Source organism: Thalia democratica, chromosome 4 (assembly GCF_965202585.1).
Source record: "Thalia democratica chromosome 4, ktThaDemo2.hap1.1, whole genome shotgun sequence".
Classification (NCBI taxonomy): Eukaryota; Metazoa; Chordata; class Thaliacea; order Salpida; family Salpidae; genus Thalia; species Thalia democratica.
Genome location: NC_139168.1, coordinates 22,461,366 through 22,523,462, shown reverse-complemented (window position 1 = coordinate 22,523,462; position 62,097 = coordinate 22,461,366). Strand labels below are relative to the sequence as shown.

Below are 62,097 nucleotides of genomic sequence, written 5' to 3'. Positions count from 1 at the left end.
ACGTAAAAACATTTTTTTATGTAAAAAAACCACATAGTTATATTTAAGAAAATTTCATAAAACTGTTTTCGTATTAAACAATGTTGTTTTCTAGAGTAAATGATTGATTTTTCTGATACTTTTGAATTAAAAAATATTATAAAGAACTAAATTGTACCTAAGTTTTTATAATTTGTTAAACATTAAAATTGAACATAATTCTAAGCACCGTGCAAATTTCTATTAATAATAATGTACTGTTGTAATCTATAACAGTATTTTGAATAGAATTTTTAAAACAATTTAAGTTGCTTATGCTTGAAAACATTTAAAAAAGTTAATAAATTTTGACAGGAGAATTTTTAATGAGTCTTTTCAACCTCGCTAACTTGTCGGATTGTACAAACCAAATTCAAAACATGATTGATAAAGTTCAAATGAAAGTTCAATTAAACATGAAGTTAGAAAGTGACGTTGATATAGTAGAAAAATTTCTCACAATTTTCAAACCAAAAGTTAGCTTGATCACTATTGATCTACCAAACAAATTATCTGACAATAAGTTGAAGAAACTTTTAAATAGCTTGGCAGAACTTAATACAAAGGTTAAAAATGTTTAAGTTTTATGAGTTCTTAGTATTCTAGCCTTATGTAATGAACAGTGTTACAGTATTAAAACTTTTAATGTATTTGTTTGAGTAAATAAAAAAGATTAATACTTTCATTTTTTTACAGTTATCTAAACATAAATATTATGTTGTTTGTTTTGTTCCATAATGCTAACTTAAATGCTTCTAAATCAACTTTATTACCAACTTTGAAACCATAGCAAATTGTATAACTTTTAAATTGATAAATTAACATCCTAACTTAAGTTTTAAACTTTAATATAAAACTTTTGTAAGTGAACACATTTTTTAAGGGACTTTTAAGCTGTAACATATATAGCTTTTAATACATTAATGATTATAAGTAACAATAGTTATTAAAGTTAAAGTTTATATAAGGTTTACGTTTTTACAGTACTGCTTAAAATTTGTTTATTTTATGTTTTAGAATACTTGTACTAAACTATACTTTACATCTACTAATTATGCAACTATTGTATTAATATTTTTGGTTTTTTTATCAAGTTGATAAGATAGTTAAACGCAAGTATAGTTTATTGTAAAAAAATTTACGGTTGTATTGAAAAAAGTTAAAACAAAATACTTATTCAAAAACTGCTTTTTGTATTAAAGTGTTTAAAGCTTACCTTATAAATCTGTTTATAATGCAATAATAAAAAACTTTATTATAATGAGTTTAGGCAACAAAATGAACAAATTAAAATAAAAACCATTAAATAAAATTCAAACTTTTTTTACAACTTGTTGATTTTTAATAAATAAAAATTTATTAACGACGCTTTATCTTACAGCTTAGATGTATACTAGTTTTAATCGTGTTATTAAATAGTACATCATTATTTCAGATACCTCACGTAATTATCCGTAATGTCAGAACAATTAGTGACCAAGCAACTTTCAATATTATATTGAAAAAAATCACTGCCAAACTTGAACTTTTCTTTCATGCTGATAAAACAAACATGGAGCTTGTACTACAAAGTATACAAAACTCCAATGTTAGTCAGCATTTCTTTGTTTATTTTTGATATACAAGTCAATAATATAAGTTATTGCGAATCTTTTTTGATATTATCTAATGTATTTTGATAAACACAACTTAAAAAGAAATTACAATCAAAGGTAAATAATTAACAGTTTGAATGCGATGTAATATCTTGTCATGAAAGAACTTACTACTTAACACGATGTAAGAACAAGGAATTGGTTACTTCTTCTCGTTAGTTTTATCAATAACTACTTGTGTTTAATTTTAAAAATTATGTCTTAATTGAGGTGACATTTATGTAGTTGTAAGATAAAAGTGTATAAACGCTACTTTAATAAGAGTATTTACATAACAAAATTATTAGATAAAATTTAATTATGAGCATTGAGTAGTATTGTAAAAGCACCGTTATTTAAACTGTATTTTGTATTTAATAAACAGCATACGGCAGAAAAAGAATAAATTTGAAAAAATTAAACAAGCAAAATATTGATGATCTTTACGAAATAACAACAAGCTACAAATTGATAATTCGAATTAACTCAGTAGAAGAAGTAACCAATTTGTACAAGTTGTTCGTCAAATATAATGTGAAAATAGATTTGATTCAGATTTATATTAACAAAACAATTGCAACTTACATTCCGGTGATACTAAGCATTTTATCATCTGATAACGTTTCTGTGAGTTTGCATTAATTACTTTTGTTTGATTTAAATGTCAATTATCTAACTAAATTAATGGTTAAGAACATTTGTTTGTAATTTTTATTAGTAAAGCTGTTTACAAGCTTTGATTTTAGTTTTATAACAGTTTTATGTACTGTTATTTTGATACCAGTGAAAAGAGTTTGTTAGGCTTTTCTGAATTCAAATATTAAAACAGATTACAGTATTAATGTTCTCTAATGTTGAAAACATTAGGCAAATTATCGAACTTTCTGATGAAGTTTTAAAAAATATAAGTTATAAACTTGAGCTACGTTCAAATGTTGAAACACCAATCGATGAACCACAGCAAATTGTAAAATTAACAGAAAAAATTATGAAAAATCACAACAGGGTTTGCTTTAATAATTTTATGCAGTTTTTAAAAACTTATTTTTGTAAAGTAAAACATAAGTTTTATGTAAAAACTCTTATACTTTTTATTTTCATGATTAATAAAGTTTTTTTTATTAAAGCAGGGGTCAGTAAACCTTGGCTTGCAATATGTACTTTTTATATTAAAGCATACATTTTTAAAACAATTTAAATAATGTTTTTGTTTTAAAAAACTTAATTTTTAATATAGTAATTATTTCTTAGTAAAACGTTTTTTATCACGTTTGCTTTATTACTTTTTCAATATTAAATGGTATTTTTTTATTTATAAATACCATCATTTAAAATAACTGGAGTCCCGAGCAATCTTAAAATGGCCTATCTTTAATAAGGATGCTGACCATACTTGTTTAAAGAAATTGCTATAATTAGTTGAGCGTAAAATTTGTTATATGACAAAAAAACTTTATTACTCTTCAGTGCTCAGTTGGCATAACAACATTTGCATTTTGACAATTCTGCTGCCGACCCATATAATAAATAATAATTCGTATAAGTTTGTTTGAGTAAGAATTTATTGTAAATAGTATTTTATTTGCATTATTTTAATGATAGTTGTTTTGTATTTTACCAGGAAAAGGAAATTCGGTTTTATTTGAAAGGCAAACAATACGTAATAAAAGGATTTAGAACTACATCACAGGGGAGTAGCGTGGGTAGGGACGCTGGCGCATGCGTGCCACCCAAAAATAAAAAAAAAGAAGTAAAAAAAAAATGCAATATCTTTATCCTTTATTGTTTATTTTTTCTGCTTAATTTGCCTTTTTTCAACTATGTTTTTTTAGTATTCGAAAATTATAACGAAACTTCTAATACCAATTAGTGACAAGTTAGGGAAATTACCCAGTATACTGATTCGGTGCGTAATTGCAAATACGCACCGATGTTGATGAAAAACTCCATAAGGAAAAAAATTATAACTTCATTAACTTCATAAGAATTTAGACTCAAACAGTACGCAACTAGTTAGTGCACCACAGTAGTATAACCTTAAGACAGATTATTTTAAATGGACAAATGCTAACATTTTGTTAACAAACCATAAAGCTAAACCTGTTTTATAGTGATAATGATTCAAGAATAAACAAATTGTTGTAAAAATAGCAGTAAACAACTGCTAATAAAATAAAAATAAATTGATAATAACAATAAAAAATATTAACAACATAATTTAAAAAAAAAATAACAAAAAATTGAAAAAAAAATATAATTAAAATAAATAATAAACAAACAGTTCATACTGTGACTACAGTTTTAATCTCACTATACAAAAAGTATTGTTTAAATTATCTAAACTTAAAATTTTTATTAACAGTGGTTTCTTTTTTTATTAAGATAACAAACAAATCAAACTTTGTTATTCTATCAGCCATAAAGTTTAGAAAATAATCAACTTTTGTAGCAAGTTATTTTAAAGTTTCTTTAGTCACATCATGAATAAATTTATAGCAACTTGTAAAACAGAATTTTTACAATCAATTTATAGTCTAAAAGACATAGTTGATTAATTTTAAATTTAAATTTGTTTAGTTTTAAATAAAATTTTAAATGGTATTTAAAAAATTTTACTTTTTACCAACTGTTTGTAGTATTTAAAAAATGCTATTCCCTAAAGATCTTAGAAAAACTGATTTTAAGATAAGTGAAAAGTTATATTACTTGTGAATTGTTAAAAGCATTGAAAAAGTTGACCTTAAAAAGTGTATATTTTAAACATTTTGTTTTGTATCGGAAACATTTAGTAAAATCTTTCCACACACTCAGGATAACTCCGGATTTTATGAAGTTTTGGAAAACTTTAGTATGACTCAGTAAAAATCAGGATAACTCAGAATGTTTTAAGTAATTTTAAGCTCAGGCTGACTAAGAATAGAACTGTTATTTTTTTTACTCAGGGTAGATTTAGTGGTTTTAAAAGCTTTGTCATAAAGCCTAGTTTCTATTAGTTTAAAAACAATAAAAAAATTCTCCAAAATAATTTAAAATGCTTATGATGACACATGACATTTTTAAACTAACTCAGGACAGTTATTTTGACTCAAAGAGTGGCAAGGCAGTCCTGATATCTTCAAAGTTAATTGTTTTTTTTTTTGATAAAAATGTTTTATAATACTAAAGAAAGAGTAAACATTTGTTTTCATTAATTTTTAGATTATCATTTAAAAAATATGCAAAGTAATATTGTATGGATTGTTGCGAGTCTAAAAATATGTCAGGTAGGAAAATTATTTGAAGTTCAAAAGCTTGAATTGAAAAATAGCAGACCAATACCAGATATTGCTATTAATCAAGACTGCAGTTCAAGTGGTATAAAATTTTTATTTTTAATTTTGTTTATATTTCAGATTTTCTTCATTTGTTAAGATTTATTTTTACAGTTTTATATTGTAGTTTAGGTAAAAATGTAGAAGTTAAAAAAAACTAGCTCTTTAGATTTACTCTACAAAAAATTAAAAAAATTAAAATTTTCAATTTTAATACTGAAGATTTATTATTTTTATATAAAAGATTAAGATAGTATATTAAAAGCTGCAACAAACTAAAAGTAAGAGTTATATCAATTTAAATACAATTCTTTTTTGTTGATATAAAACAGATATTGAACATTATTTAGAAATTGCACAGATAAAAATGTTTTGAGGTATTAATACTTAGTTGACTATTTATTTGTAGTTTAAGGTCATAGGGGGGATATTTATTATAGCCATGTTTTTTAGAAATTGATCTTATTTTAAATATTTTTTTTTAACTTTAAGATGGTTTTTAATGTTTTAAAAAATTCGAATTATTTTTTGAGATATGACCAGTCAAAGTCGGGCTGCATAATAGGTTAACTATGTTAATAGGTCACCTATGTGAAGGGAAAACTAAAACAGTGAAAAAAGCTAGTTTGTTTAAAATATATCTCTTCCTACATTTTTCAAGCAATCTTCTTCAATTTTAACAGTTTAATCTTTATACAGTAACAAAAATACATTACATGTGAATTTAAAAATCTGTGGTAAATTTTTTTTTTCTTGAAAAAAAAAGACTTTTTTTTTTTTATAAAGCTTTTATTTATTGTCATTATCTAAATTCATAAGTAACGTTTTTTTCTTGTAAGGTAAGGAACATTTTCTAAAATTTGAAGAAGATTGCTTGAAAAATGAAGTGGGAGATAGATTTTTAGTATTTCTTTAAATTTCCGAGAAAATTGACCCCGAAAAATTTGTGGCCCAAAAGTTTTAATTTAGGGGATTTTTTGAGAAAAAATTTGCCCACCCCCTGACCAAAATACCACGCTACGTTACTGCTACATCATAATGAGTACTTCAGCTAAAGTAAACAAATATTAGAGAGATTACAATTATTTTGCTGCTAAACTAAAAGTCCAATCGTTTCACTTTTTATAATTAATTTATATATCCATTGTTTTCTAAATCAATATTTAACATTATTCAAAGTTCTTAACTTGATTGATTGAACTTTAGCCTTAAATATAAATAAAGCTAACGTAAGTTTCCGATAAGTTAGTTACTTTTTAATTTTAAACTTGGTGTAGAAGTTTTAAGTATACTGTATTTAACAAGCAGAAAAGTTTATTACACAATGTTATAAAGAAACTACTTCGTATTTAACAGAGCTTTATTATTCCGAATAAACAGTTTATTATCTAAATTAAACTAAATTAATGATTTTTAACCAGTTTTACATGCTTTTATGTTTGTATTTTTCTTTTACTTTCTTTTCGCTTTAGCCGATTTTAAAAGTTTTAAAGTTAAAAGTCTGAACCCTTAGATTTTTATAAAGCTGTTTTTAACATCATAATTTCTTTTTTTTTAAGTATAAGTTTTAGCTTATTTTTTATTAAATATTAATCATAAGCTATTTTAGTACGTTTTAATAAAGTAATTAAAGACATATGAAAGACTAAATTCAATAAAGTTAGTTAATAATTAAAGTGGAATTGCAAATTGTTTTACCTTATTTTAAAAAAAACATAATTACAAAGATTATTCAGCGCTTAAAACTGTTTGCTTAGTTTTACAAGCACATAAATAACTAAATTATTAAAAAGCACCAAAAGTTTTATTTTTGTTAACTGTTTTTGAAGTTAAGAAATACCTTAATTAAAAAAATATATATATATCTAATGTGCCTATTTTTGATAATTTTTAGTCGCGTCAATGATTTTTTTAGTTTTAAGCGCCTAATTTTGTTTATTATCTTCTGGTATTTCTGTAATTTTTTATGTGAGTATACGTAAGCATTTCTTTTTTTTCAAATATTGCATTTCTTTTTTTTTTTATTTCTCTTAAACTGAAAATAAATCTAAATACAAAAAGACTGTTTATACTTTAGTAAATTAAAGTTTTAATTACTTTTAAATATATTTTTGTGACTATAAATGTATGATTATTTTGAAATTAGTTTTAAACAAAATGGCATAGCATTTTTATTATGTTTAAGTTTTTATTCGTAAACCTCGGTAAACAAAACCTTTAGAATAAGGTTAAAAATATACATTTCTTTTTGCAAACTATAAACTTATTTCTACATAACTATAAAAGAAAATTTGTGCAAGGAGTTAACGAATTCTCTTCATATAAAATTTAAAAAAAAACTAACTAATACATTACTTACAAAGTTTTAAAAGTTTTGGCCTTATGTATAAAAAACTACATCTGCATTTAAGTTTCGCTTGAAATAAAAATCAAATATTTTTAGCATTTTTAATTGGTTGCTAGTTTTCTATTAGCACTAACATTGCTAGTAAAAATTGTTTATGGAAATAAAGTTACTGCGCCTCAGGATTATCTAAACTAAAGTTTTAAGATTACGCAAAGTAAAAACAACTTTGAAAAGAAACTTCTAAAACTATGTATTGTTTTAATTAGTTTTAACATTAATATTAAATACAAAGTTGTTTATTTTTTTAAATAAAATATTTTAAAACTATATTATATGCATAAAAAACTGATTTTTCTACTTAAACTTTAAAGTGCGTTCAAGTGCCAACTAGTGTTAATGCATGATTTCCCAAAATGAGCAAAGGGGCCGTTACAGAAACTTAGGGGGCCATAAGCAGCAAAGAGGCCACTAGGGAGCAATGAGATCATAGTTTAAAACTTACACTAAATATTCTGGAGTTGATGATGACGAGCTATAGTTTTTTTTTGTTATTTTGAGAGGCCTTTTTTTTAATTTGGAAAACTCTGGTGTACTGTGTCTAAAAATGTGTATATTTTTTCTACTGTGAACTTTGATTGTTCGGTTTATTAAAGTTTGGAGAATTTTTCAGAACAGCTTTTTTCCAGTGCATAACTTACTGAAAATATATAACAGAGTGCATTTCATTTTGTTTAAATTTATTTAAGTACTTTCAAATAGGACTCGTCAGAAATTGTTTCCTACTGGATTGCAATGAATACAAATTGAAATAAAATTATACTGCAGTTTAAAGTTTTAAGATATAAAATGACGTAATAATCAAAAGTTTAAAATTAAATAAGTTCTAATGCTAAACAAATTTGGTATACTAATAAAACTCGTATTATATTGTTTTAATTCTACCGAGTTTTATTAGTATACCAAATTTGTTTAGCATTAGAACTTATTTAATTTTAAACTTTTGATTATTACGTCATTTTATATCTTAAAACTTTAAACTGCAGTATAATTTTATTTCAATTTGTATTCATTGAATCCAGTAGGAAACAATTTCTGACGAGTCCTATTTGAAAGTACTTAAATAAATTTAAACAAAATGAAATGCACTCTGTTATATATTTTTAGAGAACTCTTAAATAAGTTAAAGTTTTATTGAAGTTTTTAGAATATTTTTTTTTCTTTTTAATCATAGTTTATATTCACAGTAAAATCAATTTCTAGTACAATGGTCAGCAAAAGCGACCTTTTAAACCAAAAATCTGCTGTCCATGAGGTACGCTTCAGCTAAAAACAATGTTTTTCGTAAGAATTCAGAAAATATTTTGTTGCAAAATAAGAAAGACTCTTAATTTAATAATCTATTGTTGTTAGCACTTTTTTATGAGTAGGATTCTAATATGCACAAAAGGACACTTTTGCACGAAGGGTAACTTTTGCAAAAAGATACTTTTTTGCACGAAACTTTTTTTTCATGGCGTTAATTTTGCACGAAAACACTTTTGCACGGGTTGAAAAAAAACTTTTAGTTTTACTCTAATTTTTTATTATGTTTTTTTACAATCACTATTACTTCTTACCCTTTTACTATAATTTTTATTATTAATAAAATAATTAATTTATTATAATATATTATTTTTTACAATAAGTTTTTTTTTATTGATACTTTTTATTATTTTTTTTCATCATTGTTAACTTTAACCCTTACCCTCGGTCGCTAACTTTTTTTTTAATTGATTTTTTTAAACTCTTTGTGCAAAAGTGTCTCTTCGTGCATATTAGACCCTTCGTGCAAAAGTGTCTTCTTGCATATTTGAACCATTCCCCTTCTTTATTGCTCCATTTTCAGTTTATAATATTTCTTTGTTTCATGCTGTCACTACAATAATTTATAAAAACTTGCGGTACACAATATACTTTTTTTTGTACAGCTGTCCGTGAATTTTTTTTAAAGAAATATTAGCTCGTGACTTATAGAACGCTTCCTACCCTTATCCTAGAGCATAGCACCGATATAAATTACAGTGCATTAAATATCATAAGTACCACTGTAATCCTACACATTTTTCAACAACCAATTATTTCTGAGACAGTAAAACTTTAGTTAAAGAAAATAAAACAAGTAGTTTTGCTTGAAATGTTTTAGTTTTCCGCCAGTTAATAACTTAAAGAGTTTTTGGTTTACTCAAGCATATTTATTTTGACAGTTCAGCGAAGAACTTCGTTTTGTTTGACCTTTTTTGTGTAAACTTTGTCATATGATTCGTTGTAAATTACTGTACTCAAACTTTAAACAACCGCATATATACTTTTATACTTTTGTATTTCTGAGTAACCCTTAATTTTCTTATGTATAGACTTTCACAACTTTATAAAGTATACCTTTTATTTTTTATTCGATTTTTCACCCTTTACATACCTTTTATTTGTCTACAGCTTATAAGAAAATAAAAACTATAAAAATGTTTTTTTTTGATAATTTAGGTATTAGAACCTTAAGAAGTTTTATTAAAGTAGAACGTTTTCTACTTAGGCTTTCCGGCTTAAAAATGTTTGGAAAGAATGTTTTTTCATTGAAATTTACTTAGAAACAGCAGTGAAAATACGTGTTACCTTGGTTTTCAACAAAGAATTTTTATTTAGTTTACTATATTAAAGTATTGTGTGCTAATTCAATTAAATTCAAACTTTTATATTAAGGAATATTTACTAACTTCTAACCTATAGAAATTATTACAGCATCATTTGTAGACTCACTATTTATTAGCTAAAAGTAAAAATTTTAAACAACAAAGTTATTAGTAGTCGTTTAAATACACTATATTCTGTCATAAAAAGTTTGTTCTTTAATTAATAAAATTCCGACTTAAAGATAATTCGTTGTTGTCAAATAAGTAGTTAATTTTCCAAAACTGCTGAATAAAAAAATTGAAAAAATGTGTACTTATAAAAAAAAGTTTTTAGCAGCTAATCGAATTTAAAGTTTCAGTTTGTTTTTCAAATCGTTGTTCGTTAATTTATATATGCTTAAGTTTAATCGTTGCATTAGTTAGCAGTTATGTCCTAATCTTTTTGCTTTAAAACTAAAAAGGTATAATTTTATTTCATAACAGTTTTTGTCATCAACAACAAACTTGTTACATTTACACGCAATGAGATTTATATTATGTAGATATAACAAACTTTACCTGCCAAAATGATAAGTAGACAAACTTTTAAACATCAACAAAAAGAACATTTTAATCTGATAGTTAGAAAATATTTATACTTTTTGTATTATTTTTATTAAAAAGTTAAATTATATTAAATTTCAAAAACTTTGTTACTATCCTCAACTTACAAAAACTTGTTTTAAATCTAAGAGTAGATCTTACTTTATAGAAGATAATTTCTTTAGCTTTAAATGCTAGCTTCAGAAAAAAAAAAACAAATCACTTTTCAAATATGTATTGTTGGACTAAGTTATAGTTGTATAGTAAAAGTGTTTTAAGTTAATGCTCACAGGTTTGTTTTGTTTTCACCATGCTAGTTAAAAGTTTCGAAACTTCAAAAATTAAAAGTCAAATGTTTTTATTAGAAATGACACGTAACGAGACAACTATTTTTTAAATTTTGTGAAATTTGCGCAAGAAACAACTTAAAATAACAACTGTACAGCCGAAACTACAAGATAAATTCTAAATTACTTCATTTTTAAAGGTTTTATATATGTGAAGAGTTGCTTTGTTAACGATAAAAAAAATTATTAACACACAAATGTCACATAGTTGAAAGTACAAAATAAATCAGTCAAAATTATAAGTTGTATTTAAACACTAAGTTAATTTATTATATTTAAGCTATAAAAAGTATAAAATAACTTATAACAATTGTTATAAAGCTTTGTGAGCTTTAACTTTTTAGTAAAAACTGTAAAAAAAAATCATATGTTTTGAAAATTTATAAGTATTTTACAAGATAACTTTATTATTTTTTGTCTTTTTACCAATATATAGTTTAACATGGTAAAATTTTATACTATTTTAACAGATTTATATTAAAGTTTAGACTATATACACTATATTAAACAAACTTGGAATTATATTTAATACATTTTTTAACAATTTGTGTTTACATATAAGCAATAAATTTAATAAGTTTGCCATTAAATGTCGTTTTATGTGTCCCTGATAGTTCTTAACAGATTTTTCTATAATATAGTAGTTGAAATGGGATATTTATACAATTAAGTGAAATAGTGCTTTGCTATATTTAAGTAAAATTTTTATATGATACAATGGTTTCTATTTGTACTTTAAATCAAGACCTCGTATTTCAATGCACAAATGTTCGTTGTTTTGTGCTCATAAAATATTTTACCAGTATGCTAACTTTAAGTGAATTAAAATACGGTTTATCATTTTAAATTTAATTTTAGTGTTATTGTTATAAGCTTGTTCAGACCAAATAATGATAAACAACTTTGTGAATTTATAGTACATTTTATCTTATCTTTATTTTAAATTAGTTTATTGACATCAAAATAAATATGATAATAATATTTTATCTTTTAAATATTTTAACATATGCTACAATTTATTTATTCAACAGTAATTTTCTCTTTACAAAAATCAGAAACAAACAATTTAGATGACTTTAATTTTTTTTTTTTTAATAGATTTCTTCGTTTTAAACTGCACAAACTTCACACTTGCAATATGTAAAAAATTAACAAAACGTGTAGCATGAACCAAATATGAGCCCAAAAAACATTAAAAATAACGACAAACTAAGTTCAAAACCAAAAAATGTTTTTTTCATAGGATGGCACTAAAGAGTTAAATCCTTCTCAACTTGTTCCAATGCTTAAGTCAATTATATAAAATTTAATTAAAACATAGTGAAATTTGAAACGCTTATTTGTTGCTATTATTTTTCTCGAAGTTTTTAGAACGTACTTAAGTTTAATTTGTAGTTACAAAATTTACCAGGATTTGTTTAAATTTCTGTACAAATTTCCTTGTTGTTTTCTAAACAGCAATTTTGCTATTTTTAATGACAATTTAATTTATTTACGTTAGAAACTTAAAAAAAGTTATCTTACAGCATAACATGGTTGGGTAGTCTTTGATTTTTTTGTTTTATGCTTATAATAAATAACCAATTCAAACGTTTCTTAATATTTTGAATGATTTCAGTAGAGGTTATAAAAAGTATTTATAACTGTTAAAAAAGCATTTTGTTCAACCATAAGCTGTTAGTGAAAATTTTAACTAAATTTCTTCGATTTTTCCATATTAAGCTCGTAAACGCATGGATTTCGACAAATCTCATGAAAAATAAGTCATCTATAGATAAGTAGTTCATTACTGATTTCAATATTAGTTGAAAATTAAAATTGTGTTATTTTACTCAGGGCTTTAAACAAAACTAAAAATCAAGTATAATGTTTATTTTCAAAATTTAGAATCATATAATTTCTAATTAACTCAATTATCGAATATGTTTTCGTTAACACAGTTAGTAATATAAAAAAAAATTAGCCAAAAAAAATAGATAATGTAAGACATTTTAATTCCTAAAAATTTCAAATAGTCTTTGTACACCTTTTCCATTGGGCGAAAATTTCTAGTTTTCTCATTGGCTGATGGAAAGGGCAAAATGATGTAAAAAGTAATTCCGGTTTTTCGCGTCGCAACAAGTTTTAAACTGGTGGAAAAAGTTTGGGAGCGCCGATGAATGCAGCTTTGTGATTGGCTAATACTCCCGCCCCCTTTTTCAGTGAACTGAGGGCGTTTTTGTATTTTATTAATAAAAAGTTTTGGGAAAAACGCAAAATAAACAACGATTTCTCGCAAGCAGGGAGGCTTGTCTAAACAAGGAATTTATTTTTTGTTTTCACAGAAGGGTGTTTTCAGGTGTTTTAACGTGTATAATTGTTATATAATTGAATATTTTGGTTTTATTTTGGAATTATACTAAATTGGTGGCTTTTTTATGAGACGTGCTAAAATAACAGCTTGACAAGTGAGATTTTGTGAAAATTGTTAAACAACTATTTGCTTAGTTTAAATTTTTGAATAGTTTAAACTAAAATATAAAAATTATGTATATATAAAATTTAAACTAACAAAAACATTTTAAAAGATAATGTTTGAGCGCAACAGTTAATAGTTTAGTTTAAAATTTACCTCAGTCAATATAAGAAAACTATTTAAAAAATATTGTAGTTAAAAGTATTTAAACTGTTAATCCCCTACACTTAATACATCTGTAAGAATAAAATTTTATCAACAAGCATTTGTTGTTGTTTATATCATTATAAAACAAAAAAAAATTTGTAAGTTTGGTATAATATATTATATGGTTTATAACTTTTTTAATATAGACCAAAAGCTTTTAAAAGCTAATTTTAGAAGTTTCTTAGTCTTTCAATGAATCATCCAAATAGAATATTCTTCGAACACAAACTCAAGCAATATAAAGCAATGACAATAAAAAGTTGCACACCTCAAATCAGTGGTTTAATTTTCAAGTAATTTGTAACTGCATTATTCATTTATCCGACAACTCATTGCAAAGCTTCGGGCGGTACTATTGCGTCATAATACACCGGTTTATGCCGAATTCGGTTTCTGTATCGGTTGATTAGAAATATTTGGAAGTTTTTTGTAAGTTTTTTGATTATGCAGCTAACTTTGAACAGCTGCATATTTGCTAAAAATTCCAAAATACTTCAAATAACTTTATGTATGTTGTTATTGCAAATCTTTGACATACTTTTTCCAGAAGCAGTGTAATTAATTTTATTAATTAATGATATAAAATATTATTTCACTACGCCTTTTATGTTCAGTTTTTTTTTTTATCTTATAATAACAACCATTTCTTGTCTTTTGTACATAACACCACCCTGTAGTATAGTTTATTAAACATTTAGCATACATAGTTTATAAATTAGATGTCTACAACTATGTTATTCTATGACTTTTGTAACATATAAATCGTAATAACAATTTCTTTTTAGTTTTTCTTCAAAACACTTTAAGTACTTAATTTGGCAAACTTTGCTAGTTAAACAGGTTTAGCGGTTTCTAAAATTAGATGTTTCTATAAGGTATTAAGTACAGAAATAGATTTCTTGTTTAGCTACTAAATATATCAGCCTTAATTTTATCTAGCTTGCAATAGAGCTTAAAAAACATTTCATTAACAATTTTGAGGCTTACTAACATCTTTTTGATGTGTGTTTTACTTTTTAACACTAAAAATCAACACAGTCATATTAAAAGTGTCCAATCTTTATTACGTGGTTCTTAATTCCATTTTGACTTAAATATGTATCAAAATTTCAACTTTATTTTAAGTTAAAGTTGAAACTTTTTCCAAAAATTAATTTTAAACACATACATGTTCCTTAATAATTACAAGACACGTGTAGAAATTTTATAGGAGTAGTCAATTACGTTTCCATGCAAACCTCCCTCAGGCTTAAGTTATAACGCATTCCTAAACTTATTTTACTGGTTATCTAGAAATGAAAAATGTTATAATCTGTTCGTGTGCGTATATTAGTACTTTTCTAAAATATAAAAGTATAAAAGTTTTACTCGATTTCTTATAAAGTGATTTTAAAATTAGTAGTATAGACAGCTATAATAATTTTCTAAACTAATTATTCCTTTAATTTAAACATGAAAGTTATTAAAAAACAATTTAAAATGATCACTTGTAGAATTTTTGTAATAAAATTTCATTTACTATAATTAGCATATAAATGTTCTTTTATAAGTTCTATATGTTTCAAATGTATAAAACTATTAAATGAAATAGCTTGAATATTTCAACTTTTTTATTTAATGAGCTTGCAAAGAAGAACTTGATTGTGTAGTTTTTATTCAAAAACTAATGACCCATAAGTATTTTAATCGACTATTAAGAAAAAACAAAATAAATTAGAAATAAGAGGACACTAAATTTTCCAATTTTAACCCATGATCCAAAGTTAGTCAGATCAAAGCAAATTAAACAACTATCCAAGTACTTTAAAAGCACGCGAAAAACGCTGGAGCTTGTTCAAATCGATTTGTAAAACGTATTTTATGTAGGTCAGCGATAGAAGTGTATCTAGGTCAACTAGCATAAATATGCTAAAGGTTACTGTAGAGCAAACTCGGTGTTAATTATTGATTTTACCTGCTTTGTGCGTTTTTTTATAGGTCGATTTTTAAGAGAGTTTATATGGATTAGGATATTTTCAAGGTTTGTTTTTAAATACTGAATCACTTATTAGTATTATTTATTATAATAAAAAGTGTTATGAAATTAAACAATGGTTTTACTTAAACACAGACAAATTCTAGCTAACTCCTTTTTTATATTTGATAAAAGTTACATCTCAATTTGATAAGAAATGTATTATAACTACTTTATCAAGCGATATACATAAAAATGTAATCGCTTAAGGTACTTAGTTTTAAAAACTTTGTAAGTTTATTAGGACATTTACACAAAATAAAAGCTTAACTAACTTTTTAAATAACTAGTTCTTGAACAAAAAAAAATACTTTTTTTTAATTCCTACCTTTCAACCTATTATTTGTGACAAGTAAAAATTTATTTAAAACAAATGGCTTTAGTATTTAAACCTAATTAATGACTATCATTACAAATTAACAAAAACTTTTGTACACTTATTTTATTTAAACATTTACATTTTATTTAAAGAAGAAACCAATTTAACAAAGTATAACTTTGCTTATAACGTATATAAATATTTAGTTTAAGGCTTGGTTAATCTTTAATAGCAACAAACTCAAATGAACTCAAAACGCGTTGACTTTTCTTTTAAGAACTTGCTGTTTGAAAACAAACGAACTTAAGTTTAGCTGTTTTATATCATTTAAAAGCATTATAGCACTTAAACAAAAAGTTGTGAACCAAGCATTACAACGTGGAAAAATGTAAAAAAAAATTTTCTGTAATAAAGCAAAACATTGATTGATTTTCAAACATTTATGTTTCCAAAACCTGATATTGCTAAAATTTATAAGCTTATAAACTAGTTCATTTCCTAGTACATATCTAGATTAAACTGTAGTACCTTATTAAAATCTTTTTTATATTGTTTTTCTAAAATAAAAGTATATTAATATAAACAAGTATAAATATTTTTCATATAAAATAATTACAAAATCAATAATAAAAGTTCAAAATATATCGACCCGTTCCAGCCTACGATACGCCTTTAACTTAAAGCTCGTGACAACGAAAACTTCCAAAACCCTTCCGATTACATGACCATTGAATGTTGTGACGTCACAATACATGTGAAGGGCGCGGCTTCGCTGTGACGTCACAATATGACGTCATAGAGAGATTAGGAGATGTTATCCCGTTTTCTAATCGGCTAAATAACAACTTTCGTTTACGATTTGATGAACTTGAGATGACTAAAATTAGCTATATTAAAATGCATCTCAACTAACGCTCACTTAATACTATTAATTACATTTTCATTTAAATTAAAAATTCTATTTGAATAAGATTTTATTCAACTGAAGATCTCGTTTGTTTCAAGCGAGTGGAACATAGGATTGTTAATAAATTAAAAAATTATAATTGATCTTTCTCCTTGTATATAAGTTGAGAACTTTGATTGCCATCTTTAAAGTATAAAAGTACACATTTTTATTTAAGCAATGTTTACTTTGAAATTTAACTATAAGAAAAAAGAAAGCTACATACAGCTTTTCATTATCATTTTTGTTTTTTTGAAACTTAACTAAAATTTAAACTTTCCCTAAATTCGATCTTAATATTAAAATTTAATTTGTTTTGTTTCTAAGTAAAAATTTGTTTTTAGCTATAAGTTTTTATAAAAATCATTCAAGCCAAATTTCAAATTTTCATAGCTATTACAAGTACAAAATTGTTTATATTTTGAATAGTTACGTCACAATTTTTTTTTTCTGTAGTTACGTCACTATTGAAATTAGCTACATTAAAATACATCTCAACTTAAAAATTTATAAGTACTATTAACTATATTTTTACTTAAGCAATGTTTACTCTGTAAATTAACTAGAAGATAAAAAAAAGCTATTTACAGCTTTTATTGTTATTATTGTTGTTATATTGATTTTGAAACTTAACCAAAATTTAAACTTTACCATAACTTCAATCTTAATATTAAAGTTTAACTTGTTTTGTTTTTAAGTAAAAATTTTGAGTAAAAATTTGTTTTTATTTAATTGTGTAAATGCTATTTTCCATGACTGTTACATATCTTTTTAGATTAACTAAGCACTGACGAGGTGTTTGACCGAAACTTAGTTTGTAAAATAAAGTTTGAAAGAATAAATACATTATTTTTCCTCTAGTAGTTGAGATCTCTTTATTTGTTTTCTAAAAATCAATACATATAACATCAAATGTTTTTTTAATAACTTAGCCTAGCTTTAAAAAAAACTAGCGTCTATATCAAATTTTTAAACAAGTTTTTCAATAATAACAATATAAATATAGTTTTAATAAATTTTATTAATTTGAACTAAAAGTACTAATGGAAAACAATGTTATATAAGTATCTCATGTATAATACCAAAAGTACAGTCTATAAACTTTTTAAACATATACTAAACAATGTACTACAAACTTAAAACCAACTAACGGACAGTATGTAAGTTCATTAACTGATTAAGCTACATTATATACTTAGTAAGAATTACTAGTAAGTGTACTTACTGTTAAATTACAAACTTTTAAAAAATTTAAATGCTACATATTTTCTACTGCTTATTAGAAACCTCACATAAACTACTTTTAATCATTAAACCATTTCTATCCATTGAGTACTTAAAAAAAAAATTTTAATGGTTTTTAAATAATAGTTTTAACTCGATCACAGCTGAAAATTATATTTACTTTCAGAGCATTCAGTCAGACTAGCAGAGTTTTTTAATTCTGCCAACCCTAGTGTTATATAAACAGAATAGAAACTTATTAAAAATTAGTTAATAGTTTAAATAAGAGCTTATTAATTGATATTGATAGTTATAGTTTATTAGACGACAAAAAAGACGCTCAAAATATCTGACCTAGGACCTGGTGCACGAAGAACCTTTCGATTATCGTGTCGCACACCACGAATACCTTTTAACGTCTTGTCCAGGACAAATAATTAATCTTTCCTCAAAGAATAAAAAAATCAAAACTAGCTTTAGCTAAAAAATTCACCAAAAAACTAAATATGACCATTTTTTTACTGATTGAATGTAAAGTACTATGTATTGAAAAAAGATAACTTTTTTTCATGTTTTATTGCAACAATAAAAATTTTCAATTTAAGAAAATTTTTTTCATTAAAACACAAAATGTTTGTAAGTAGGCAATTTTATTATTTTCGTCACAAATTATACATACGTTAGTCCCGTAAATTTATTTTATTGTATGTTTGAGAACAAAAGATTTTATTGCCCTCCAAGTTTTATTGCACTTTTCATCAAAATTATTTGTTATCATTTTTAGTTTGAAAAACACGTACTTTTTCAAATCAAAAATAATTTTTATCTGATGTTAATAAAGCAGCCGCCTAAAACTACAAATTTTTCGTATTGAGCTTAATTTTGTTTTTTTATGAATCAGATGTTTTAATAAAACAACTTCTGTAAAAACTTAAAACTTTACAAAACTTAGTTTTAGACTTTAGAATGCGTTTTAATGTTTGAAATTTTATCTAGAAAGTTACATGTGTAGTTTTCTGAAAGTTTTTTTTTAGTGTATACGTTTATAAAGTGTATTGTATTTGTTTCATTTAACTAACCAGATTAATGAGACACTCAGTTATAATAAGTATCTGGTAATCAAAATAAAAATTTATAGAGAAAATTATTTTTTTAACAAAGTGTACTTATATTAGTATTATACACTACAAAACTTTTAATACCAAATTATGAAATCTAAAAACTACTTTTATATACTTAGTTAGACGAATTCACGATAACATATGAAGTTTACTAAATATACTAGTTTTTCTAATTTAAATTACTTACTTGATAAAACTTACGTTAAATTTCTATTAGTTTAAAAGTCTTTGACCTTGTATTTTTCAACTGTTTGTTTACAAAAACGTTAAAGATTAACAAAGAAAATAACTTGAAACATTTTTTTAAAAGTATTTTTTAGCTTTTACTTTTTTCAATTTAGTTTAACTTGTTGTATTGGTTCCATTCTATATAATTATAGTAATTATCTATTGAATTTAAAATGAATAATAAGTTTTAAGTGAACTAAACTGAAGTTATGTAGTTTTTTTTATGTTAAAAGCTTAGTATAAGAGTCTTTTATATCTAAACTTTCAAGTTTTCAGCGTTAAGAAAGTTATTAAAAGTATAAACATAATGTCTGATGAGGGAAATAAAGCTCTGAAAAGAAAAATACAAGAAGTAGTGGATGAGGTCACTAGTTCTGAAAGTACTTCTAGTTCACTGTGAGTTTAAACCTCGATTTTTTTTTGTAAAACTTAAACTATTTTTGGTATATGCTACAGGCCAAATCAACTAATAATTATACAAGGGGATCTTAGAATTGGAGGAATAGAAGCAAAAGATCATGCAGCTGTTAGCAATCACACAATAAATAATCAGACTGGTTTGCTGATTAATTATTAAAACATGTTTTTATTTCAAATAGTAGTTATTGTAAAGTTTATCATAAACTTCTGAAACTTTAATGACTATTAACAAAAGTTTGTGATATTTTATATTTAAAGTATTGAACTTGGTTTCGTTTTTTTTATCTTTTTTACCTATTTTCCTCAGTTTTTAGATATTTTTAAACAAACTAAAATATAAAAAGTTATCAAGCCATTTATTTCAAATAATTATCAGGATATTTTATCAGGTGACCAACAATCAGAGAGGGGAAAAACTGAAAATCCATCTGTATCCACAATAGCTAAACATTTTGAAAACATGTTTGTCAATCCAAAATATGTTTTAAATATTTTATGCGTTGATTATAATATAGCTGTTACTTTACATAGTTAAAGCGAATTATATAGAGTAAATTCAACTGAAACTTGAAATAAACAAAAAACTGTAACTATTAGTTTTAAATTATGTTTTGTGAGTTTAAATCAAAGTTCAAAGCATTTATTACAAAAATTACTATTAGAAGTTTTGGTTAATATCTGACATATTTTGATCATCTTATAAACTTTTGAAATTAATGATACTAATCTTTGTAGTGTTTTATTTTGACTAAAAATAAGTTGAAAACAGATTCATAATTTACTAGATAATGAAATAAACCATGTAAACAACTAATAGCAAAGACCAAAAAAGTAATAAATAGATATAGTATAAAAATATGGTTATTAGTTTTCGTAGTGTTTCATTTTAAAAACTTAAAACAGCATTACACAACATAAAAACTCAAAGCTGTTTTTTTTCTCAAAAGTTTTAACAAATAATTACAAAACGAACTCATATAAACTTTTGTATTGATCAATAGCTGTTTTATAGTTTAAGAAAATTAAAAAAAAATATGACATTGTTTTATAACAGATTTACTGCTACAGTAAATAAGAGAAAACACACAGAAGAAGAAAAATTTAAAATTGAGGTTTGTTAAATAAAAAAAAAATAATACATTTTAAATACTGTCGAAATTTAGATTTAGAGCTTATCTTTTTAGTTTTCAAAATCATAGCATACTTTATAAATATGTTATTTTAAAGATTTTTGAAGTTTTTTTTTGAAATAAAGTAGCTTTATAATTAATAGGAAATACCTGATAACCTACAAGATATAGTCAAAATGAATGATGAAGAGTTTCAAACAAATTTAACACAAATGTTCGATTTGGAAACGTTTAGTAATTACACAGAAGTTGCAAAATCATTTGCTATAAATATAAACAAAACTTACATTACAGAAGGTTAATATTTTTATAGATATTTCTTCCATTTAAACTTGTTGTTTAAATGTTTAAAAAAAATCGAAACAATATTTTAATGTAATATTCAAACTAGCTAAATCAGGTATTTGTAACAATTTAAAGTAGTTATGTTTTTCTATATGTGTATCCTGTTTTTTTGATTTATTTAACTTTTTTTTTTTGATAACTAACTTCTACTTAACTATACGAAACAAAAATAAATTGATAGTAATAAGTTTTTAGTGATGTTTGAGTGCAATTTTCTGTAAGATTTTTTTTACGTTTTACCTTTAGCAAATAACTGTTACATTTTTTCTTTTTTAATGTTGTCTTAAAATTTTTCACCTCACAAATACAAAACTGTTATTTAATTCAACGTATAATTTCAAACGAATCTCTACTTATATCAACGCTTGAAATACATGTTATTATAGCTGAAAAACATTGTTGTAAATTAACTATGTTTACTTTATAGTCAGAAGACAAAGCTTTACGGATAAAACAACAAAAAAACTACATGATTATGTTGTAGAAAGTATTTATGATAAGTATTATCCTGATTGGAACAAAATACATGCTGCAGGTAAAATATTTTTGTTGAAAAAGTTAACAATTAAAAATGCCTAGTACGTGCTTTATTAAACTGATGCTAGTTTCTCTGTGTTAGACGAATAACACTGAGAAACAAGTTTTAGTTAAATGAAGAAAAGTAATGTACAAACTTTTGCTGGTATTTAAACTTGTTTCGTGAAAATCTTTATCACCAAATTATTACGAAGTGATTTTTTTTAAAGTAAACGTTTTTATAACTGAAATCGAATAGGTAAAAATATTTTTTTATGTAAAAAAACCACATAGTTATATTTAAGAAAATTTCATAAAACTGTTTTTGTATTAAACAATGTTGTTTTCTAAAGTAAGTGATTGATTTTTCTGATACTTTTGTATTAAAAAAGATTATAAAGAAATTAATTGTACCTAAGTTTTTATAATTTGTTAAACATTAAAACTGAACATAATTCTAAGCACCGTGCAAATTTCCATTAATAATAATGTACTGATGTAATCTATAACAGTATTTTGAATACAATTTTTAAAACAATTTCAATTGCTTATGCTTGAAAACATTTAAAAAAGTTAATAAATTTTGACAGGAGAGTTGTTAATGAGTCTTTTCAATCTCGCTAACATGTTGGATTGTACAAACCAAATTCAAAACATGATTGATAAAGTTCAAATGGAAGCTCGGTTAAACATGAAGTTAGAAAGTGACGTTGATATAGTAGAAAAATTTCTCACAACTTTCAAACCAAAAGTTAGATATATCAGCATTGTTCTACCAAACAAATTATCTGACAATAAGTTGAAGAAACTATTAAATAGCTTGGCAGAACTTAATACAAAGGTTAAAAATGTTTAAGTTTTATGAGTTCTTAGTATTCTAATCTTATGTAACGAACAGTGTTACAGTATTAAAACTTTTAATGTATTTGTTTGAGAAAATAAAAACGATTAAGACTTTCTTATTTTTTATAGTTATCGAAACATAAATATCTAATTGTTTGTTTTGTTCCAAAATGCTAACTTAAATGCTTCTAAATCAATTTTATTACCAACTTTCAAATAACCATAGCAAATTATAAAACCTCTTAAATTGTTACATTAACGTCCGAACTTAAGTTTTAAACTTTAACATAAAACTTTTGTAAGTGAACACTTTTATTAAGGGACTTTTAAGCTATAACATATTTAGCTTTTAATATATAAATGAATATAAGTAACAATAGTGATTAAAGTTAAAATTTATATTAAGTTCACTAAATTACAGTACTGCTTAAAATTTGTTGATTTTATGTTTTACAATACTTGTACTAAACTATACTTTACATCTACAAATAATGCAACACTGTGTTAATCGTAATATTCTTGTTTTTTATCAAGTTGATAAGATAGTTAAACGCAAGAATATTTTATATTAAAAATTTTTACGATTTTATTTAATAAAACTGAAACAAAATACTTATTATAAAACTGCATTTGTGATAAAGTACGTTATTAAGTCTTCACTATAAGACTGTTTATAAACTTTCTCTAAATATTTTTACAGTGAGTTTAGGCAACAAAAATGAACAGATTAAAATAAAAACCATTAATTAAATTTCAAACGTTTGTTTTACAACTTGTTAATTTGTAAGGAATAAAAATTTAATAACGACGCTTTATCTTACAGTTTAGATGTTTAATAGTTTTAATCGTATTATTAAACAATATATCATTATTTCAGATATCTCACGTAGTTATCGATAACATTAGAACACTTAGTGACCAAGAAGTTTTCAGTATTATATTGAAGAACATCACTTACATACTTCAACTTTTCTTTAAAGCTAATAAAACAAACATGGATCTTGTAATACAAAGTATACAAAACTCTAATGTTAGTGAGCATTTGTTTGTTTTTGATGCACAACTCAATAATATAAATGAGTGTAAATATTTTTTTTTCCTATGTATTTTGATAAATACAAGTTGAAAAGGAATTACAATCAAAGGTAAATAATTAACAGTTTGAATGCGATGTAGTATCTTGTCATGAAAATACTTACTACTTAACACGATGTAAGAACTAGGAACTGGTTACTTCTATTCGTTAGTTTTATTAATAACTACTTGTGTTTAATTTTTAAAATTATGTCTTAATTGTGGTATCATTTAGGTAGTTGTAAGATAAAAATGTGTAAACGCTACTTTAATAAGAGTATTTACGTAACAAAATTGTTAGATAAAATTTAATAATGATCATTGAGTAGTATAGTTAAAAGCACTGTTATTTAAACTGTATTTTGTATTCAATAAACAGCATACGGCTTAAAAAGAATAAATTTGAAAAAATTAAACAAGCAAAATATTGATGATATTTACGAAACAACAACAAGCTACAAATTGGATATTCGAATTAACTCAGTAGAAGAAGTAACCAATTTGTACAAGTTGTCCGTCAAACATAATGTGAAAATATATATAATTGAATTTTTTATTAACGAAACAATTGCAAGTTACATTCCGATGATACTAAGCATTTTATCATCTGATAACGTTTCTGTGAGTTTGCATTAATTACTTTTGTTTGATGTAAATGTCAATTATCTAACTCAGTTAATGGTTAAGAACAGATGTTTGTAATTTTTATTAATAAAGCTGTTTACAAGCTTTGATTTTAGTTTGAAAAAAGTTTTATGTATTATTATTTTAATACTAGTTAAAAGAATTTAATAGGTTTTTCTAAGTTCAAATATTACAACAGATTAGAATATTAGTAATCTTAAATATTGAATACATAAGGCAAGTTATCGATGAAGTTGATTCTGATGAAGTTTTAGACAATATAAGTCATCAACTTGATCTACGTTCAAATGTTGAAACACCGTTCGAAGAACAACAGAAAATTATAAAACTAACAGAAAAAATTATGAAAAATCATAACAAGGTTTGTTATAATACTTTTGTGCAGTTTTTTGTTTAAACTTGTTTCTGTAAACTAAAACATTAGTTTTATGCAACACCTTTCATACTTTATATTTTCATGATTAATTAAATTTTTCTATTAAAGCAGGGGTCAGCAAACTGTGGCTCGCACTTTTTTTACTACTTTTTATATAAAAACATACCTTATTAAAACAACTATATAATTTTTTTGTTGCAATAAACTTACAATATTTATTTTAGTAATTATTTCTTACTAAAATTTTTTTATTCTTTGCTTTATCCCGTTTTCAAGGTTAAATAGTAATTTTTTTTTATAAATACAATCATTTAAAAAAAAATTGAGCCCCGAGAAATCTTAAAATGGTCTATCATTTAAAAAAAGCTGCTGACCATATTTGTATAAACAAATTGCTTTAATTACTGGAGTGTAAAGTTTCATTTGAAAACAAACAAAAATTTATCACGTTTTACTGCTTAGTTGGCATTTTGACAACTCTGATGCCAACCCTATAATAAACAACAAGTTGTATAAGTTTGTTTAAATAACAATTTTTTGTAAAAGATGTTTTATTTGCGTTATTTTAATGATAAGTGTTTCTTACGTTACCAGGAAAAAGAAATTCGGTTAAACTTCATAGGCAAACAATACGTCATAAAAGGATCTAAACCTGCATCATAATGAAAATTTCTAATAAAGTAAACAAATACTAGAGAAATTACGACTGTTTTGCTGCTAAACTTAAAGTACAGTCGTTTTATTTATTTTAGTTTGTTTATATATTCATTATTTTTCTAAATCAATATTTAACTTTATTCAAACTACATAACTTGGTTGAGTAAACTTTAGCCTTAACAATAAAGCTAGGGTAATTTATTTACTTATTTTAAACATAGTGTAGAAGTTTTAAGTTTATTGTTTTCAAAAAGCATAAAAGTTTGTTAGACAATGTTATAAAGAGACTACTTCATATTTAACAGAGCTTTATTAATCCGAATATTCAGTTTATTATCTGAATTAAACTTTATTACTGATTTTCAACCAGTTTTACATGTTTTTATGTTTGTATTTTCTTTTACCTTCTTTTCGCTTTGTCCAGTTTCAAAAGTTTAAATTCTAGAAGTCATAAAACTAAAATTTTTACAAACCTGTTTTTAGCATCATAATTTCTTTTTTTACGTAAAAGATTTAGTTCATTTTTTGTTAGTTATTAAAAATAAACATTTTTAGTATGTTTTTTAAAGTAAGGTAAAGGCAAATTGAAAGACTAAATACTGTAAAATTACTTAAAGTACCAAGATTGGTTTGTTTATGTTTAAAGGGGCATTGCAAATTGTATTCCCTTATATTAAAGAATTACTATTTGCTTAGTTTACAAGCACATGAAAAATAAATCAATAAAATGCACTAAAAATTTTGTTTTTTTGTAAACTATTTTGAATATTTAAAAACTATTTCAAATATTACAAAAAAGTATATACCCAATCTGCCTATTTTAATAAACTTTGATTGTTTTATGATTTTTCTTTTGTTTTAAATGTTGAGTTTTATTTGATATTTTATGTATTTCTGGAATTTTTCAATGAGTATATGTAAGTATTTCTTTTGTTACTTCTTAGATTTTTGTTTGAACTGAAATAAATCAATATATAATAATTTTTTGTACACTTTAGTAAATTAAAGTTTTAACAACTTTTCAAAAGTATTTATTTCACTATAAGTGAATATATACTTTAATATTTGACTTTAAAAAAATGGAAAGGTTTTGCATAATATTTTTTTTATATTTAGAAATTTTGTACGAAAACCTCGGTAAACAAAACAGTTAACATAAGGTTGAAAATATACTTTTTTTGCAAACTGAAAACTTTATTTTACATGACTATGCAAAAATATTTGTTCAAGGAGTTAATGAAATACCTTCATAAAAATGTAACCGCTTGGTAGCGGTTTAGAGTTGTTTCTAATTAGGGTTTTTTTCTGACTTGTTTACTTCTTGAAGCTGTACCGCGTGAGCGGTAATTGTCTCTTTTTTACTTTCTTTTTTTTTTCAAGCGAGTATAAATTAAGAATATCGCGTAATTAGATCGGTTCAGTACGGTTCAGTTTTTCTAGTTGCTACTTCATTGAATGGTCTGAACTCAGTGCAGCTTTTTGCTGCACTTAAGTTTTAATGGTTTCAATCTTGTTGAAGTGATTTCGATTTTAGAATGTTTTTTTAGTTTGGTTTAAACATGTAGTGTTTAGTTTCTGTTATTCTAATGTAATGTTGTGCAGTTTTTTATCATCTTTTCGTTTCGCAAGTTCATTGTAAATATATTCATGATCACAAACTCGAACTCAGTTTAAATCAAGTAACTGATTTATTAAACATTTAGTAAATGGTAAGTAATTCATATTAGTATGTTTAAGCAATTATAATTTAAGCGTTATCTTGGGGACTTCTACTTTATATAAGTTAGAGCGCACGTTGCGTTATAAACCAGGCCAATAAAAGTGTATAAGTAGAATCTTTCGACGATAGCGACATGATGACCCGGACGTCCAGTTATTTATAGCTGGAATCGAACACAGATACCTTCATTAAAATTTTTACGTTTTGTAGATGGTGACTTGAAAACAGAGTAAAATAAACCTTATTTAATAATATTATAAATTCGATAAATTTAAGGGCATTTATTTAACCCAGTCATCTGGTCTGTAAAGTTTTAAAAATGAGTTTAAAATTTCTAGTTGGAAAAACAACTAAGTAGTTCGAGTTTGTGAGAGATTTGTGTTGTTTTTTGCAAAAAGTAATTAGCTTTATTGCGTTGAATTTTATGTTAAAGTGGTTTGGGAAAAGCTAATGGACATGTGTTAGAACTAAAATGTATTTGTTGTGTAGATATAATTGCAATTCATTGTTGAAGCGTTTTTCAAAATGAGTTTTAAACTTGTACGAGCAAGTTTAAACAAAAGTTTGTCTTGTTTTCAAGTTGTTCCGCGTTTTGTCAAATTAATTAAATATCGTTCAATCGTTTTAAACATTTTATTAAAAATTAAAATGAAACTAAAGGCTTCTAATAATAAAACTTTCTTATAACAAAAAGAGTTTTAAACGTCTATAAAAGTTAGCAACTGTAAAGTTTAATTGTTTTGTTTTCAAACAATCGTTTAATTTGAACTATAATGGATAATAAACTTTTTAAACTGCATGTAAAAACATTGTTGTTTTTTCGTTCGTCCTTGTAAAAGTATTTGTATGAGGTTATTAAAACTTGTTTTCGAGTGCATAATCGGTTAATGAAGTAAAATTTCTTAAGTTTATTAAACTTAATTTAGTTTTTATATTTAGCAACAATGTTATGTTAAAACTTTAAACTATAATATTTAAAGTTTTTTTTTACAATGACCTTGTTAATTGCTTGTAACAAACTTTATTGGCTTGTTTTTTGTTGTTATACACTTCAGCTTACTTATAAAAACACAATTTTAATAAGGTCATTTGAGCTATTAATATCTTATTCAACATTTAAACGCTAACAACAACTTTGTTTTTAACTTTCTTAGAATGTTAAAGTTTTATAAATTAGTATAAAGTTCAAGAGCTATATATTTTTACGAAACAAATTTAAGCTTTTGAAATGAATATAATTGTTTGTTTTGTCAACTAACTCATGTTGAATGTGAAATGTTTTTAATATACTAAAAGTTTTTATAATGAATAATTAGTTTAAACTGAAGCTATAAATGTTTTTTAAGTTTCTTATAAACATACTTAAAAGTACTTGAAAATACTTGAAATAGTATTTTCTTTATATTTTTGCTTGAACTTTAATTGCACTTTCGCACGAACGGCTCGAAAAACGAATCGGCGAGGAGCGGTAGAGGAGACGTATGAACGAGGTGAGGAACGAGGAGATGAAAGAGGAGATGTATGAAGAGACGGATCAGAGGATTCCGTAGCGCCAAGAGACCGCTGGGTGAGGCAAGGAGACGGCTCCGTAGGGCCAAGAGACCGCTAATTGAGGCAAGGAGACGGGTTCCGTAGGGCCAAGAGACCGCTGGTTGAGGCAAGGAGACGGTTCCGTAGGGCCAAGAGACCGCTGGGTGAGGCAAGGAGACGGTTCCGTAGGGCCAAGAGACCGCTGGTTGAGGCAAGGAGACGGGTTCCGTAGGGCCAAGAGACCGCTGGTTGAGGCAAGGAGACGGTTCCGTAGGGCCAAGAGACCGCTGGGTGAGGCAAGGAGACGGGTCCGTAGGGCCAAGAGACCGCTGGTTGAGGCAAGGAGACGGATTCCGTGGCGCCAAGAGACCGTTGGGTGAGGCGAGGAGACGGATCGGCGTGGACCGGTCAGACGACGAGGAGATGTGCAGGGGCGGAGCGAGTTCCGGCGGCGAGGAGATTTTTTGAACTGTCTACATTTTTCTGTTATTTAAGTCTTAATGTGTTCTAACCAACTCTTAAGTTTTATAAACGATGTTGATTTGATTGGTAAATGTTTTTAGCATATAAATATCTGCTAGCATTTAAGTTCTATTTTGATGTATATATATTTTTATTTTTTTTGTCAACCGATGGTTAAAAGCTTTAACAGTTACATTTAAACATTTTGACACTTAAACATAATTTTAACTGATTTCTAAGCATCTTCTTAACGTAACACTTGAAGTAAAGTTAAAAAAATTAAGAAAATACCCCACACCGAAGTTTTTTACACCGGTTTTAATTAAGAGTGTATTTTGTCTGTGTAATCGTTCTCTTGTCAGAATCTAAAAGTTTTCATCTAAAGTTTTTTAAAGTTTTACGACTTGTTAGCAAAGTAAAGTTAATGTTTTTTCTAACCGTATCTGAAACTCCAATTTGACCGTTTTAGGAGTGAAAATGTAACCGCTTGGTAGCGGTTTAGAGTTGTTTCTAATTAGGGGTTTTTTCTGACTTGTTTACTTCTTGAAGCTGTACCGCGTGAGCGGTAATTGTCTCTTTTTACTTTCTTTTTTTTTTCAAGCGAGTATAAATTAAGAATATCGCGTAATTAGATCGGTTCAGTACGGTTCAGTTTTTCTAGTTGCTACTTCATTGAATGGTCTGAACTCAGTGCAGCTTTTTGCTGCACTTAAGTTTTAATGGTTTCAATCTTGTTGAAGTGATTTCGATTTTAGAATGTTTTTTTAGTTTGGTTTAAACATGTAGTGTTTAGTTTCTGTTATTCTAATGTAATGTTGTGCAGTTTTTTATCATCTTTTCGTTTCGCAAGTTCATTGTAAATATATTCATGATCACAAACTCGAACTCAGTTTAAATCAAGTAACTGATTTATTAAACATTTAGTAAATGGTAAGTAATTCATATTAGTATATTTAAGCAATTATAATTTAAGCGTTATCTTGGGGACTTCTACTTTATATAAGTTAGAGCGCACGTTGCGTTATAAACCAGGCCAATAAAAGTGTATAAGTAGAATCTTTCGACGATAGCGACAAAAAAGTTAAAAAAGGGAATTAGTATATAACTAACAAAATTTTATAGTTTATTAAAGTTTTGGCTTTAAGCATGAAAAACTAAAGCCGATTTCAATTTTGCTTGAAATAAAACTTTAAGTATTTTAAGTATATTTAACTCGTTTCTAGCTTCGTATTAGCAATAACATTGTTAATGAAAACTACTCTTGGAAATAAAGTACTTCGCCTTACGATAATTTAAAGTTTATGAAAAGTAAATACAACTTAGGAAACAAACTTCTAAAACTATGCATTGTTTTAATTAGTTTTAACAATAAAATCAAGTACTAAATTGTTTTTTTGTTTTAAGTAATTTAAAACTATATATATATATATATATATTTATTTATTTTTTTAATTATATAAAAACTATAATTCAAACAGCTGTTTCACACATTGAAATGTAAAATTTCATGTGATCTTCAGTGAGTTGTAGTTTATTATAATAGTGAACAGAATTTTCGATTTTAGAATTTTTTATAGTAATTATGACGTAGTAATGGTACAGTTTATTGTACGATTAGTTGAATTTGAAATACGCTGTAAATGTTATTCTATGCTTTTTAGGAAAGTTTAAAAAGGTTATTTTGGAAAAATGTTTTAAGCTATTAGAAAATTTTTTTTAGGCTGTTGGGAAAAATGTTATAAAATGCTATAAAATACTCGTGTTTGCCGCTTCGATTTTATTTTGTTTTAATATTTAGTTGGTTTTAATTTTGTTAAAAAAGTATTTTTGATAATGGATGCATATGTTTTGTCTTTCGCTTTTGAAGATCACATGAAAGATCACATGAAATTTTACATTTCAATGTGTGAAACAGCTGTTTGAATTATAGTTTTTATATAATTAAATAAATAAATATTAAGCTCCAATTTGATTTGTCGAGCACTATCGATCAGAACTTTGTATAAAACCTTTAATATATATATATATGTATATATATACATAATATTATGTAAATAAAAAACAAAATATTCTACTCTCACTTTTTTGGGCTTTAATGTGCCAATTATTGTGTACTGTAGGGATTCCAAACGTGAGCCAAGTGGTCCCCTTGGTCGCGATGAGCAGTAAAGGGGCCACTAGAGGTCATAGTTTAAAACTCATACTAGATATTCTGGAGATGATAATGATGAGCCAAAAGGGGGGCATAGCTATTTTTTTGTTTCTCTGAGAGAGGCCTTTTGAAAAAAAGTTTGGGAAACTCTGGTGTGCTGTGTCTGAAAGTGTGTATATTTTTATTGTGAACTCAAATTGTTCGGTTTGTTAAAGTTTAAATACTTTTTTTTTAATTAAAGAAAGTAAATATTTTTTTAATATTTTTTAGTTTCAATCAAAGTCGTGTGCACAGTAAAAATTAAGAGTATAGAGCAGGGGTCGGCAAACTGCGGCCCGCGGGCCAATTGCGGCCCTTGAAGGGTAAATCTGCGGCCCGCGAGCACGTTTTTATTTTGAATGGAATGCGGCCCGCGAAAGAAAATTCTGCGGCCCTTTAGCATGTTAATGCGGCCCGCTGAGCAAAAATATATTTAAAACTTAATATTTTTATTTTGAAAATGATTTAGTTTGTGTAAAATTGATTGTTTCATTTGAAGTCCCTATATAACATTTTGAAACAATTAAAAGGCTGCATTGCTTTAGGTTAAAAATGTAAAAAGACAGATTAGCATTCGAGCTGTGTTTTTTTCTCAATTTTATAATAACTTTCTTCTTACAAAAATAAATTATGATCTGAAAAAACAGTCTTAAAAGTATCTGGACTCATCAATTTATTTACATAACAGCTATTAAGTAAATTAACAAAATACAATCCTTGTGTAAAAAGTAATGCACAGTAATTAACAGAAATGTCATTTCTTTACAGTTTATATATTTTGTTTAATATGTAACTCATACCTAAGATATTTTATCATTATATTTAAGTGTACACAAAAACATTAAAAATAACATACTAAAAAAAAATAGCGTTAATTTTAATTTCAGATATTTTAATTCTGAATGTTGTTTTAGTTTTCTATGTACTTTAAGATAATTCCTATGCACACCAATGTACAGAGATGTTCATTTTTAAACCACTTTTAAACATTAGTTTAGTTAGATTTAGTTCAATTTAAGAGTTATTTTCGGTTATAATTTTTTCTATATACAATATCTAAGAGTGTACAGACACACTTAAAACAATAAATATGACATATTTAAATTAGTTTTTGTTCAGTATACATTTTTACTTTACAAACAAAACTTTTTAGCAACTTAAGTTGATTTCTTTGCATTGCACACTTATATACACAGATGCCCTTGTTTTTAGATAAAACCTATATAATACAAACTAAATTTAGGGATGATAAATTTGGTGAGTCTGTTTATTATCAATCAAAATAGTTTAAAATTAAGCAAATAAATAACTTAAAATTGCCACACACTTAGACTAAGTCAGGCTAGTTTAGAAACTTTTCGAATATCAGGCCAATTTAGGTATTTTTCAGCTTTTGACTTAAGTTATTTTTTTTATCCTAAAATGTAAAGATAGTTTTTTGATCCCTTAGGTAGGATTTTTTGCTTTGAATAGTGGCAAAGTAAACTTATGATGTATGTTTTGTTCATTTCACAGTTTTGGTTTTGATTATGGTATATCTTAAGTGTTAAGTCTTGCAGCTGCTATAATTGGAAATATTATTTTTAATATTGTTTACATTTAAGTGTGGACAATCATTGTTTCAAAAAAACCTTGAATGTTGAAAAAACTTTAAATTTAACAATTCACGTCATAAAAATCTGGAACTTGAGAATTTTCGAAAAAAACTCAGAATTTTAAACAATTTTAAATGTAAAGTAATGAAACTTTCGACTTTACACAAAAGATCTATCATATAAATATGTTTTTTGTTCTCAACAATTTTATTTATTAAAAACCATATTTAAAGTCACCATACAGTATTTTTTTAATGTTGCTATATTGATTTAGATAATTTTATTTTACTTTAAACTTAATTTTATACTAAAAAAAGACTAAAAACTTGCAATTTTGAAAACATGAAAAAACTTGCTTAAAAAATTTTGGCAACCCTAAAACTGTATCCATTCTTTCTAATAATAGTTAAAAGTAGCACAAATATTTTGTGTTTGAAATATTTTATGTATACACAACATAGGAAGCTTTATTTTTCCAAAATAAATAATAATGGTAATTTTAAGTATAATAACGAACTACTACAATTTTCTTATCTTTAACACTCCTTGTAGGTAATCAGATTCATATGATTTCGCAGTATAATGTTTTTAACGTTTTTAATAAGTGTATGTAAAACCTTATACAAAAATTATCATAGTCATTATTTCAATCAAAATTATTAACTAAAATATCTTTTTTTTTAAACTGAAATATTTTGTTTGACAATTAGTTTATACCTAAGTTTCTCTTATAAATGTTTTATCACTACATGTTATATTTAAGTGTACACAAAAAATTTAAAATAACACAATATTAAAAATAGTGTTTATTTCATTTTGGTTTTGACACATTTTAATTATTTTAGAAGTTTTTTATGTATTTTAAATTCATTTCTACGCACACCAATGTACAGAGATGCTCATTTTTAACCACATTTTTAAATAATACTTAAGTTAGTAAAAACGACTCAAATAGATATTCTCAGATGAGCAGCATTTGTTGTTGCTTTTATCTTAATAGATCGATTAAAGTCCTAATTTGATTTATTTGATTTTGAAGTATCAAACATTGCCTAAAATTGACTTTTTGTTGTCACTGAAGCAATTAACAAAAAACTTTTACTACCATCAACACAAGTTCTTTAAAAAAACTTCAAATGTAAAAGATGTCACTTTTTGAGTATTTACTTTTGCTACTTTATAACTTTTCTTAATAAATTTTTCTGTTAAGTATGTAGTATTCGAAGACAATCATGTGCTTTGTTAAAACTGACTTAAGCTATTTGTTTTTTTCGTTTCTCGCAACAACTCCTAATTAAGGCTTTGTGATTCTTATGAATCGTCTTATATTTTTAATTTACTTTTTTTTGTAATCAATATTTTCATTGCAGATAAAGCAATAAATAATAGCTACAATTATCAATAAAAAATAAGTTTTTCTACTTCATTAATGTATTAACAAATTTATATACTTTCGTTAACAATATTTAAGATACTCAGCTGTCCATTCAAGCTGACTTTTAATACTATTCTTTAAACTGTATACATTTATTTCACTGTCAAAAAACTTCGTTATTTCTTTATTTTGTGAGTTTTATTTAAATTAGGGTTGCCAAATAAATAAACTAGTTGAAAAACTCACACTCGGTTCTACCTATTTAAGACATTTTAGAAAACTTAGATGTACGTGAGAAGTTTTTATTTCAAAAACTTTGAATAAACCTTTGAATTCTCAGAATATTTTTGTGACTGTTGTGAAGTTTATTAATTAAAACTTTTAATTTGTCGTTTTGAATATTTTTTACTTTTTGATGATGATACTTTAGTTAAGTATTAAAGATTTTGTTTTTTCAAAGCAAGTTTTTGTTTTTATTAACTTTTAATAAACTCAGGATGGTTTAATGTAATTCAGACATTTTTGCTTTTAAAGTGGCAGTCATGTAAAAGTCTGATTAATTATTAATAAGGTATTTTATTATAGTATTCAACCATTAATTATGTTAAAAAACTGTTATATTTTTAACATAACATATAGGTACGAAATTTATTTAGTTAGCTATTTACTTAATTTTTTTAAAAAGTGCAAATTATTTAAAACGCAAAAACAATTTTTAACACTTTTTTTTTTAATATGAAAAAGTGGTTGACAATATAAAAAATAAACAAAAGTGACTTAGTTTTCAAGTTTAGTTTTTATAGAGAGTTAGGTTGTAAGTAAAATAAATATATGTTTAGTTAATGTTATTAACTTTTAAAAATAGTACATAGTTTGTTAAGTCTTGAGTATAGTAGTCTATTAAAATCTGTTCCATTAATTATGTATGATTTAAATAGGTCTTCTATGTGTAGCTAAAAGTCATTAAAGACAAAAAACTGAAAAAAAAAATTTATTAGTGTCACTAAAACTAAAACTGCGGCCCGCAAACATTTTTGAAACTTGAAATTTGGCCCGCGAGCACCAACTGCCTGCTGACCCCTGGTATAGAGTATAGAAGGGTCACTTCGGTACAAAGAAACTTTTTTGCACGAAACTCTTCTACACGGGTTTGAAAATTTTTCTTTTTTACTTTGATTTTTATTGGTATTTTTTACGATCTCTATTACTCCTAACCCTTTTACTCGGTCGGTAGTTTTTTATTTATAGTTTATTTTTTATCAATTTTGTTATTTATCTTTTTTTTTTTGGTTATTAATTTTAATATTTTTTTTTTCTATCTCTGTTAGCCCTAACCCTTACCCTCGGTCGGTAAGAACTTTTTTTTTCATTAGTTTGTTTTTTTTTTTACTTTTTTAGTTTTCGTGCAAAATTGTCTTTTTGCATATTTGACCCGTTTCCCTTTTATAACGCTTATACCATTTTAGGTTTATAAAAGTACTTTATTTTGTTCTGTTCATTGTTTCATGATGTTATTACAATTGTTTACCAAATAATTGCAGTACACAACAGACTTTTTATTTGCACAGCGGTCCGCGACCATTTTTAAAAGGTAAATTAGCTCGTGACTTGTAGAAAGCTTTCTACTCCTATCCTAGAGCACAAATCCCATAGATAAATTACAGTGCATTAAATATTGTAAATACCACTGTAATCCCACATTTTTAGCAATCAATTACTTCTGAGACAGTAAAACTTTAGTTGAAGAAAATAAAACAAGTAGTTTTACTTTAAAAACTTATATTTTCGCCAGTTAACTGTTTAAGAGTTTTTGGTTTCCTTAAGTAAATTATTTCACAGTTTTTTGTGGAATTACGTTTTGTTTGGCCTTTTTTGTGTAAACTTTGTCATATAATTCGTTGTAGGTTACGGACGTTTACTTTCATACTTTTGAATTTCTGAGTTACCCTAAATAAACGTTTGTGTATCAAGAAAAAATTTTTAGCAGCTAATTGAAATTTAAGTTTTAATTTGTTCTTCAAATCGTTGTTCGTTGATGTATATATGCTTAAGTTTTAGATTATATTTGTTAGCAGTTGTGTCCTAAACTTTGTGCTTTAAAACTAAAGAAAAATAATGTTACTTCATAACAGTTTTTGTAATCAACAACAAACTTGTACATTTACACGCAAGGTGATTTATAGTATCTTGCTGTTTGAAACTCTGCTTGCCAAATTGATAAATAGACAAACTTATAAACATCAACAAAAAGAACATTCATTTTTTGTTTGATCTGACAGTTAGAAAGATATTATCATTTTTTATATTACTTTTGAATAGAAATTAACATTTATGAAACTAGCATGTTTCAATAAATTTTATTACTATCCTTGACTTTCAAAAACTTGTTTTAAATCTAAGTTAGAGCTAGCTGCACAACAAAAAGCAAGTCATTTTTCAAGTTTGTATCGTTGGACTAAGTTACAGTTGTTCTGTAAAAGTGTTTTGGGTTAGTGCTCGCAGTTTTATTATGTGCTTACCATGCTAGTTAAAAGCATCGAAATTTAAAAAGTTTACAAATCAAAAATTTTTTTTTCGAAATGACATGTAACCAGCCAGTTTTATATAAGTTTTTTTAATAACTCGCGCAATAAACAACTCGAATTAAAAACTGTGCAGACACAAATTTGTGATAAATTTAAAAACATTACTATTTCTAAGGCTTTAAATACGTAAAAAAATGTTTTTGTCGATAAAAAAATCTTAACACACAAATTTCACTTAGTTTAAAATATAAAACAAACATTTTAAACTATAAGTTGTTTTTATTTCTTAAATAAAAACTAAAGAAAGTTATAAAATAGCTTATAAGTAAAATACTAAAAAATTATAAAGCTTTGTGAACTATAGCTTTTTAGTAATAAGTGTTAAAAAATCATACTTTTAGAAAAATCATATGTATTTTACTAGATAACTTAATACTAATTTGTTTTTGTCTCTTTACCAATATATAGTTTAACTTGGTAAGAACTTATACTAATTTAACAGATGTCTATATACACTATGTTAAACAAACTTAAAACTATATTTAAATTAAAATATAAAAAATATTTTTAATTTAAGTCAAGAAATAAGAAATAAAGTTTTTAATTAAATATAATCTATGGAACTTCGGTTTATCTATCCCTGGTAATTTTCGGAATATTTTTCTATATTATAGTAATTGAAATGGAATATTTACATAATTAAGTGTTTTTCTATATTTAAAAAAAATTTAAATAGGATACAATGGTATCTTCTTGTACTTTAAATCAAGACCTCGTATTTTAATGCACAAATTTTTGTTGTTTTGTCCTCATAAAATATTTTACCAGTATGGTTATTTTAAGTGAATTAAAATACGGTTTATTATTTTAATTTTAATTTTAGTGTTATTGTTATAAGCTTGTTCATACCAAATAATGATAAACAGTTTTGTAAATTTATAGTACGTTTTTTTTGTTTAAAAACTTTATCTTTATTTGAAATTAGTTTTTTGACATCAAAACAAAAAATATTTTATTTTTTATAGATTTCTATTTTAACATATGCTACAATTTGTTAATTTAACAGTAATCTTGTCTTTACAAAAATCAGAAACAAAAACTTTAGTTAACTTTAAGTTTTTTTTTAACTTTTTATAGATTTCGTCGTTTTAAAATGCACAAACTTTATATTTGCTATATGTTAACAATTAACAAAACATATAGCATGAACCAAATATGAGCTCAAAAAATTTTCAAAATAATGACAAGCTAAATTCAAAACAAAAAAATGTTTTTTCATAGGATGGCACTAAAGAGTTAGATCCTTCACAATTTCTTAGAGTTTATATAAAACATATAATATATAGTTATTCATTTACATAAAATTTAAATAAAACAAAGTGAAAAACTTAAAATTGAAACGCTTGTTTGTTGCTATTATTTTTCTTGAACTTTTGAGAAGTATTTTACTTTAACTTGTAGTTACAAAATTTAACAGAATTTGTTTAAATTTTTGTACAAATTTCCTTGCTGTTTTGAAAGAGCAATTTTGCTACTTTAAATGACGTTTAAGATAGTTTAAGGTAGTCTTTTAAAAGTACTTGATTTATACTTACCATAATAAACCGTACTAATTCAAACTTTGCTCGTATTATTTTTTCAAGGATTTTCGTAAATATTATGAAAAATATTTATAACTATTAAAAGTTAGTGTTGTTGAAACATAAGCTGATAGAGAAAACTTTAACTAAATTGTTATATATATATGTTATATAACATATAAAATATATGTTTATAACATATATATAGTATATATGTATATAGCAATTTATATAAAATTTAAATAAAACATAGCAAAAAGCTTAAAGTTTGAAACGTTTGTTTGTTCCAACTATTATTCTTGAACTTTTGAGACGTACTTAAGTTTAATTTGTAGTTACAAAATTTAACAGAGTTTGTTTAAATTTCTGTACAAATTTCCTTATCGTTTTCGAATATTTTTAATGAAATTTTTCAATTTTGCTATTTTTAATGAAATTTTAATGTATTATACGTTTGAAACTTAAAAAAAGTTATCTTACAACATAACATGGTTGGATAGTCTTTAATATTTTTTGTTTTATGCTTATAATAAATAACCAATTCAAACTTTTCTTAATTTTTTGAATGATTTCAGTAGAGGTTATAAAAAGTATTTATAACAGTTAAAAAAACATTTTGTTCAAACATAAGCTGTTAGTGGAAATTTTAACTAAATTTTTTCGATTTTTCCATATTAAGCTCGTAAACGCATGGATTTTGACAAATCTCATGAAAGATAAGTTATTTATTACTGATTTCAGTGTTTAAGCTTAAAACTAAAGTTATATTACTTTATTCAAAGCTTTCAACAAAACTAAAAATCAAGTATAATGTTTGTTTTCAAAATCCAGAATCGTATAATTTTCAATTAACTCAGTTATCCAATATATTTTCATTAACACAATTAGTAATATAGAAAAAGTTAGCCAAAAAAACAAATAATGTAAGAGATTTTATTTCCTGAAAATTTCAAATAGTCTTTGTACACCTTTTTCATTGGACAAAAATTGTAGCTTTTTTATTGGTTGTGAAAATTTCCAGATTTATCATTGGCTGATAAAAAGGGCAAAACAATGTAAAAAGTAATTCCGGTGTTTCGCGTCGCAACAGGTTTTAAACTGGGAAAAAAGCTTGGGAGCGCCGATGAATGCAGCTTTCTGATTGGCTAAAACTCCCGCCCCCTTTTTCAGTAAACTAAGGGCGTTTTAATGGTTTTATTTATTAAAAGTTTTGGGAAAAACGCAAAATAAACAACGATTTCTCGCAAGCAGGGAGACTTGTCTAACAAGGAATTTTATTTTTGTTTTCACAGAAAGGTGTTTTTAGGTATATCACGTGTTAGGTGAATTTATATAATTAAATATTCTTGTTTTATTTTGGAACTATACTAAATTTGTGGCTTTTTTATGAGACGTGCTAAAATAACAGCTTGACAAGTGAGAATTTGTGAAAATTGTTAAACAACTGTTTGCTTAGTTTAAATTTTTGAATAATTTAAACTAAAATAAAAAAATTATGTATATATAAAATTTAAACTAACAAAAGCATTTTAAAAGATAATGTTTGAGCACAACAGTTAATAGTTTAGTTTAAAATTTACCTCAGTCAATATAAGAAAACTATTATAAAAATATTGTAATTAAAAGTATTTAAACTGTTAATCCCCTACACTTAATACATCTGTAAGAATAAAATTTTATCAATAAGCATTTGTTGTTGTTTATATCATTATAAAACAAAAAAAATCTTGTAAGTTTGGTATAATATATTATATGATTTATAACTTTTTTTATATAGACCAAAAGCTTTTAAAAGCTAATTTTAGAAGTTTCTTAGTCTTTCAATGAATCATCCAAATAGAATATTCTTCGAACACAAACTTAAGCAATATAAAGCAATGACAATAAAAAGTTGCACACCTCAAATCAGTGGTTTAATTTTCAAGTAATTTGTAACTGCATTATTCATTTATCCGACAACTCATTGCAAAGCTTCGGGCGGTACTATTGCGTCATAATACACCGGTTTATGCCGAATTTCGGTTTCTGTATCGGTCGATTAGAAATATTTGGAAGTTTTTTGTAAGTTTTTTGAGTATGCAGCCAATTTTGAACAGTTACATATTTGCTAAAAATTCCAAAATACTTCAAATAATTTTATGTATGGTGTTATTGCAAATCTTTAACATACTTTTTCCAGAAGCAGTACTTTTAATTTTATTGATTAATTATATAAAATATTAATTCACTACACCTTTTATGTTAAGTTTACTTTTTTTATCTTTTAACAACAACCATTTCTTGTCTTTTGTACATAACACCACCCTGTAGTATAGTTTATAAAACATTTAGCATACATAAGTTATAAATTAGATGTCTACAACTCTGTTATTCTATGACTTTTGTCACATATAAATCGTGATAACAGTTATTTTTTAGTTTTTCTTCCAAACACTTTGAGTGCTTAATTTGGCAAACTTTGCTAGTTAAACAGGTTTAGCGGTTTCTAAAATTAGATGTTTCTATAAGGTATTAAGTACAGAAATAGATTTCCTGTTTAGCTACTAAATATATCAGCCTTAATTCTACCTAGCTTGTAAAAGAGCTTAAAAAGATTTCATTAACAATTTTAAAACTTACTTGCACATTTTTGATGTGTTTTTTACTTTTTAACACTAAAAATCAACACAGTCATATTAAAAGTGTCCAATCTTTAATACGTGGTCCTTAATTCCATTTTGACTTAAATATGTTTCAAACTTTTAACTTTTCTTTTAACTTAAAGTTGAAACTTTTTCCCAAAATAAATTTTAAACACATACATATTTCTTACTAATTACAAGACACGTGTAAGTAATGTTACAGGAGTAGTCGATTACGTTTCCATGCAAACCTCCCTCGGGCTTAAGTTATAACGCATTCCTAAACTTATTTTACTGGTTATCTAGAATTGAAAAATATTTCAATATAAATATATTCGTGTGCGTGTATAAGTACTTTTGCAAAATATAAGAGTATAAAAGTTTTACTCGATTCCTTATAAAGTGATTTTAAAATAAGTAGTATAGACAACTATGATAATATTTTAAACTAATCATCCCTTTGATTTAAACTCGAATGTTATATAAAAACGTATTGAAAGTGAATATTTTTAGAATTTCGATAATAAAAATTTATTTACTGTATTTAGCGTATAAGTGCGGTTAATTAGGTGCTTTATAAATTTTGTATGTTTAAAAAATCTAAAACTACTAAATGGAGTAACATAAACATACTAAAATTATTCAAGTTGTTTAAACTAATTTAGCAGTAAAAAGAATTTTGTTTCTATATTTTTAGTTCCAAAACTTATGACCCATAAGTATTTTGGTCGATTATTGAAAAAAAAAATAAACTTAAAATATAAAAAAACTAAAACTTACTCTTTTAACCCATAATCCAAAGTTATTCAGATCAAAGCAAATTAAATAACTATCCAAGTACTTTAAAAGCACGCGAATAACGCTGGAGCTTGTTCAAATCGATTTGTAAAACGTATTTTATGTAGGTCAACAGTAGAAGTGTATCTAGGTCAACTAGCATAAATATGCTTAAGGTTACTGTAAAGCAAACTCGGTTTGAATTATTGATTTTACCCGCTTTGTGCATTTTATATAGGTCGATTTTTAAAAAAGTTTATATGGGTTAGGATTTTTATTAAGGTTTGTTTTTAAAATATTGAATCACTTATTAGTATTATTTAATTTAAAAGTTTTATGAAACTAAACTATGGTTTGACTTAAACACAGATAAAAGCTAGCTAACTCTTTTTTTGTATTTGATAAAAATTACATCTAAATTTGATAAAAAATGTATTATTAGCATTTTATCAAGCGATATACATAAAAATGTAATCGCTTAAGCTTCTTAGTTTTAAAAACTTTGTAAGTTTATTAGGACATTTACACAAAATAAAAGCTTAACTAACTTTTTAAATAACTAGTTCTTTAACAAAAAAAAAATTACTTTTTTTTAATTCCTACCTTTCAACCTATTATTTGTTACAAGTAAAAAATTTTTTAAAACAAAAGGCTTTAATATTTAAACCTAATTAATGACTATCATTACAAATTTACAAAAACTTTTTTACACATTTTATTTAAAGAAGAAACCAATTTAACAAAGTATAACTTTCCTTATAACGTATATAAATATTTAGTTTAAGGCTCGGTTAATCTTCAATAGCAACAAACTCAAATGAACTCAAAACGCGTTGACTTTGTTTTTGAGAACTTGCTGTTTGGAAACAAACGAACTTAAGTTTAGTTGTTTTTTATCTTTTAAAACCATTATAGCACTTAAACCAAAAGTTGTGAACCAAACATTACAACGTGAAAAAATCTGTAAAAAAATTATCTGTGATAAAGCAAAACATTAATTGATTTTCAAACATTTATGTTTCCAAAACCTGATATTACTAAAATGTATAAGCTCATAAACTAATTCATTTCCTAGTACATATCTCAGATTTAACTGTAGTATTTTTATAGTGTTTTTCTAAAATAAAAGTTTATTAATATAAACAAGTATAAACATTTTTTATATGCAAATCATGAAACCAACAATAAAAGTTCAAAATATATCGATCCATTCCAGCCTACGATACGCCTTTAACTTAAAGCTCGTGACAACAAAAACTTCCAAAACCCTTCCGATTACATAACAGTTGAATGTTGTGACGTCACAATACATGTGAAGGGCGCGGCTTCGCTGTGACGTCACAATATGACGTCATAGAGAGAGCACGAGATGTTTTCCTGCCTTCTAATCGAGGGGTCACCTTTTGTGCTGAACAACAAGTTTCGTTTTGAACTTGAGATTATGTCATTCATGCTTGCTTAGTTTGAAAATCTTTATGTAAAAATTCAATGACATGTGACAAAACTTTTCAATAAAATTTATGAAAAAGCAACTGTGTTTTTTTTTTTTTTGTAAACTTGAGATGGTTTTATTTTCAACTTGTTTAAGTTTAAGTATAACTTAAAGACGGTCTAGAAAATTAATGTTATTTTACTTGAAACTTAACTTTAATTGTTAAAAAAAAAAAACTTTGAAAATATTGTTCTTAAATTTTATAAGTAAAAAAACAAAATCTTTTTCAAATACTAGGACAGTTTGGGCATTAATTAAATTTTAACTGTTTTTGTTTTTATTGTATTAAAAAAAACTTTCATACTACAAAATAAATGTAAAAAACTAAGACAGTTTTGGATGAAAACTCTTTACAGCTAGCAACATTTTATTTACTTTATAGGTTGCTAATATTTTTTATTTTACAAGCCTTTGTTCTTTTATATAAAAGAAGTTATAGATTGAACTGCTTGTCTTTTTTTATGTTTGCTTCCACTTATTGTTCTTTTAATGACTGTTTTAGAACCTATTTAAATTATAATTTAAAATGAAAAATTTATTTAAACATAACAGGCAACATAGTAACTTGTAATATATTAAAGTTTAGTACAATTTTCTGCATTGTTAAAAGTTGTACGTAAATGAGTGATGAATATTTATTATGGTTTCAAATTATGAAGTTAATAAATTTAATCAAGTAAAATACAGTGTATATAAGTCTATTTTATGAAAAATAACATAAATACAGCTTTTCTTTCATAAATATAGTTTGAATTTAAAAATAACAAGCAAAATTACAAGTAAGATACCTAAAAAATCAAATAAAAGTATAGCTAAAACTGGATAGTCAATGTAGATACTAGTTGTTGTTATATAACAGTGCTATTAGTAATTATTCAATAATGTCTACAATATGGTGTGACTATTTCATAAATAGTAAATTACTGCTGATTGGAATTTTAATTGTACTTATCTAGGAATGCTAGGTTATTAGCTACTCAGACATTAAGTACACACTATTTTTATTACAACAAATATAATGTATAAAACTACAATTTTTTTATTCTTTCTAAATGACTTTTTTATATATTTTAAATAAAAGTTAATTTCCATTATAAACTTTATATTTATAACATAATAATAAAATACTATAAATTAAAATTTTCTACCTTTTAAATAGTGTTATAAATCTATAAAGCTTCACTTATGGATTAAAAAATGAATTGAATTATTAAGAACAACCTAAATCTGATTAAGATGCATACATTTGTATTGTATGAAAATTGTATACTGAAAATAAATGAAAAATACTTTAAGTATGGTAAGTAATATTCAATAAATTAAATACAATTGTGTGTTTATCACTCGATTTAAATTTATTGAATAGGAAAAACAAAAACTGTTGAATGAAAAAATTACTAAAACATAATAATTATCGCACCGTTACAACTTAATCTTTTTAACATTTTTTTATTTAGACGGTGCATAAAAAGGGCTTTAGGTAACTAAAGCAGCAGAAAAAAATTCAAACTTTAGTATTATTTCCAAAAATTACAACGCTGCAATGAAAACTTTGAACATGCAATTAAAAAAAAATTTTTTTAATGTTTCAAAAAAATTAAAAAGTCTGTAAAAATTTTGGACGAATAACTTTTTTTTCATTTAGAAGTAAAACATACATTTAAAGAAGAAAATAAATCAACATAATTTTTGCAACCAAATATTCTCAGACATAATAAAATTGAAAAAACGAAAACGAAATGCAATAAAACACATATTTATAACAATATTGTGTATAAACGGTTAAAATAATCAATATTCAGTGGTGAATTATTTCGAGGTTCAAACTTTTAAGTTGTGTATTTTACAGTAATGTTGATCATAGTTATACATAGCACATTTATTAAAACTATTTGATTAAGATAATCTTTAAAATACTAAATTAATCAAATACAGAAACTTTTTAATTTATTTTGTTTAGCTAATAAAAATAGGTAGTAATTTAGTTTGTATGATAAAAATACCCACATTTTTACGAGAGTGTAATAGCAATAAATAAAAGAATGCAAATAAATAAAAGAAAAACTTCGATAAAAGAATTCAAAAAAATTTAGATTCTGAATATACAAGTACCTTACAATACTAAAACAAAATTATTAAAATACTTAGTTTTGAACAGAAATATTTTTGAGAACTTTTTTATTTTATTTTTAAGGTACACACAAAATTATAGCATCCAGGTTTTTATGAATTGGGTAGAAAGTGATAGTGCTTTTGGGTAATACCCAGCTTCAAAAGTGGTCGTTTACAAATCGTCCCTATTGTTAATGGGCTTCAAAACTGACTGGTCGTTGTAATTCTGCACGTGGATTCCGTTCCTAATAAAATTTAATTTTATTAATTTGTTTTTGTTTGCTAAATCATTTGGCGGTTAGTAGATCTTTTAGGAAACTTTAAGTTAAACTAGTTATAAAATTCTAGTACAGTTTAGCTTTATAAATATTTTTAGCCAGATTAAGTTCAATTTTTGAAGTTAGATTTAATTGTTGTATATATTAAAAACAAAGCTTGTATTTATAAGGTAAAAACCATCTTATTTTTAAACTTTGTAAATAAATATTATAACTATTCGCATTAAATTGTGACCAAACATTTTCCAGCTTTGTTTAAGAAAAATGCCTTCGAAAACAAAATGAACAAAGTTAAAACAACAAACTCATTCGTAGTCAAATGATTTCAATCAAAACAAAATCACTTGTATGTGCAACAATCATGACATTGCAGAAATTTACAAAGATGCAAAAACAACTATAATTTCTACAAGTCATCTAAATTTAATCCCTATTTTCATGTGGGTTTGTTTGTTTCTTCAACAGTACTTTAATTGTTTATTATTTTTTGTGTTTTTAGTGAAAATTGTCTTGGAATTTTAAGAAAACTGTTGTTTTCAATAGACCTTGTTTTTCAAACACAATCTTTTTTACTTTTAGTTTTGTTGTATTTCAATCTTATGTGGTTTGTCTCGAAAAATAAGTGTATTTTTTCTTAGATAATCATTAATACTTATGTTAGTTTTAAAAGATAACTTATAAAAATATATTGAGCTAGTCCGTAAGATTCTCACCTACTTACTATTTTTTTGAAGTTTAATATTAAAATATATAAAAATTAAAAGTTAAAGGTAATCAAACTTCGTTTCAGGTTATTTTAATATTGTACTTTGCATAAAAGTTGTTTGTATGCTGACAACCCTTGTTTTAAATCTAAATTTAATTTACAACTTTTGGAAAACGACGCCAACAAATAAAACAAACAAACAAAAAGTAAACGATACAACAAACAAAAATTCAAAAAATAATACATGTAAAAATATTCAAATGATTAAAGTTTACAAGGCTGTATTTTAATCCAAAGTGGTTTATTTTGAAAAAAAAAGTATATTTATTTTTAGAAAATCATTAGAAATTATTTTAGATTTAAAGGTAATTCATCAAATTGTTTATTAAAACAGAATGTAATAAAACAAACCTCTTTGCAAACATTTGGTTGATGTCGTTGAAAGTCTTTCCCTTGGTTTCAGGCATGACTACTTGCAGGTAGACTGTTGCCAACACACAAACCGCCATGAATATCAGGAACACGTACGCTCCTGTCACTTCCTGCGAAAATATATTGTGTAAAGTTCCTGTGAAAGCATATCAAACTGCTATATAATAGTCGTATATATGTCCATGAATATATATATATTAAAATATGAAAAAAAGTATGCTCATGTTACCTCATATGAAAATATTATATCGTATAAATTTCCAGTGAAATAAGCAAAAATACATGTGTTCAAATTTACTTTGAATATTAACAGACGCATGTATTAGTCTTTTTTTTTTCACTAAATACAAACTCAATATGTTAGAATGCTCAATTGTCTTTTCATTTGTTTTAATCAAACCATCGTTAAATTTTTACAAAGCCTTAACTTTATCAAGTTGTTTCAAACAGCATTCGAAAAGTTGCTTGTCAGTTGAAAACATACAGGTGTATTTCAAAAGAGACTCAAATTTACTTTTTAAACTCAAATGCTAGCTATGTACTTTAACACTTTATCAACACGAGTTTTATATATCTTTTAAATTACAAATACCTACAATACAAACCTACATAATATTGCTATATATATCAACATACGAACCTGAATTATACAAACCGAGCATAGTTAAACGATCGAAAATTATATATTTATTTTTAAATACATATACTCAATACAAACCTACATTATATATACATAGCTAAACACACGAACCTGAACAGATGGGAACGAGATGCCGATGATGAAGTTGCAAGCCCAATTCACGACGCATCCGATCATAGTGGCCGCCGGTCGGGCCTCCTGGGTGAACAGCTCGGCTGTCAATATCCATGGAATTGGTCCTGTGAAAATTTATTGGTTACCAATATGGTCCTGTGAAAATGGGTGAGTTATAAATTGGTTCAGCGAAATTATATTAGTTTTTAAATGGTCCTCTTAAAATGTAATTACTAGGAAATTGTTTCTGCGAAGTTATATTAGTTATAAATTAGTCCTGTGAAAATACATTAGTTATAAGTTGGTTCTATAAAACAAATCAGCTTCAAGTTGTTCCTATGAAAGTTCTCAGATCAAACTTGAACATTAGTTAAACTCCAACACACTAAACAAATATAAGTTTTTATTGAAAAATTTTTGCACAAACAAACAACCAACCGGGTCCGACCGCGAATCCGACGATGTAGAAGATGACGAGGGCGATGGAAAGGTGACCAAGGGAGCTGTTGCTCTCGCCCTCAGGGACGCTCTCCAGCATCTTGAGGACGACGGTGAGCGCGATGCACGACAAAATCATCGAACCGAAACCGAACACGATGAGCTTCTTGCGCCCCACGCGCTCAATCACCACCACCTGCGAGTTAACAACTTTGTTTATTATGTTCAAAAATATTGTTCATAAATTAATACCACCTGCGAGTTGATGGAATATATTAATTAATATTTTCAAAAATATTGTTTGTATATTACTACTCCTTAATTTTTTAACCCAGCCAACGCGTACCACTACCTCAGGTGTCGGCAGGTAAAAAAGGAACATTTTTTATGTGCTTCAAAAACCATATTTAAAGAAAAATTTTTTGAACAAAAAAATTTAGGCGATAGAATATCCTTTAAATATAACACAAAAATTTACCACCACCTGCGAGTAAACAACTTTATTAGTATGTTCAAAAAAATTGTTTGTAAATTACTACTACCTGCGAGTTAATAACTTTATTTAATATATTCCAAAAAATGTTTGTATATTACTACTCCTTAATTTTTTGATCCAGCCAACGCGTACCACCACCAGACACTTATAAGAAAACTTAACATTTATTTATTATTAGCAAAAAAGTTGTTGATGCAAACAAAAAAGGGTTCGGTTACTGATACCTGCCTACTGTTGGAAAGTTAGAGTGAATATTTTACTTGTAAAAAACTTACATAAATACTTTTATAAAATGTTATAAAAATATTCTGGTTTAGTTTTTATCAGGATGTTAAACTTTTTTTTTGAAATTTGAATCTACTAAAATTTTCATAGCTTTAAATTCATGCTACAAATTTAACAAGACTTACATGAGTCAGCAGTTTTTAATTAGTGCAATATTGCTGTTAAACATTAAACACTGTTCAGCAATTTTGTAATATACTCAAGAGTGCTACTAACATTAAAAACTTTATTTTCTCGTCCACTTGATGATTTAAGAAAAAAATCATTGCTATGCATTTAATAAAACTGCTTAAAAGATAGTTTTCATAGGAACCAAAAGTTAAAACAATATCAAAAACGCTATAAAAAGCGCCAACGTAGTTTTGAATGCCAACTCAAATACCGCCCATTGTGAATGGCCATTCATTGAAACATTCAACAATAAAAAATTGGTTTGTTAGTGAGAAAATTTCACTGTTCAATTGTATAACACTGCCTCTTTCACAAACAGGAGAATATTTGTAGTAATTTAAGTCAAGTGCCATTGTGAAAACTTTTAATATGTTTGCTGACATAGCTTTAAGGAAGTACTACTTTAACTTTTTAAGGCTTACAATAAAAATGTACTTAATTTTTTTATAATCAGATTATCATGTTAATGATTTGCATAAAAATAATTAAAAAGAACTATTTAAAATAATTTCATGATAAACTTTTATTTTGTACTCAACTTGCAAGAGAACACAAGCTGATTTTTTAAAATACTCGACTAACAAGGTTCTACATTATCAAAATTAGTCATTGTTTTAAACAATTTCAAATTCTTTTTTCATATTTCTCCGTCCACAAGTTAATAACCTCAGCTCAAAAACAAAAATGTTAAAAAAAAATATTTTTTAACAAACTAACGGAAACAACGGTCAACAGCACGTTTACGGCTCCGACCCAGATGCTGGCGTTGTCCTGATCCGATCCCTTGGGGATTCCCGCCGCGTCGAAGATCCTGTTCGTGTAGAAGAAGACCTGTGAAAATACAATAAATTTGAAAATTAATATTACGTTACAGTAAAACAAGAAAGATTAATAAGAAATAACAAACAAAAATTTAAAAACATCTGATTTTGCTTGGAAAAACACCTGTCGGCAATCAATTATTATAAAGTTATTATAAAGAAGACCTGTTAAGATGAAAAAAAAAATTAAAAACAGGATTAAACAAACAACAAAATAAAAAAGTATGTGTTAATAAAAAACATTCTGTTTGTGTTGAAAAAGAACTGTGAAAATTTTAATAAAAATATTAAAACAAAAAACATACAAACCACTTTTTTTTTTGTTTATAAGTCTTGTTTTTTTGTTGTTTTCTCAAACAAAAGCTTTTTGTTTTTCAACAAAGAGTAAAAACTTATTGTGGTATGTTGTATAGAGCATTGTTGAACACAAAAACCAATAAAATAAGTAAGATAAAGATAAGTTTTCAATAAATTTCAGAGTAATATAAATAAAAAATACACATTGCTAAATTGTAACTTTATGCAATTTTTTTTTCTTTATTCAGTTATATAAAAAACCTGTGATAAATTTATAAAATAAACATAAAATTAAAGTTTATCATTAAGTTTAAATTTGAAAATAAATTTAAATAAAATCTATAGTTTAACGTATTCTTAAATCAGGTAAAAGTTGATTGAAACACTTGAAACTTTATACTCAAAATTATAAAAATTCAATACTTAATAATCGTGGGAATATACTTTATTTTGCATTGTGACAATAATTCAACTAATAGAAAATACAGTATGAACTTTAAGTGTGTTGTCTTAAGCGAGTAACGATTTGTACATTAGCAGTTAGAAGTTATAACAACATTAATGCTCATAAACAACTTAAGACTACATCTTAATATGTTTTAACAAGTAATTTGCTTAAATTTTTCCATTAAGTTATTGATAATTTTTTTATCAAAATAGTAAACTTTATCTTAGTTAAACTATTTACTAAAAGATAAACAAAGCATATGACTTGAAGTACAAAAGTATGACATTGTTTACATATTTCATAACAAATAAATAAACATGATCAACTCATGTAAACTGTTTCATTTGTTCAAAGTTTGCTCAATACTTAATGTCACTGAAAAATTTATATTAAATACTAATACTTAAGTTTAAAAAAAACTTCAACATCCAAAAATTTTAATATTTTTCTAAACAAACGAATCAAAGCCATATTTTACATGATTAGTTTATAATTTTTCCGCATAATTTAAAGCTAAAACAATCTATTCAATTTTTAATTTCGAAAACTGATTAGACATCACAGCCCATAAAACCACACATATAAAACAAAATTATTAATGTCTTATTAATTTTTGAGGGCGTTATCAAACACACCTTTTTTGATGGAAAACAAAAATAATCGTAAAAAATTTAAATGTAAACCACTATCGAAACTATCAAAAGTAAAAGATAACTTAATTATACAAAAAATTAAGTAATTAAAAACAACTCCTATTAAAACTCCTATGACAAGCCCATACTCTCAACGAACCAGAGTGCAACTTTCAATAAAGCTGAGCCAATAGAAACCAAGCAAAAGTAGCGAATCAAGATGCAAAAAGAGCAGAAATAGGAAAGTTCTCACACACAAGCAAAAAAGCGGTAAAACCGGTTGCCAAACATTTCTATTTGTGTCAACGTTGATGAACTGCTACTTTTTGTATCGGATATTCACATCAATAAAATCAGGTTTAACCAGTTTCGAACTTTAATGTTTCGTGTCAACTTTATTTAATTTTCAACAAAACAAGCATTTTGAGACAGGCTTTTTAAGCTCGGCTAGTTTAAATTATTCAAAATGAATATACTTTTTACAAGATAAACTAAATTGATCATTTAAAACCATGTTTTAGACTAATTAACTAATTTACTTTATCATAAAAAAGCTAGTTTTATTAAAGCTTATTAGTATAATAAAATCTTATTTTAGATACGCCCAATTAAATGTGCTTGTAAATTATGTTGTAATTATCTTGATGAATTTAGAAAAAAAAAAAATTTACTTTAGCATTAATAAGGCTTAAAACCAACAAATTAGCTAATTTAATCATTTCCTTCACAACAAATTAAACAAAAGTGTTTTTTGAGGAAATGATGCTTTGAAATTATGACTTCATTCTTATAATACAACACAAAATATAAACTTTCTTGATAAAAACTATACTATATTACACAACAAAAAAGTTTAAAACGCTTTTAATATTAGAAATTTTTTTATCGAACAAAATTTTCAACTATTAATCGCACAAAACTGTGTATAAAAATTATTAAAACTTGAAGTAATTATAAAAATTGTGTACAGTTTGTAAAACATTCTTTCAAGTGCAAAACATTAAAATAAAACTACAACTTGAATTCCGCAGGCCAATTTAACACGCGTTCTTTTGAAGATCAAGGAAAACTCGATAAAAATTTTCCAAACCCAATTACAACGAACCACTATGCATACTTGAACGGGCGCTCAAACTTATGAATTATTAAGAAAAGAGCGCTGTGCTAAATCGGGCCAATGAGAAACGCGATGCGAAACTTGTTAGCCAATGAGGATCGAGAAAAAAGCACGCCCATTTCGAATGACGTTTTCAATTTTGTTTAGTACCAGCTAAATACGTATTTTTGCTTCAACATTTTCCAGTGAGCTAATTTTTCTGCTTTTTATCGTTCAACGTTATGCTTTTATTGCACCATTTGGAATTTAATCTATTGAAAAATTATGCTTATTTGGAATACAAAGGTTTTGAGAAAATTTCAACAGCTTTTTAAGTGCATTATTGTATTTTAAACTAATAAACTGAAGAGCCATAAATTAAAAAAGAATGTGTGTGACCTGGTTTACTAGACTTTTAAAATGTTTTGAATTTAATTGAGGTGATAAAAAAACTTATGTCTATTTTGTTTTTTTAGAAAGAATGGTTTGAAGTTAGTCTGCTTTTTATATTAAATATTGGACAACTTTGGTTAATTTGATTTACATACACTAAAATAGCTTTAAAAAACCTCAGAAAAAAACTGTCTCAACTCTTTTAAAAAACAAAAACAATATATTCAGAGATCTTTCGTTTTATTAAAACACTTTCATTTTATATTCAAATAGAATCTAAAAAAATTAGTTCTAATAATTTGTTTTTCAATTGGGTTTAAAAAGCTTTTTTCTATGGTTTTTTTAAACAATTTTTTTTTGTTTTTTTAGCAAATATTACAATCAAATTTTAATTTTTAAGAAAATAAAATTTGAACAGAATAGCTTTTTACAAACAATTTTTTTTTTATTTTTACATATCTCACACAATATATTTAACAAATTTAATGAAAATAACTTTTAGAAATTTAAACTTATTTTTTATTGAAATCACTTAAATAAACAATAGTATGAAAGATTTTGTATAACCACTATTACACTGAAAAATTTTTCCACTATCTTTTTAAAATATTTTCTAAACAATTATCACCATCTGAGTTTGTTTAAAACCAGTCAATTGTAAATAATTATGTTGACAATGTACATATACACATTTCTTTACTTTGAAATAAGAGATAATGAACCACAATATTAACAACAAGATATACTTAGTGTTATAAAATACGTTAAGTTAATCAAACTAGCTTAAAACAAACCAAACTAACAGTACTTTTACCACTCAACTGCAGCCCAACCATCATTACAAAAAATTAAAACGTATAACAAATAAGTAACTTAAATTAAACAATTACAGCATTGGTTCCACTGACTTGTTGTGCCACCGTCATTACGACGATTGTGATGATCATATGATTTAGATTAATATAAATATAATAAACAAACAAATACTAACAGCATTGATTCCGCTCAACTGCTGAGCGACCATCATTACGACGATGGTGATGAGTAATTAATTTGAAATAAAACAACAAAACAAACAAATACTAACAGCATTGATTCCGCTCAACTGCTGGGCGACCATCATTACGACGATGGTGATGAGCTGCCACCGGACCGACTTCTCGTTGACGACCTGCATCAGCGTCATCACCTTCGTCTCCGCCGCCTGCTCCCCCTCGCTACGCATCTCGTCCATCTCCGCCGACACGTTGTCCGTTCCGCGCAACTTCACCAGCTCTGCGGGGTTACATTTATGACGGGTCAGTTTTACTGGTTAGAAAATATACTGGCATGTTTGTTTACAGAGTTACATTCACTTATATAAGACTTTTTACCAGTTTTGTGGTTACGTCGGTGTTCGAGTATTTATTTATACACTCAACGAGTTGATAAGTTGTTAGTATTATTTGATTTGTTAAAGTGGCTCAGTCTTGAGTTGGAAATCAAAACTAGAAACTAAATACATTAATACGTTGTCAGTTTCATTAGTTCTGTTTTTTTTTTGGAAAGAAAGGTGGTATACATGTTTATTTACGGAATACAGGTACACTTACTTCTATAATATTTTAAATACCTAAAAGGAAGTTTTACCAGCTTTGTTTATTAGGAATTCTTTTTTTTATGACTTGTACTTTTATTTTACCAGTTCCGTTGGGAGGAATAAGTAATATGTTTATTTGGAATTGTTTCTTAAATACATGTAGTAATTTAGGCATTACTGATTTGTTGACATATTTATTTAAATTTTAAAGCTCTGTTAAGGGGGTAAAAATTTTGCTTGCTTAAAACTTTTTTCAAATGGAGTTCTTATATGCTTCGCGATACTTTTCATGGTAAGAATAATTACCCAAGATCGCTGATATGATTAAGGTAGATGAACATTTTTGTGTAAAACTACTTTTTATTAATTCTTTAAATAATTTAAGCTCAAAGACAAAATTAAAACAACAAAAAGCAATAGAAAAGTTGTGGAAGAAAACTGACCGTTCCTGGCGTTATTAGAAATAATTAATAATAAATAAATCAATTAGAATAAATTCCCAAATTCAAAATAAACAAAAAGTTGTGGAAGAACTGACCGTTCCTGGCGTTGTCCTCCTGGTTGAGATCGAGGAGGAGGTACCTGGGAGACTTGGGCATGAGGGCGCAAGAGAGCAGCTGCAGCAGTGAGGGCAGGAAGGTGAGAGCCAGCAAGATGTTCCAGGTCTGCGCTCCTCCCAGCACGTAGTCCAACCCCAAGATCTGTTGAATTTTATAATTATTAAAAATATAGTGGAATTTATCGTACAACCCTGAATTTGTTTATTGGAAACTAGTAGAAAAAATATAGTGGAATTAGTGATACAATCCCAAGATCTGTTTAATAATTTAAAATGATTAAAATTAGTGATATTATGAACCAATCTCAACATTTCTTAGGGAAGTAAATTTGAAAATTTCAAAATTATTAAGAGCTCCTAAACCAATTGAATGTTCTTTTTTTACGGAACTTATAGTTAGATATTTAACTAAGTTCTTGTTCTTCAAAACTGAATAGTTCCGTGAAAAACAACACTGCAAATGGAGTAGTGTTTGAACATACAACTAAAAATAACAGCATTAAACATACAAGAAGTTTAGCCATAATTATTACAGTTAACAGTCTCATAATAACCATGAAATTATTAAACTATTAACTGGGTACGGATAATGGTCATAATAATATAATGTTCATGATTAATCTTAAATACTGATGAGTTTGATATGTGTGAACCATGTTAAATATTTTTTACTGCGATTTTTTAAGCTTTATCCAATACAAAAACACGCCTTAAAAGTATAAAGGTAATATTTATAAAGGAAGTGATGTTATATTCAAACGTGGAGTTTTCCACATGTAACAAATACTATGTAGTATAAATTCTTTAAAGTTTATGCATGAACAATTACCATGTATAACACCTGATACTTTAACCTTTAAAATTCGTTTATTTTGTGCCAATAACACATATTTGTATAATAAGTTTTATACTTACTTTTATATTTACTGTAACTTTTGTAAAGTTTTCCAAAGATCATACAGGTAAGTAGTTTTACAAGTAATATAAAACTTATTGGTACTAATTGAAACTAAAGCTTCCTAATACATTGGTGATAATCATTTAATTGAAAAAAAGAGGGTTTTAGTAAATTTAACATTAATACATTTTTTATGATCAGTTTTTATCTTACTTTTATACTTATTTTAACTAATTGCAAGCTTTTCAAAGATAAACAGGTTAGTAATTTTAGATAGTACACAACTTTATGGCACTAATCAAAATCAAAACTCCACTTAATTATAATACTTTAATTGCAAAAACAAAAGTAAGTTTTAGTTTTGCAAACACCAAACACATGAGCCCTTCCAACACTTTAATTTTTAAAAGCCACAGTTGTTTTTTTACGCAAACATTATCTTATCTTGGTTAAAAATTAAACCAAGTATAATATTAAAGCCGTTTCCTGCCAGTCCATTCAAACTCGCCTGTAGATGCTTTCATATTTTGCTTTACAACTTTTAGTGTTTTGTTTTCACAGATTATTAGTACTTAGTGGTTTTTGCTTTGCTGTTTTGAAGATATCAATAACAACATTTTAACTTGTGAATGTTTTTATTGAATATTATTTAATCATAATGCTCTTTGTGGTAGACTGTTTTTAGAACTTGATTAACTTTGTCACAACTGAAATTAAATCATTACAACAGCCTTTAAATTTGAATATTTTTAGTTGTGAGTAAATAAAAATTTTCCTAATCTAACTGCTAAATGATATTATGGGTTTGTGTTTTAAAACTTTTAACTTCTTACTTAAATTAATTTCAATAAATAAAAATCATACTTTTTAACAAACAACCTTTCAAAAGTAAATAAACTTGAAGTTAGTTTTTGAAGGGCAGATCACTTTAGTTGTTTTTAAAAAGGGTTAATTATTGCAATAAAGTGTGGTTAGAACTAAGTTTTATTCATAAAATTATTAATTGTTCAACTGTTTCTTTATAAAACAATTCCAAAACCATAAATCTTATCAATTAATTACAATTTTAGAACTATACACTGAAACATTATAAATTCATAGGAAGTATTTTTTAAGGAGAAAGTTTTTATTCTTAATAAATTTACTTGAGATTTTTTTATTTCCAAAATTGTCTACAATTATTAATTTTCTTAATAACTATTCTTCTATCACACTTAAATAAAAAAAATTTTAAACTCAAGTGTGTGTAAAAACCACAACTAAAAACTGTTTTTGTTAAAAATGTTACAGTAAAACAAAAACTATAAAATTCCCAACAGTTCTGAGTATTTTAAACTTAATAACTTTTTAAACTAAATCTACAGTATTAGTAATTTAACTTCCAATATCTTAAGATTTTACTTTCAAAACAATGTTTCACTCAAAAGAAGGTACAACAAGTTAATAATAAAATCTTTGATCTTAGTGGTAATAAAATTATCCTCATAAAATGATAGTAAAAACTATAAAATATAAAAGAGACAGTACAGTAACTACCTAATTAAGTGCTACGACATCACTTTTACCATAAAGGAATTTGTTTCAAACCTACGTTTTGATACAGAGGAAACTTAAATACATAAAAAGCAAAAGTTTAAGTATTATGACGTCACAATACCTGCGCAATCAGGATTCCGATCGTGATGAGGAGCTGGTTCAACACACCTATGGCTCCTCTCCACTCCTTGGGAGAAAGTTCGCTGATGTACATTGGCACCAGTCCCGTGGCCAGCCCTGTGTGATGTCATAATGGTTGTTGATTAATAATTTGTTTGTTTTTTAACATGTTTATTACTTATTTAAAACAAAGACTTTTTTGCTTTTTTTTTAAGTTTTATTTTAATTGTGTGTTGTTTTTCACTATTATAAAGTAATTTTAACATGAATTTTGAAATACTGTTACTTAAAAAACCAGCAAATAGAGCAGCTTTTTTTTTTAACTAAGTGTTTTTTTAAAACTTTTGTATTTCTATTGCAACTTTTAAATTTTCAAAAATAAAGGTCCATTTTTTTGTTGTTCTATGATGTAAATTGTAAAAATTCATCACTTCAAATTTTTAAAATCAAGTTCAAACTGACCTGCAAAAATACCAATGAAAACCCTTCCGACCAGGATGGTCCAGAACACGTCAATGGGCTTGCTGATTCCCATTAAAATGGCGGCCAATAAGGAGAAGACGTTGTTGAACATCAGTCCATTCTTCCTGCCGAAGCGTCCCACCACGCTGGACACCATCAGGCTTCCGATGCAGCCTGTTGATTGGTTGAAAAAGTTTGAAATATATCATCATTAGTGGAAAAAAATTATTGGTTTAAGAAAATTAATTTATTTATTTAAGTTTTAAAATTTTATCTTAGAGTTCCATGTGTCTGTCTTAACAAACTTAATAAATAGAGGACAAGTACTTTTATAATAGTGTATACATTTGAACCTAAACATTTTTAATATCATTTACTTTATTGTGGCACAAAAACATTCAGGTTCAGTTCGTGTTCAACCCACGGGCCAAATTAAACTAAACATCCATCTCTTGAAAAAATATATGAATAACAGTCAGCTTTTTGGCTGAATTAATTGAAAAAAATCCAAAAACAAAACGAACCAGCGGCAGGGAACGCAGCAGTGATGATGGAGTAGTAAAAAGTCCTCTTGTCTTTCAAACCATCCTTGCACTCTCCTGTCCCGTTCGTTAAGTTCACTTGGCACGGGTAGAAGTTGAATTGGATCTCCTGATAGTTTGTTCAATGAAAAATGTGCAAAAAAAGGTTTGGTTTAACAAAAAAAGTTATAATAATTTTAAATGAAGTAGAGTTTGAACTTTTAAAATCATGTGGCTGAGAATTGTTAAAATCAAAACTACTGTTTTTATTGAAGTTGAATTGGATCTCCTGATGTCAAAAGGTTGTGTGAAAATTATAACAACTTAAATGATACGATTATACTTTATAAGATTATTTATACACAAGCAGTGTTGAATCTTCTGTTGTTAGGATTTTTTTAATGGATTATAATTTAAATTTAAAAAATTATTTTCAAAAATCAGTGGCTATTTAATAAAAAAACTTAAATTCAATCTGTAATGGTTTTTTTCAATACACTGAACAGAAATCACATTTAAAAAAAAATCACTTGCCATTTCATAAAGAATACTTTATTGTTATTTGAATTGATTTTTCCTTTATAAACGTTATTTTGAGGAAATAAGTTGAAATTTATCAAAAATCTTTACAAGAGATTTTGTGAAAACATATGCCAGATTTTACCAAAAAAATGCAAGCTTGAATTTAAAGGGGTTAGTTGCCTAGTTCAAAACAACTAATGGTTGTTTCTTTACAAGATTGTTAATAGTTTTTAAATTATAAAATATATTTTTTTTTAAACAACTGAACTGTATTTTCTGTTATAAATGTGTGGTTTTGTGAATATGTGCCTAAAAAATATTTGATTTCACTAAAAACTTACAAGCTTAACTTATAAAGTTTAAATTATTATTTTTTAAATATCTGTGGTCATTTAAAAACAAAATATTTTGAACATAAACAGATTTAGGTCTTCATTTATAAAAGGAATGTGAAAAATGTTCTGAAATTTATTACTAACAAAAAGTTGGTATGAAAAGTGTTAATTAATTTACATCAAACCTGATAAAGCCACTAACAATAACAGCAACTCATTTAAAATTTGAGTATATTTCTATAAGTTAGCAAATTTTTGTTAGAATAGTTTAATAAGTTTTGCGACTGATGTACAGTATTTATTAATTGACTATTTTTTAAATGTTGTCCAGAGTTTGTATTTTCCATTTTAAACAGTTTCAAATTTGGTTTCAAATGTTAAGCCAGTATAACTTTTTTTTTTAAAGGTTGAATAAAACAAAAATGATAAGCTATTAATATTGGGTAGGTGTCAAATATGCACAAAGTGACACTTTTGCACAAAGACACTTTAACACAAGTTTTTTTTTTTACTCTCATGAAAAAATGACCCTAGCAAAAATATCATTGTGCATATTTTACTGTCCCCATTAAAGCTATGCTCTTAATTTTTAAAAAACCTTTTAAATAAAACCTTTTAATAAACCTTTTAATAAATTTAATAAACCTTTTAAATTATTTGGGAGCAGTTTTATCATTAAAACTTAACCAAAGAACTTGACAATTATAAATGAACTGTTTCAAAAGAATTAACAAACAGAAATATATTTTATTTCTTTGGATGGTAAACTTTATTTTGTTATTTTACATACTTATGAAAATTTCTTAGTTTTTTTAAAGTATATTTTAGTTTTACTTTTTGAATTTGCAAGTTTACTTCACAGTTTAAAACAGCTTTCAAGTTGTTATTAAACAAATCAAGAACTTGTACCAACATTTATAATTCTCTCAAACATTATAAGTGGTTTTTGTAAAGCTCAATTACAGTTTAAAATTTTCTGAGTAAACAGGTTGTTTATTGTATTTTTTTTAATTAAACAAATTCAAAGGTCATTTTAATGCAATTCAATGCAAAAAAATGATTTTTTATTTGTGAAACAATTGTACCATTTTTTCAATATTTCATTTTATTTAGTAAAAATTTTTTCCAATAAAGCTCAGTGTATAAATAAATAAACTATTCAGTTACTTAAACTTAAATATATATATATATATATATACAAATCAAACCTCAGTTGGAGCGTTAAGAGATGCGATATTGTATCCATACTGGAAGGCTGCCCCTAAAACTGCCATGAGTACTCCCATCACTAGGGAAAAAGTTACCCTGGGCTTCGGCTGTTGTTAATAAACTCATTAAAAAGATTTATTTGATATTACTTTTACAATTGTACATATTAAACATAACAATGACAGTAATATAACAAAGTTGCTACTATTTGAGAAAAAAGCCAGCCAGAGAACTAAGGCACAAAAATCTTGACTTATTATAAACACCAATTTGAAGAAAATTGGATGAATCTAAGTTGAAAATACATCCTGATATTTAGGAAAGTATGAAAACAAGCCTGAGTTTTGCAAATAAGATCAAACAATCCTGAGTATTTTGTATTAAATTAAACTGTACTGAGTTATCCTGAAAGTGTGGCAATCCTATTACACTTTAACAGGGTTTTGTTTAATTAATTTCAATTAAGAGTTTTATCAAGACTCAAACTAACTTAAAAAATTTAAAGCCAAATAAACATATGTAAGGTTGCTATAGTTATACAGTTTTAAGTGGCTATGAAATTAAGCAGCTGGTTTTTTATTTATTTATTAATAAACTTAAGTTAAAGTAACAATATTTAAATTTTCTTAATTTAGTTTTACCATAACCAAACAACTTTTTTAATCAATATTTCATTTTGAAATTTAAAACTCTTAAAAAGTTTTCAATGTTTAATTTTTAAATTTTGTTTAAAATACTTCTACTATTATTTACAGTTTTAGGACCATTTTAAAACTTTTTTTTTTAATGTAAAAAGATATCAACAAGAGAAAAGACCTTAATATTTCTCAACAACCTTATTTTTTGTTATAGCTTAAAACAAGTTAAATTAAATACCTCATTATAATAAGAAACAGTTGAAAGTGAATCAAACTTGAACATTTTCAACATAATAACTTGATGTTTTAGTTTTTTAAAAACTTAAGTTTTAACTAAAATTTTATTATCAATTTCAAGTATGTGAGTTTTCAATGACTCAGAGTTGAGTAACAATTAATTAAATAATATACATTAGTTATGACTACTAAATAAAAATAAAAACTATTAACCTGATCAGTGTACATAAGTTTCTTTTCAGTCATTTTGTATAGTACTTAGACTCAAATACTGAAAAATATATCAATTTTTCTAATGTTAAGATATGTGTTAGTATAAAAATTTCTTTATTTGATTTTAAGCAGTTTTTTTTTTACTTCGAAACTGCAAGATTACTTTAAAAATCCAAAAGAGTTTTTAACTTGCTTTAGAACAAACTCAGTATTTATATCTATGTCTCGGATTACAATTCGCTCTAGTAAACATTAAAAGTTCATTTTGTATAAAAACTCATTCACAATTTAAATTTAAACCATACGCAGGTCCTTTATATGTACAAAGTGAAAAATTACAATTATAAATAAAAAGGTCTATCAAAACAGTTAGTTTTTATACTGGTTAAAAAAAACTTATATAACTTAAGTGTTTCAAAGTCCAGTTACCATAAACAAACAAATTTAAACTTAAAGAGCATATTTAATGCTGCAATAGTGTGCTTTAAAATATTAACAAGTTTTATAAGTCTAGTTCTAGTACATACTTCTAACGTTTTTAAATTATATAAAGTTTGTTAAAAGAATTAAAATATATTATTATTAATAAAAATAATAAAACTCTTTCCTAGACTTT

General features: G+C 25.6%; 1 protein-coding gene across 1 annotated transcript; it reads right to left on the bottom strand.

Moving 5' to 3' along the window:
* Window positions 1-44,633: 44,633 nt before the first annotated feature.
* LOC145835106 (solute carrier family 2, facilitated glucose transporter member 5-like) lies at window positions 44,634-61,656 on the bottom strand. The gene is made up of 12 exons (XM_082942646.1): window positions 61,482-61,656; window positions 60,393-60,500; window positions 58,331-58,457; window positions 57,807-57,980; window positions 57,346-57,461; window positions 54,770-54,932; window positions 53,740-53,927; window positions 49,683-49,796; window positions 48,014-48,209; window positions 47,573-47,700; window positions 46,801-46,931; window positions 44,634-45,650 (listed from the first exon to the last, which is right to left on the bottom strand). Exons 1-12 carry the CDS (start codon window positions 61,512-61,514, stop codon window positions 45,578-45,580), a joined length of 1,551 nt encoding a protein of 516 aa, XP_082798772.1. The 5' UTR covers window positions 61,515-61,656; the 3' UTR covers window positions 44,634-45,577.
* Between the last annotated feature and the right edge of the window lie 441 nt (window positions 61,657-62,097).

What these genes read in the sequence shown, in the direction of transcription:
- LOC145835106 (XM_082942646.1), bottom strand. Translation starts at nt 61,514, where the DNA reads ATGACTGAAAAGAAACTTATGTACACTGATCAG. An exon ending in TGCTGCGTTCCCTGCCGCTG is followed by an intron (nt 57,981 to 58,330) that starts GTTCGTTTTGTT and finishes ACCAATCAACAG; the next exon opens with GCTGCATCGGAAGCCTGATG. An exon ending in TGCTGTTGACCGTTGTTTCC is followed by an intron (nt 48,210 to 49,682) that starts GTTAGTTTGTTA and finishes GTTAACTCGCAG; the next exon opens with GTGGTGGTGATTGAGCGCGT.